Source organism: Taudactylus pleione, unplaced genomic scaffold, assembly GCF_031769625.1.
Source record: "Taudactylus pleione unplaced genomic scaffold, aTauple2 ptg000085l, whole genome shotgun sequence".
NCBI classification, from domain to species: Eukaryota; Metazoa; Chordata; class Amphibia; order Anura; family Myobatrachidae; genus Taudactylus; species Taudactylus pleione.
Window position 1 is genome coordinate 6,078,476 of NW_028284487.1, and position 68,332 is coordinate 6,146,807.

Here is a 68,332-nt window from a genome sequence, read left to right on the forward strand (position 1 = left end):
CACAGTCCAAGGGACCCATAAGAGAGAGCCCCCTGCAAGAAAGAGTGTGCCACAAAGTTGGAGCCCCTTGGGGAAGTGAGCAGAGACAGTGGCTGCCAGCTGTCCAGTGCTGGGGGTGTAGGGAGAGGCAGGATCTGCACTGGGGCAGCATCCAGGGAGACAGACAGGCTTCATGTATAGGTGATACATATACAGTATAATCTGTGCCTTTATATGTAATTTGTTTTTGTTTTTTATCTAGTATTTTTTATTGAAAATATATTCCAATTGAACAATACAATATAACAATAAGACAAACAAACAAAAAAACACAATAATTATCACACATCAAAATCGTAAAGCATATCCATCCACCGAATATAGAACATCTAATATAAATAACATATTCGCAAACTGCAGAGCATAGCAGAGAAAAGAAAAACATTTACAGCTTAAATAAACATATTATATAAGTATGTGAAAAAAGAGAATAATATACTCAGTATAGAATATATGAAAATCATTTTGTTTTTATTAATATACTCATATCTGAAGTGGATGATGCCCAGAACTACCCAAAATGATAGACCCCCCACACACACACTTGCATGAATTATGCCCACTTTGGTAGCATGATGTATAATCCCCCCTCCAGAAATCCTGGGTTTATTAGGGATCATAAATATAGAGCAAAACCTGGAACATATTTTAGGGCCTATTTCTAGGGGCAGACAACTTGCTTGAAAATAATGACAAGTATGAAAATGAAACTTTGTATTTCATTTATTTATTTTACTGTTTTCACCCAAATAAAAAGTTAATGATTAATCAGCACATAATAAAAGTGATAAATTGTCTCTGGTCAGTATAGACGTAAGAGTGGCTAATGATCTACATGTATAGGAGCCAATGCAGAGTCGGTAGCAAAGTGGGTGAAAATGACTCAAAAGAAAAGTGCTGGGAAAAATAGTGTATTTCCGTATATATACAGAGCTGTATTTAGCTACAAATGTGTGCACCCCTGCAGGCCTGCATTGGCAGCACATGCACCTGGCTTACTAGAAGTCATCATCAGAAATGTGTATTTGCAATAATAGGCACTTATCACCCTTTCCACCTTCGCTTCTCTGGTTGGAAAGTTTGATGTGTGCAGGTCTGCTTGGCCGCATATGCGTGTTTGCTTTCTGAGCATGTACAGTGCAAATTTACACATGATACACGTATAACACAAACTGACAAACTACTCAGTGGTGTCACCGCGGGAGGGACGCCACTGCCTATAGATGATCCAGTAATGAAAGAAAAAACCAGCTTGCACCTACGTTCACTCTGTCTTCAAGCCATTAGCTCAAATGTTAGGCCTCATTCGGTGTCTAAGGCCGGCCATACATGGTAAGATTTTTTAGACGATGTGCACGATTTCGATCGATCGCAACGATCAATCGTGCACATCGTGTGTGGTTTGGCATGCTGTACGATGGCGATGCGCGTCCCCGCCATCGTACATCGGCATCGTAGATCTTATGGAAAAACAATTAGATCTGCGATACGTCATGCTGTTAAATAGGTGTACGAAGCATCTTCTAAGATGCATCGTTTACCATTCACAGCAGCATGCGATGCATCGGGCTGAATTTGAAAACGTACCAAGGTGTTGTACGTTTTCAAATCACTCCGCGTATGGCCCGAATTAACCCCATTTGGCTGTTATATTAAAGTGCGCAGTACAAAACACACAAAAAAAATTCTGGAAAATAAATACTGCACGTTTTATAAAAGTGAAAAATATAAAAAGTGAAGAGAACATAACTGAGAAATATGAAACAGATGGTTAGTGGTTCTAGGTTTTATGATGTCTGGATTGTTAACAGGTCAGAACAGATGTCAAACTGGTCATAATAGACAAATCAAATACTGTATGCTGCTGCATAATCAAAGGAATAGTCATGTTCTGGTAGGTAGAGACAGCGTAGGACGGAATGCCTCATCATTAACTTGTCACAGTGTGCCGGACACCGGGCATTACTTACCAGGTCCAGCAGCACTGGGGTCTGGATCAGTGGTGGAGTCCCCGGTGCCCGCTGCTAGTGTTTTGCCTCCGGTGCCTCCCCGCCGGATTGATGTGCACTGAGTGCAGATGGCCATGGCTCCCCCTAGGGGTGCGCGTGCTGACCTGCAGGACAATTTAAAGGGACAAGCACACCTCCTAGTGAGGTCATAGGAGGTGCCCAATTCAACCTTCCCCTATATAAGGGAGACTCAGGGTTCACTCCTGTGCCAGAGTTAGACTCAATTACTTACTCCAGCATTCATACCCCAGTGATTCCGTCTGCTCGTTCTGACCCTTGGCTTGTTTGTGACCTGACTCCGTCATCTTCCTGGGACTGCACTTGGTGTTCAGGTTTTGACCTTTGCTCCGTTCCCGACACGATATTGCCTGATCTCTGGTACCATCTTGTCCGTTTGGTTCTGATACAGCTTGTTGACCACATAGAGTAGACCAGCATCTGTACTAGGGAACCTAGTCTGAGGGCCGCAACCTGCGTGTTGGACGCAACTAAGTCAAAACCTCCTTGTGGGGATCCCTGGTGAATACCGCTGGCACATTAGACTCCGCGCCTCAGTTTTGGGTCTCGTCAATCCCGAAGTACGGGCCAGCATCTATTGTCTATCCGTGAGTTGCAACAAAAATACAGTCATATACTGAAGAACATTGTATCCAGGACCTATAATCATCAGCTAGTCACATTTCCAGGTTTTTAAAGGTATGTACAGAAAGAATATGGCTTCCAGATGAATTTGTGTCCAACATCTTAGTTTATGGCAGATGCCCTTTTTGTACTACCCTGGCTAGAATGTAAGAGCTCAGCATATGCTTTCTGTCACTAAAATCAGTTGTTGTACAATAGATTATGTCAGTGTGGGCAGAGAACCTGGTGTGTCGACACCAAAGGATGATGCCAAGACCTTGAAAAAAACATATTGTATACCACTATCACTCTTTAAGGAGTTGCCTCTGCCTTGGATATAGGCCCTCATTCAGAGCCGCACGCTCTGAGCAGAGCGCACGCTCTGAATGAGGGCCGGGCTCCATTTTCATGGAGCGTCCTCCTGGACGCTCGTATAGCTGTGGGTCACCACCCACAGGCTATACGAGCGTGCTTTTTGATGGGCGCGATGGTCGAGACCATCGCGACCATCGAAATTGCGAGCCGGAGCCTGCGGTTGAGGTTTTCAACCGCAAGCTCCGGAGTGATTTTGGCTCTATCAGAGCCAAAATCACTCCCACTGACATCACTAGTGATGTCAGTGGGCCGGCTTCTGACGGGAGGCGTTCCCGTGGGAACGCCCCCGTCAGGGAGGCACGCCCCCGGCACGCCCACCAAAGGGGGCGTGCTGTCAATCAACATTGACAGCACGCCCCCTTTGATCGGACACAATGAGCGAAGGACTTTCCTTCGCTCGTCGCGTCTGGCGCATGCGCACGACGGAGCTCCCTCCGTCGTGCGCATGCTCAGTGCATAACATCGACCCACTTGCGAGCGGACAGCCGCTCGCGAGTGGGTCTGAATCAGGCCCATAGTCAGCAGGTCAACATTCTAAGACCCAGATTTATCAACGAGTGATATTCTTGTTATCACTCATTACTAATCTTGAATGGTGCTCCAACCAATCATCTCCCAACTGTTATGTGTTTGAAGAATGACAGTAGCAGATTGGATGGAGCACCATTTAAGATTAGTAAGGAATGATAACAAGAATATCACTCGTTGATAAATCTGGGCCTTAATGTCTTCACCATAATGTCAACATGGTCAAAATGTCAATTAGTGTTAGGCTGCAATTAGGGTTAGGCTAATTTATGAGCGTCGACATCCTCACTGTCAACATTCATAATGTTGACTTATTTGACAGGTCGACATTTTGTCAGTCGACATTCTGAATTTCAACATGTTAAATGTCAACATTCTGAACTTATCAACATCCTGAATATCGACTTTCAGACCATGTCAACGTGATGGTGTTGACATAATGAATGTTAACATTCTGATTGTTGACATTAGATACCACACCCCTTTGCCTCATAGCATAGGATTTGAAGGGGGTCATTTAAGGAAAGCCCTCTATAACCTGGGGGTTAAGAAGGTGCTTCACCTTTGACCTGAAGTCTCTCTTCAGACCAATATACATTAAATTCTTAGGAGTCTGGATGTAACAGTGGTGAATTATCATCTGTAGGTCTGAAAAGAATCATTACAATTTAGAGATATTTAAAGGTGGAAGGTAATCAGAAGGTCACCATAGTTGGACTTAAAACTCTGGTCACTATTTCACGTCCAATGAAGCATGGAGGTAATTTGTGAGATTGTAGCTTCAGAGACAGACTCATAGTTTACAAGCTAATATGATCACCAACGTGGTAAGTGGGTGCTGGTCATCATTTGACAGATAACATGCATTTTGATGTGAATTTGTGATCAGTGTAGGGAAGAAATGATTTGTCATCAGATCCCAAGAGGTGGTGTTGAGTGCTAGGAGACCAGTAGAGGTAATTACAGTATGTCTGTAAATGACTTAAGAAGTTAAGATGCACTCTGAAGACAATGAAGACGATAGAGGTGCCTGTGGAGTGCAGTAAATGGATAATCAAAGAAAATTCCACCCAGTGGATAAATAATGGCCAATCTGTCTGGTGGTCAAAAAGAAAAATAAATCTATAATCTTCAGGTCCTGGTTGATTCTGCCCATCAAACAATTGGGGGTATATTTCCTAAGAATCGAGTTTGGTCGAGTTAGCATTATCTGGAGAAATGGGCCCATTTTTTTCAACTCTGAAATTTCCGGGTGTGGTTTAACAGATAGACAGTAAAAAGGTTGACAGTGTCTAGATAGACAGTCGACTGGGACATAAGGTCAACAGGGACAAAAGGTCGACACACTAAATGTTGACATGTAATAAGGTCAACAGGTACAAATGGTCGACGTGATCAACACAGAAATAGTTCACACAAAAATGGTTGATACATGTTTTGTTTTTTTTTGTCTAGCCCTAATCTTCACCCTAACGCTAACCCTCCCTCCTGGTGCCTAAACCTAACCATCGGGGTAGGTGCCTGACCCTAACTGTCCCTTCTAGTGCCTAACTCTAACCCTCTGGTAAGTGCCTAACCCTCCCTCCTGGTGCATAGCCCTAACCGTCGAGGTAAGTGTCTAACCCTAACCCTCTGGTAAGTGCATAACTCTAACCCTAAATTCTTTTTAAAAAATCACGTGTTGACCATTTTTGTGTCAACCTTTTGACCCTGCCAACCATTTGTACCTGATGACCTTCTTACATGTCGATATTTAGTGTGTCGACCTTTTCTCCCAGTTGACCTATTGACTGTCTAACATCTGTTGTCTATCTAGACATTGTCAACCTTTTTACTGTCTATCTATAGTCTGGAACCCAAAATTTACTATTGCCAAACTCGGGAGAGAATTCTCCTTTGCTACAGGAAAAGTCGGGAGAGTTAGCAAACTCTCTTCAATTCGCCATCGGTCAAACTCGTGTAACTTTTCACTTGTAAAGATGGGATTTGTGAATTTACCAATAATCGAGTTTCTAAACAGTCACGAGAATGGACAAAACTCGTGTCCAAATTCGGGAAATCAATTTATCTGCCCGTGAGCTGCGAGTAGGGTTGGACATCGAACATCAATGGTAGTGGTTTTACCATTCGATGGTGGCCTTCCGATGTTTGTCACCATCAAATGATAATAATTTGATGGTGTTCCGATGGTGTCTTGTTTTCTAACTATGCTTCCCCTGGCCCCTTCCTGGCTGCTGTGTGCTGTGTCAGCATCAAGGAATCTTCATGTTGAGTTCGTTGGAGGCTGCCTCTCACTGCCTCAGAGACGTGACCCTCAGTCCCTCCCTCCCCTCTCCTCTCTAGGCTGCTGCTAGGCAACTGGGCATATTGCTGGCTCTGATTGGCTCTCAATGTCTCAGAGAGCCAATCAGTGTGCACCAATTAACCTGCAGTAGCAGCAGCAGAAGTCACTCACACAGCAGCACAGACACACACACAATCTCTCACACACAAGTCCTGGGTTCTGCACTGTCAGTGTCTCTCTGTCCTCACCTAGCTCAGCTGGATGTAATGTAACACACTGACTGGACTGACTCACTTCAGCAGTGAGTAGCTTCCCCCGTCACCTGTGCTGGGCATGCTGGACTGGAGCCGGACTGTCACTGTGTAAATCTGTATACCCGCCATCCAGTCCCCGCAGCACAGTGTGGCAGCAGCACTGCTACATAGAGAATCCAGTCAGTGACAATATGTATGTTTTTGCTCCGCATTGGCCCTCGCCCCTGATCCCACCTCTTGCCAACCGCGCTGCCAGGGAATTTTGCACATACACTTATCAAATAAATAGTTTTTACCATCGAATTCTTTTGATGCGATGGTTAGTTACCATTTGATGCGATGGTTAGCAATCATTTGATGGTGGGCTTCTGATGTCCATCCCTACCTGCGAGTTCAGCAGAAACATACAAAGATCAGTGAAAAAATAAATGCCCAAAGCATAACCAGCACCGGATTCCTGAGCCAGTTCTGGTTCTAAAAGTAATGGGGAAAAAATTAGTAGGGTTCCCCCGTATTTTATGAACCAGCACTGGGCTCCCAGAGCCAGTCCTGGTTTTGAAAATGTTGAAAAAATGGAGCGTGGTTCCCCCTATTTTGAAAATCAGCACTGTACTCAAATCTAGCCAGGGTGTAATGCCACAGCCAGGGGACCCTTTCACTGGGTCTCCTTGGCCAAAGCATTAACACCCCCAAGCCAGATAGCCAAGCCGGGGATCTCGGGGGAGGTGGTGCCCCCACAATAAATGGGTCCCCCCTCTCCTGAACACTTCAAGCTTACGCTGAAGCCCGGTGCTCTTCCCTGCACCTTTGGCCGGTGGGTGTAGTGGTAATATTGTGAAAATTAGAATGATACTTTTGTTTTTACAGTAGAACTACAGGTGCCAGCATGGCTGCCCTTTGGTACTTGTGAAACTACAAGTGCCAGCATGCGGCCGGCACAGGTACCCCCACTGTAAAAAAAATAGTAAAAAGCCAAAAACAGTATACACACTCAATATAATTTAAAAGTTTATTACATACCTAACACACTTACACATACTTACCTTCTGCCCAGGGGTGTAGGGAGGGCGGTTCCACCCTGCAGTCAGACTCTGGAGCAGCTGTCAAGTAGCTGACAGCCTGTGCCGCGTCCGCAGCAGCAACATCAGCGTCTGTCCTGTCTTCCTGCTCTAGTGAGAAACTCCTGGTCACTAGAGGAGCTTGTGCTGAGCCCTGATTGGTGGAGCTCAGCACATGTTCATCTGACCCCAGCAGGGGGCGGGGCTACAGCAACATGTTAAGGAAGAAGCAGCAGGGTCCACAACATTAAGGTAAGAGAAGTTATACCCCAGTAGTTATGTCTATCACCCTCCCTGCCTGTATGTACTGTATGCATGTATGTGTAACCTTTCCTGCCTGTATGTGTGACCCTCCCTGTCTGTATGTGTGTATGTGTGACCCTTCCTGCCTTTATGTATGTATGTATGTATGTATGTATGTATGTATGTATGTGTGACTCTTCCTGCCTGTATGTACTTGTATGTTTGTATGTGTGACCCTTCCTGCCTTTATGTACTGTATGTGTGTATGTGTGACCCTACCTGCCTGTATGTACTGTATGTGTGTATGTGTGACCCTCCCTGCCTGTATGTGCTGTATGCGTGTATGTGTGACCCTTCCTGCCTGTATTTACTATATGTGTGTATGTGTGACCAGGGGGATTGGGAAATTAAACTGGCCCTGGAAAAATGTGTCAAAGTGGCCCTATGTGCGCCAAAAAAGTGGATGTGGCCTTGTGGAAAGAGGTGTGGCCTAATGTAAAAAGCCATGCCAGCAAGCCACTCCCCCTGTTTCAGTCATGCTGGGGCCATGCCCACCGCTCCAGGAGCTTAGCCACAGCTTAGCGAGCGGCCAGGAGGCCGGGTTTTAAAAAAAACAACGGACGCTCTGAATCAGGGCCATTGAACCATCAAAAATCAAAGGTTTCATTTTCTCAGTCAAGCCAAAAAAATTCCGTATTTCTGAATATTTGGATATGGGAGATTCAACCTGTATTATTATTATTATTATTATTATTATTTAATGGGTAAACACCAGTTTAACACATGATCACACTGCATGGCTTCGTCTGGATTTTGAAAATACTTAGAGGCATATTTATTAATTATAGGGCATTAGACCAAGTAATTATACTATCTTATTGACACCTACGGTATTACAACAATAAGAAATGAAGAATCGCTAATGCAATCACTTTACTTCCAGGTTTGGGATCTGGTGGGGCTACAGCACATCATGTGCCAATGTAGAGTGCCCTCTTCTGGACATTTTTGCGAAGGGTAGTTTATACAATGGCTAATGCCATCTGAAAGCCAAGCTCCGGAAAGCTTTGCATTGTGGAGCTTGGGAAATTTGGCATTTTGCAGTCAATGGGCGGAATTCAATTGTTTTAGCACGCCTGATCTCCTGTCTAAAGTGACGGGAGATCGCAGGTCGTTATTCAATTGATGCCGATTATCGCGCTGATTGCGCCCATAGAGGTCGGATTTAGCCACGTAAAACGGTACCCTCAACCAAAGTGCTGGCCGATCGCGAAAGTGCCGTTTGGGTGCCCAAACGGGTCACTTTTCACCCATTTCAGCTGGCACCCCCCTGGTTTTGCAAGCTGAAATGGTACGCTGGCAGCTTTATCGTACCCGACAAGGGCAACAATTGAATAGCTCCGTCGGGCGCAAAGGGGACTAGAAACAATTGAATTCTGCCCAATAATGTAAGATCAGAGATATCTGCTGTGGCCCCCTGTACAGGTTGTAGTATCCTTTGTGGATGTTCATAATGTTGACACCATTGTCAACATGGTCTGAATTCATGATATCGACATTGTCACAGTGTTTACCTTTTGACATAATGTCGTCATGTACACAATGTGGACATCACAGTGAGAATGTCAACAGTACTATTTTACCCTAACCGCAGCCTATCCCTAACCACAGCATAACCCAAACACTTATACAGTATTTATGTTCGTATTGTAGATATGTATAATGTCTACATTTTGAACATGTCAACATTTTGTCATTGTCGATATGTTGAATGTTGACAAAGTAGCTATATACCCCTGTAAATACATCCAGGTTTCTTATACCCCTTACTCAGATAACATTCATAAAAGTACTCAAAAGTAGTCATAAACTAGGGCGATCTGTAGGAGACAAATACGGAACAACATGACGTGCCACAATTATATGATATACCCGGAAAGCAGTTTCTCTGCTAATCACTAGGAATTTAGCAATGTAAAGCTGTGTTTAAAAGATGTAAGTAGCTGACTGGCTTTATACATTAAACAACGTTCATCAAGTAAAAATGTTAAACTAAAAGTCCCCACTGATACTTCACAAGCTATAATTCTTGTCTCTAATGAGAAACAGCACGGTGCACAAATACTCTTGTTTGGAAAGTAACTTTCAGAAAAAAACAGACACCGTTCATTAACCCCTTTTTTTGCATAGTCTTTTCTCACTCCTGTGCTGAGCCTATTTGGGAATTTTTTTGAGGCTGGTTACATTCCAACATCAATATAAGTAATTTTTTTATGCAGTACTCTCACACATTATAGCTTGCTTTTTTGTTTGTTTGTTTTTTAAAGAAGAATTTTCAGAAAATAGCATTAGTTTGCTTATTCATCTCCATACAGCAAAGGAAATCTACAGTGTAAACTATGGGTCTATTCAATTCATCTGTAACTTAAAGTGGCAACCGGTAATTACAACTATATATTTGCCCCATATCAATGCAATATATTGTAGTGTTATGTAGCCATTCAGTTATACTTACCTGACTGGCGACGACCTCCGATTAGCGGCCCCTCTGCAATCCCAGCATACAGCGCTGAGTGTGGAGTAACGTATGTCTAGTAAGTGTTCTTCAACTGCGCATTCATACATCGGCAGTACCTTGCACTCCAGCGTCCACCCACATCACAGAGAGGATGCTGGACACAATGAGGTCGAGCCACAGAGCAGGGAACTTCACTGCTCCTCTCCCATTAGCGAGGTAAGCTCCAGATGGCAACATAAAATTGAGACGCAAAATGGAAACAATAAGTTTCCGTTCTTCTGCGAATCGCTCTCCCCAAACTATTGTATGGGGAAGCGATTCTAAAGGGGGGCATCCACTACACAATTTTAGCAAGCGATTGAACGATAACGACGTTGTTATCGTTCAATCGTTTAAAAATTGTTTATAAATCGTGCAGCGTTTGGTCGTTAATGATCAACGATGCGCGCTCCCGCTGTTCGTTTGATCGTCTCTTCAGTCGACTGAACATGCATGTCAATTTCACTTGATCTATTAAAGATAGTTTGCAAATCGTTTAGACTGAAAGATAAAATTTCAAGGGAAAAAATCAAAGGAAAATCGTTTAGATTGGACAGGGAGTAGATCGTCTAGTGGATGTGCCCCTTAACACTAATCAAGAGCACCACTGGAGAAATCTCAGACTTCTCCACAGTATATCCGTTCTTGAATATGACTTCATGAGACAAGGCTTTTCACTGCTGCATGAATAGACCCCATTATTTTATCGCTTCATCTTTCCCACGTCTTCCCCATAGTATCTCTTGCTCTCATCTCTGTTTTTGCGGAGACTGTCAGATTTCTTTAAACTTCTCGTCAGCGCCGTATCAGGATGGCAGTGCGCCCTGTGCTGCACTGCCGCCCCTCTTGCTCCCCCCCTCCTCCCTCTGAGCGCTTACCTTTTCCTCTGGGAGGTGGGTAGAGGGTGGAGATCTTCGCCGGCGTTGCTGGTGCGCCACGCTGCACTGCAGGAGGTCTCTTCCTGCAGACCTCCGGAGCCGGGCACTTCATGGTCGGTGCCGCTAGAGGATTCTGCCCTGTGCGGAGGCACCGGCCACCACCCTCCCTACGGCCCTGCTTCTTGTTGTGTCTGAACTCTGCCACGATCTCTTCTTGCTGTTGTTAGATGCATTTGGCTGTACAAATGACCCACTATTAATTTTCATCTAGCAATAAAATGGAGTTCTCTCATGTGAGACAGAGGGCCTGATTCAGAACCGGACGCTCTGAACGAGCACCCGCTGTGAATCAGAGCGTGTTTTTTTTTTTGCGAGGCGGCCTCTTGGACGCTCGCATAGCTGTGGGTTACCACCCACAGCTTATGCGAGTGTCCATGATGATGGTCGCGATGGTCAAGACCATCGCGACCATCTGGCTTGCGACGAGACCCTTGCGGTAGGGTCTCGTTGCCGCAAGCCCTGGAGTGATTTTGGCTCTGTCATGGGAACGCCTCCGTCTGGGCAGCCATGCCCCCAGCACACCCACCAAAGGGGGCGTGCTGTCAATCACCATCGACAGCACGCCCCCTTTGGTGTGAGACCCATGACGGCTACCCCTTTGTTATTCGGGTCTCACGCATGTGCATGACGGAAGTGCCTCCGTCGTGCGCATGCGCATGTGGAAAACATCGACCCGCTTGCGAGCGCTCAGCGCTCGCGAGCGGGTCTGAATGAGACCCAGAGTACAAAGCATTACCGCAATAGTGCATCAGAACTTTCCCGGCATCACTGGACATGCCCTTAAAGAGTGCAAATTTTCTTTGGCCAAGTCTTTGTTACTTTTCAGCAGGGCACACACTGGAGCGATATCAGCCCAATATGTAATTTCAGGCCGATCGTACAGTGTATAGGGCCAATCTCAGTCATTGACGATATCTTCCAGTCGGCTGTGCTGCACGGCTAACCAGACGATATTGAATGCGGCACCGTGCAAGCTAATGAAGGGTGGCATGAGGGATCATTCCATTCTTCATTAAATCTCTCTGATGTGTACTGCGGATACAATATGTCGGCCGCCATATCTTCCGGGTACATATCGCTCCAGTGTGTACCCAGCATTACTTTCTGTATTCTCTTTTGGGTTAGTGCAGGGGCCTTTCCCCGTGGCCCACCGATGGTTACTGTAGTGCAGACCGCAGTGGGTGCAGTCTGCACTACACACAGAAACAAGCAGACCGCCGCCGGCAGTGTGTTTGCTTTGGCAGCCAGCCAATGAGAGTCAGACAGACTCTCAGTGGCTGCTGCGCCCACTGCAGGAGCCAGACTGGAGCTCAATCATGAGCTCCATCTTCCGACTCCCAGAGTGGATGATGGGAGAGACGTCATGACGTCTCTCCCATAAGGCAGAGGGGGCTGGCCTGTTAGGACAGAGGAGTGGACGGCAACGGGAGCAGGAGCCGGAGCGGGGATTCAGGCATTTTCTTTTTCTTTTTAGGTTTGTATCTTTGGCTTCAGTGCTGGGGGCACTGCATTGGGGGGGGACTACTACTGGGGGCACTGTATCAGGGGGGACCACTACTGGGGGGGTCTACTACTGGCACCACTACTGGGGGCACTGTGTAGGGGGACACTACTGTGGTCACTATATAAAGGGCACTACTGGGGGCATTGCATAGGGGGGACTACTACTGGGGGCACTGCATGGGGGGAGACTAGTACTGGGGGTGCTATATAAAAGGCATTACTAGGGGCACTGCATAAGGGCGACCACTACTGGAGGCACTGCATAGGGGGGGACTACTACTGGAGGCACTATATAAAGGGCACTACTTGGGGCACTGCATAGGGGGGACCACTACTGGCGGCACTGCATTGGGGGGGACTACTACTGGGGGCACTGCATAGGGGGGACCACTACTGGGGCACTGTATAAGAGGCACTGCATAGGGGGATCACTACTGGGAGCCCGCATAAGGGGGCCACTGCTGGGGGCACAGTATAGGGGCACTACTGAGGGCACTACAGAGGGGGCAGTTATGGGATATAATTAAAACTGTAGAAGGGGGCAGTTATGGGTCATAATTGTGTGAGGAGGGGGCAGAGTCTAAATACCGCAGTATAGCTTAGTGGCCCTCGGCTTCATCAAATTTTTTCATGTGGCCGACGCTGCCTTAAAAGTTGAAGACCCCTGGGTTTGTGAGACTGACCTTTGTTAAATCTGTAATTGCACGTATGAACATCCTTATTGGGAATTGGAATAACTGATTATATAATATCCCGATGATCCATCTATGCTCATGTAGGATTACAATCACATTCGTTCTGTGTGCTTATACTTGTGTTGAGACTTGTTTACTAGACAAATAAGGGTACAGCTTGATCTCTCTCAGTTTCAGAGATATTGTTACTTTTACTACTATTACTACTACTGGTACTTTCCATGGCCAGTCCTACATTCAGAGACAAAGTTGCTGTTCCGCTGAATTTTTGATCGAGTAGTAATTTAAACAGGTGTCCTACTTGTACAGTCTGAGCTATTGTGCTGATGGTTCTTTGTCCAGAGAGACGAGACATTGTCCTAAATCTTCATCATTGGTGAAACAGTAGGTAAGAGTCCAGGAGACTACTGCAGAACCTTTCTGCTAAACCCACGAAGACTCACCATATTAGGGGGCCTATTCATCATCTGGTGCAGTATCGCCCTTGATTAAAGCTGGGCACACACTAAACGATGCCGAGCAATGCGACACACGACCCCCCAGCCGATGGACCGACATATATCGGGCGGTCTGTACACACTGGACGATCCGGTGTCCGACCGCCCGATATGCCGGCACATTGCCGCTTTTCATTGCATGAGGTCGTCAGCGGCATTGCCTGATTGTACTGCATGTACAAGCAATGTGACTGACGACCGCACAGGAGCGGGCACTGCACCATGTAGTGCATACACACTGCACAATTTGAACGATTTTTCGTTCCGATGCGTCGGAATCAGCCAAATTGTTAACAACATTGTGTAGTGTATAGGGGTCTTAAGTATTCACCTTGCAGCGGGGAATACTTATTAAAGGGGCAATTCATCATTACTCCGGTGCGGGGAAAAGCAGCTGCTCCTGCGATTAATGGCGCTGCTACAGGAGTAGCAGCGTTATTTACCTGTCCCCATTGCCGGCTTCTACGTATGCGTGAGCCAGGTTACGCATGCACAAAGCTGCCCAGGAGTCAGTGAGGAGGCCGTGGAGGGATCCACTCGGATCCTTTTTTTGCATCCCCAGAACTCCTTCCCATAGGAATCAGTGGGGCTACGAGAACAAGCACTATCTGAAGTTGGCGTTTGTTCTTGCAGGCAAACTGAAAGTTTTCGGAGTTTGCTGAATATCAGGTGGTCTTGTTGGACCCATGATGATGAATGGACCATTACTTTAAATAAGCAGAAACTAACTTTTCTACATGGTTAAGGGGCCATTTAATGTATGATGAATAATAGGCCCCTAGGAGAGACACTCTTATTCTTTACAATTAGATGTTGCCCTCTGACCAACCTACAGTAGAGTTAATTTGCTTTCCTGATTCATTTATGGACATTAGTTACAAAAGCGTCATTACGTAAGCAATATTTCTGGCTGGGTCTTACACCTTTAATCAAATGTCGGGGTTATTTATCAAACCATGGAGAGAGATAAAATTGTGAGAGATAAAGTACTAACCAATCAGCTTCTAACTTACATTTTACAGGCTGTGTTTGAAAAATGACAGGAGCTAGTTGTACTTTATTTCTCACAACATTGTGCATATTCTCTTAAAACCATATATCAAGCATACAAACTTGTACTAAAATAAGGTAATATATCACACCAAGGGTACAAATAGGAACATTAGCCCCAATATCTTTTATCCAATGCACAGATACTTTGTGGTAAAAACAAACTAATTTATTGACAAAGATAATACAAATTGCAGGTAGCAAACGTACAACATAGTACAATAATATCCCTTATCTGTCCAATCAAGAAGTCCAGGTAATAGTTCCGTCCCAATGCGTTTCATCTATAGGTCAGACTTCATCAAGGTGGATTTCTTATTTGCTATTGGGGATGAAGTGTGACTGATGCTTTAGAATTCATTTTGTGTATTATTACTATTATTATTATTAAATAGCCTATCCGCAGAGTACTAAATCATTTTGTTTTTAATGACAGAGGAATTTAAACTGTATGAAATTTTTCACCACCTCTGACACTTCAGCACTATATACATATCTATTTTCTTTCCCATTTACAAGGACTATCCTTTACAGGTCCAGAATTGGCTATTTGCTAATTACCATGGGCATAGCTACAGTGGGTGCAGAGAGTGGCATTGCTATGGGGCCCAGAGACTTAGGTGTATCAATTTCCCAGAATTTCCTGCTAAGTACTTGGTTCTGACCCATTGCTAGGTCTGAAATGGGGTGACTTTCCATTTTCAGTGATTGATGTGTGTAGATGATGTTATAATAGTAAAGTGGGGTAGTATAATGGGAACTGGGTACTGTAAGCACAATATGAACTGGAAACACATAAGGCATATTAGCAGGGACACTGTAATGTGGCATACTATAAACTGGGGGCACTGTGATGTTGTATAAAAATAAATTAGGGGCACTGAAATATTTCACTGTATGAACTGTGGGCACTACAGTGTTGCATAATGTGAAATGGAGGCTTTACAATGTGTCATAACATTAACTGGGCTTATAATGTTGCATACCAACTGGAGGCATTACACTGTAGCTTTATGAACTGAGGACACTTCACAGGCATAATATGTACTGGGGACACTGCATGGCATAATGTGAATTGGGGGCACTGCGTGGGATAATAATATGTATTAGCAGCACTACAATGTGGCATATTGTGAAATATGGTGGATACAATGAAATAGGGCACTACTGTGGACATAAAATTAACTAGCACAATACTTTGGGGCACAGCATTATCTAGGATACTACTGTGGGAAATCTGTAACTAGGGCATTACTATGGGGCATAAAATGAACAACTGTTGCACATAAAGGTTTCTCTCTACAAGCATTAGGGTGGGGACCCTTTCAAAATGTTGCTATGGGGCCCACAAAGTTCTGGCTATACCATTGCTCATAACTGAACTTATACAGTCCTTCTGCCTAAAACTCCTGTGTACTTTCATCCATTTGTTTCCAAAGCCAGTTACACAATGGAAGGGACTTCTCAGCGTGACATGTATCTTCCTCTGTCTGTGACTATGACAGCGGGGGAAACACTCACCTTCATCTCAATCCCTGCATTCAGCCATGGGTCATATGGAACCCTTAGCCGTGTACACTGAGGGCTTGGGAATGTATACAAAAAGGATTTTGTGTGACAAATCTGTTATTTACACCGATTTTGTGGCTATTATTAAGGGATGAAATAGGAATCCTCCTTATTATCCCATTCTATGACTAGACAAGCTATATTCAGGGCCGGCTCTAGGGCCGTTCGACCAGTGCGGCTGAACAGGGGTGCCACACCATAGAGGCACAATCTTCTTAACTGTCTCCATTTCAGCGGGACAGTCCCGTTTTTCGGGCACTATCCCACTGTTCCACCTGCAGACTGAAATGTCCCAGTGGCGGTCGGGAGGTTGGGGACATGCACCGCAGCAGCTCTGCTTTGCTAATAAGAGAGCAGCGGTGCTGGTGAAGCTGAATGGATGCTGCGCGCATGCTCATGTTGTCCATTCTGTGCAGGGAAATGGCTGGGGGCTGTCCAGCTGCTGACGGAGTGCTGGGTTCGCCCCCAGCATGACATAAAATGGAAAGCATGCCATACGGGCACGCCCCCAAAATGGCATAATCTAGGGGTGTGGTCTATGGAAATTAGGCCACGACCCCTATTCGGATTCGCATGGTTTTCCACGCACTGGGTGGTGGAGGCGCCAAGCAATAATCGCACAGGGCTCTACTGCACCTTGAGCTGACCCTGGATATATTAAGCAGTATTTACACAGCATCTTTTTGGGACACATTATCCACCGTATCCCCAGCATATTAACCCTCTGATAGACAATATTTTCAATCTACTAATGGACCTGATTTTTCAGTTTATGCCTGTTACCATTACACCCACTGTAGTCTCTTAAACGACTTTCTACATATTTCATCACGTTGGGCACCTTATACCAAATATAATATTATCATGATATAGAAATGTGTATTCTCTATTAACACACTACCAGAGATTAGTAGTACATGCTTTCTCTCCATTATAAGACTACTGATAGCAAACTACAGACCCCATCTGCCTGATTTAGCTTACCATGTGGCCACACAAACCTATTTGTTACACGCTATACCGTTACCACAATAATAGGGCCAGCATCCGCATTATCTAACGGGATACGTTCAATATTCCGGCACATGGTCAGAATGTCGGCACCAGAATCCTGACTGTCAGAATCCTGGCACTGGCATCCTGTCGGAATCCCGAAGATAAGTTACTGGGGTTAGGGGGAGGTTACAGTTATGCTCTAGGGGGGAGGTTATGTTTAGGCATCAGGAACGGAGGGTTAGGGTAGGGAGAGGGTTAGGATACTAACCGAAAGGGGTCCGTATTCTAAACCTGTTGGGATTTTGAACGCTGGCATCCCATACCCAACCCTATGTAACACTCTGATAAATTGTAAAAATGATCATTTGGGAGTTTCATGTATACTAACTGGTGGAGGTGTATGACACATCAATATCAGATTTCATCCTGATTTGGGAGCTCTATGAATACCTTCCTCATAGTACACATTGTGGGGAATTGGAACCACCTAGTACACAGCTCAATCTGTGACACCTCGTGGTTCTCATTATTTCTCTATTATTAATTATAAACCATTTTGGGGAACTTGAACTAATTACAACACAGCTTATTCAGTGCTTATTCACACGTTTCAACATCCTGACAATTTGCTATCAATATAGAACAAGTCAGTGTTTTTTAAAATTTAAATTTTATTATATATTGCAAATGATAGTTTTATATATACATATATATATATACAGTTAGGTCCATAAATATTGGGACATTGACAGAATTTTCACCTCTATTCACCACCACAATGGCTTTGAAATGAATGATTTAACTGCAGACTTTCAGATTTAATTTGAGGGTAATTACATCCAAATCAGGTGAACGGTGTAGGAATTACAACGGTTTCTATATGTGCCTCCCACTTTTTAAGGGGCCAAAATTAATGGGACAAACTAAACAATCCTAAATCTAACTTTCACTTTTTAATACTTTGTTGCAAATCCTTTGCAGGCAATTACAGCCTGAAGTCTGGAACGCATAGACATCACCAGACGCTGGGTTTCATTCCTGGTGATGCTCTGCCAGGCCTCTACTGCAAATGTCTTCAGTTCCTGCTTGTTCTTGGGGCATTTTCCCTTCAGTTTTGTCTTCATCAAGTGAAATGCATGCTCAATCGGATTCAGGTCCCTGACTTGGCCTTTGCATAACATTCCACTTTTTAGCCTTAAAAAACTCTTTGGTTGCTTTTGCAGTATGCTTCGGGTCATTGTCCATCTGCACTGTGAAGCGCCGTCCAATGACTTCTGAAGCATTTGACTGAATATGAGCATATAATATTGCCCGAAACACTTCAGAATTCATTCTGCTGCTTTTGTCAGAAGTCACATCATCAATAAATACAAGGTAACCAGTTCCATTGGCAGCCATACATGCCCACGCCATGACACTACCACCACCATGCTTCACTGATGAGGTGGTATGTTTTGGATCATGAGCAGTTCCTTTCCTTCTCCGTACTCTTCTCTTCCCATCACTCTGGTACAAGTTGATCTTTGTCTAGGATGTTGTTCCAGAACTGTAATGGCTTTTTTAGATTTTGTTTGGCAAACTCTAATCTGGTTTGCATCTTATGGTGAACCCTCTATATTCACTCTTGTGAAGTCTTCTCTTGATTGTTGACTTTGACACATATACATCTACCTCCTGGAGAGTGTTCTTGATTTGGCCAACTGTTGTGAAGGGGTTTTTCTTCACCAGGGAAATAATTCTTCTGTCATCCACCACAGTTGTTTTCCGTGGTCTTCCGGGTCTTTTGGTGCTGCTGAGCTCTCCAGTGCGTTCTTTCATTTTAAGAATGATCCAAACAGTTGATTTGGCCACACCTAATGTTTTTGCTATCTCTCTGATGGGTTTGTTTTGATTTTTCAGCCTAATGATGGCTTGCTTCACTGACAGTGACAGCTCTTTGGATCTCATATTGAGAGTCGACATCAACTGATTCCAAATGCAAATGTCACACCTAGAATCAACTCCAGACCTTTTACCTGCTTAATTGATAATGAAATAACGAGGGAATAGCCCACACCTGTCCATGAAATAGCTTTTGAGTTGATAGTCCCATTACTTTTGGCCCCTTAAAAAGTGGGAGGCACATATTGAAACTGTTGTAATTCCTACACCATTCACCCGATTTGGATGTAATTACCCTCAAATTAAATCTGAAAGTCTGCAGTTAAAGCACATCTTGTTTGTTTCATTTCAAAACCATTGTGGTGGTGAATAGAGGCCAAAATCTGAAAATTCTGTCAATGTCCCAATATTTATGGACCTGACTGTATGTATGTGTGTGTATATATGTGTATATATATATATATATATATTTTTTTTTTTTTATTATTTATTTTTTTTAAAATTTATTAGGCAACAATGCTGTCTTCGGTTGTGGTGGGGCTATCTCCAGTTGTGGTGGAACTGTCTCCAGCCAAGGTTGACGGCTCACACCAGGTGGTTGCGGCTGACGGCCCACAGCAGGTGGTTGTGGCTGACGGCCCCCAGGATACCCTGTCATTGTGATCAGCTGGTAAAGCATGTTGGGACTTGTAGTTTCGCAACGGCTGGGGAGCCACAGGTTGGGCAGGCCTAGTTTAAGGAGTATATTTACAAACCAATGATAACCCCTTTTTTTCCTGAAAAATGGGTTATGACATTTTAGACAATTTAGTTAATTGGTTTCCGTTGAGAAATTATAAATTTCTCATGCAGTCCTGTCCAGTGCCGGATTAAGGGGGGGCACAGGGTGTGAGTACCCTCTGGCCCCCTCTCTAAACATCCCCCGCCTGTCGCCAATTGCCTTTTATTAATAAAACAACAATAAGGGAAGAGGAGGGTGTTGTAGATGCTGCGCTGCCATTACACTGGCACAGACAGTACAGCAGGGGAGGTCCGTCCCTGCAGCTCCATCACTCACTCTAGAGAGCTGAGGACATCCCATCAGTCTAAGCTGCATCAAGTGTCAGGGGAGCTGAGCCCCAATTGGAGAAACTCATCACATGCTCCTCTGACCCCTGTGGTGCTCAGCATCATGGGACTGAGCAGTGTCTGACTGTGCAGCGGAGATCGGGACTGGGTACAATAATCAGCCAATCACTGAGTAAGTATAAGTAAATGTGACACTTTTTTGTGTTATAATAATAATTTTATATAGCGCTTTTCTCCCGTAGGACTCAAAGTCGTTTTACAGACATCAGAAAACATGGTACATTGTACAAGGATTTGGTGTTGCAAAAAAATAGAAAATCACACAGAGATAATTAAAATCAACCGAAACCTACTGTAGAGGGCACAACAGTATGTATATATGTTTATGTGTGTGTGTATAAATATCTGTAAGTGTGTGTGTATATGTGTGTGTGTGTGTGTGTGTGTGTAGGACAGTGATTTTCAACCTTTTTCAACTCGAGGCTCACCACGCAAGATATGGCGTGCGCGACCTATGAAAAAACATACATCTTGGCTCCCACACCCATTGGTCCCCACAGGAATAAAACACACTACAGTGGCCTCCACAGAATAAACAAAAACCATCATATTGATCCCCACAGAAAAAAAAAAAACTTGCCACATTGCTCCTTGCTCCCCACAAAACCTTGGCTGGCCCCCACAAAAAAAACAAAACAACACATTGGTCTCTCTAAAAAAAACCCTTGGCTGTCCCCCACAGAGAAATATCATGCACATTGATCAACTAAAAAACCTTGTCCCTCACATACTGCAGAGCTGTCAGCAGCGGGCAGGCGGGCGTCTAGGCAGGCATGCAGGCGGGTGGTAGAGAGAGTAGGCTGGCTGGCTGGCGGAGTGGGTGGCTAACGCGGCGTGCATGACCTGTGATGTCACACCGCTGCGTCTAGACAGGTGACAGCCCGGGCGCACCTGAGCCTCCCAGAGGAGGAGCTCAGCGGCTGCCTGGGCCGCAGTACTTTATAATGTGCCCGGCGCAGCGGCGAACTTCACAACCGCCAACGCCACACTAGTGTGCCGCGGCACAGCAGTTGAAAACCGCTGGTGTAGGAGTTCTTCCCTCACTGTAGGAATGCAGGTAGGACCTGCATTTCTGCCTCATAAAGTTGCGGGGGGGAAGAGGCGCAGGCACAGCCAGGGAGGCCGTGCTGACAAGAGGGGGAGGGCCTTCCTGTCTTAAGTGCCCCAGGCCCCCCAAAGGCTTAATCTGGCCCTGTCAGTACCGAAGCTTACCACATATCCATAGGTAGAAAATGGAGATTGCAGTCTTAAGTCACGATGTGGTTCATTAATTGTACCAAATTCAAACTTGATATCATTGGGGGCATGGATGTATCTATAATGGTGCTGGATGTGTGATGCACACGGGCTCATGAGTCCAAGGGGGCCTACACCAACACCTTGCACCAAAACATTATTCTTACAGTGTCCAGCATCAGCACTGCAGAAATTGCCAGGAAAATCTGACCACCAAATACGTCATTTTCTCCAAATAGCAGAAATATGGGTAAATGGGACCAGTATGTTGTGTGTTGTATTGATGGGAAAGAGGTTTCTGGACTTGCAGGTGAGTTACAAGGTTTTTTCTTACCAACTTTTACAAACTTGTATATGCACACTTCTAATCACTATAGAGACCATGTAATGTACCCCAAATACTATTTTTCCATCATTTATAAAATTAGCAAAAATCATTTGGCACCGGTTACCTGCAATGCTCAGTGTATGGCCATGTATAGCTTTCTATACTGTCCTACTTATTTGCCACTTTTATCGGGAGGGGGTTCAAGATTTCCCCACCCTTACATGTATTTCACACTGCAGAATTAATGCACGAAATCTGCAACTTGCTGTTTCAAATAGAGAATCGGGAGTACTCTTCAGGAACTATCATACGGAATGTGCGTAATGTTATCCCACTAGCATAGGGCCCGGAACCTGAGGTTTATCGGCTATTTAAGGTTGCAAATGAAACTTCACCTAGAACCAATGCTATGTCTTGGTGCAAAGTCCAGTTAGCTCATACAGCCAAACCAGAATTATATTTAAAAACTGGAACATATCATCCATCTAATTTAGATGAATTTAAAGGGCAGACTAGATGGGCCAAGAGGTGGGGAATACATATTTGGTGTGGAACCATTTTTCAATGCTGTTTTCATCTCTCCATGACAGTCACAACTGCAATAAAAGCAACAACCACAGAGTGGCACTGTTGCAGCACAGCACATGCATCTCATTGTTTTCACAGATGAGAGTTCAACTGAAACATTGCTTCAGCTTTCAAAAGGTCATATGAGACGGTTTTCCATGACACAACCATCCCCCTTCTATGTCAGCTATACCTGTCCTTTTAATATGTTACTCATTAAGTTAGGATCCCCCCTTCTGACAAAACCATTGCACCAGTCGCTTTTTCATTAACGGAAACTGCAAACAATCCTAACTTTATTTATATGGTTCTTATATTCTAAATTAATTTTTTTTGTCATATCTATTTATTACCAGTTATTTATATAGCGCACACATATTCCGCAGCGCTTTACAGAGAATTTTTGGCCATTCACATCTGTCCCTGCCCTAGTGGAGCTTACACTCTATATTCCCTTTCACATGCGCACACACATACACACTAGGGTTAATTTTTGTGTTGGGCGCCAATTAACCTACCAGTATATTTTTGGATTGTGGGAGGAAACCGGAGTGACCGAAGGAAACCCACGCAAGCACATATCATAGTATAACACATGTAACAAGTAATTTTTGTCATATAATACTCACTAAAACATCTGAGACATTAGAGAATGAAAGAGCAAGAGATTGATATGATTTTTTTTTTATCGCATCTTTGTTTTTCTCAGGAAAACTATTTATTCTGTTAAAAATTAAGTACAACACTTTCTGACTTATCTGCAGATTTCATGTTGTTAAACTGATTTTTTTTAGATCTTCCATTAAAGAATATTTTAGAGTACATCCAGACCGACATGATTTTTTTTTCCATTACAAATTTTCCATATACAACATTCAAGAACCTGGAAAGTGACGCAGCTCTCATTTTCCACGCCTGCGACCATGACAAATTGCCGCAGGCATATGAGCACCTATTCTGCAGCCTATTGAAGCCTCAGGCACATCTAATTATAGATAAAAGAGTCTCCGCACGCAGCCCTGTACTCCCTATAACTGTCATTAGCGGCAGACCACAGGGTTAATACATTTAAAACAATTCGATAAACTGAGGTTAGTATTTGAGGCTCAGGAGAAAGAAGTGAGTGGTTATGAGATGATGTCCTGGGGCTTCTCGGCATAGAATAGGCCCCAGCGCTGGTCTCCTAGATTACAGCGATGAAGCTTTTCTTTCCAACCATCAATAATGTAGTTGTAATCCTCTTCAGAAAAACTCTAGAGTAAGTAAAGAGATAAAGTGAGTAATCAACCACAAGGTTGTTCTAGATTAGAAAGAATTCCATTTGCATTTCTCTAGGCTTTTACCTCCAGGAATTCCTGTTTTATCTCTTGTGTCCGTTTAAGTTCCTTGTTCAAAACTTCTACAAATTGTGCTGTTCGATCCTGAGCTTGAACTTTCACAAATCCAACTTTCTCTAAGAACTGTGGGGAGATTAAATAGACTGTCATTCTTAATACAGCTTTGACATACCCATATAGACACTTGATAGCTATAGCAGTATAAAGCCGGGTACAGTGCTTGACAAATCCCACGGGCCAGGTCGCCATGGCTACCAAATTTTGCTGCCTGGCTACCAGATTTTGCAGTGAGGGAGGAAGCAGATTCTCATCAGCTACCGCGGAGATTCGTGCCTATAGTATTGTTGCGTTCATTTCATGCACATGAGTGCATGTGCTGAGAGTCGTCTGCGGTGACTGCTGTGCCTGTGTCCGTCCCGGCCTGCTCTGACTCCTCCTCTCCTTCCTGGCCTGCTCTGACTCCTCCTCTCCATCCTAGCCTGCTCTGACCCATGCTGTCTGTCTCAGTCTACGCAGATCCTCCTGTACGTCCGTGTTGTCTACTATCTCTGGCATGTGCAGGGATTGTGGAGCAGTTTCAGAGGGATAGTGGTGTGACCACGAGGGGAGGGGGGTTCTGTTGTACTTTCTGGCACAATTGTTTATATGAAATGTGGTCCGTTATTACTGGAGGGTGGGTGGTGGAGCAGAGGAACTGTGCAGAGCAGTGTTACTGTATCCATTCAACTGTGACCATTTTGTGGACTAGTATAGTGTGTATAACAGTTACATAACACACTGATCTGTGCTCCTCACTCACTCCTGTAATTTTTTGGGGGGACAGTGATCTGGCTTCTACACTTTCATCCTGGCTCCTAGATTTTAGCAAAATTTGTCAAGCCCTGCATAAGACAATGTGCAAACGACCTGATGGTCGTCCCGATTTTCCTTGAACTCCCAGACAATCGATATAGTGCATACACACTGTGTAATCTTCCAAACAATATATTGTACTTAGGTCTTTAAATCGTTAAGAAATAACAATAACATGTCGCCTGGTTGTCTGGTAGTGCGTACACACTGCACGATTTGCGTAAAAATCATTAACGGTATCTGCAGATTGAGCAGCAAATCGTATGGCAGATCTGAAGACGTGACGGACGACCCCGCGGGAGCGTGCATAGGGCTGATTTATTACTGAACGCAACTGCGATTGCAATATCGATTACGCACGCAGTTCAACTGTGATAGTATGCTAATGATTGCAATCACAATGCCATACACAGCACAACATAAGGACGCCTACTTTACCTTACACACATCCGTAATGTTTAGCAAGACTCACGCACACTTGCAGAAGGTCTGACCTTACTCAGAAATTGCTAACTACATCGCACGCTATGTGTCCTCAGGCTGCGTAGGGCATTGCAGTGGCCAAATTATGCATGCCCCTGCAATGGCGTTCAAACACACTGGCATGCCTGCGTTTCACCTACCACCCCCCGTCACCTCCCACAAACTGCACTTCCTGTCAATCACTCTGCGAAGGGTCTGCGTGGTCACTGCGATCGCAGTCCCAATCGCAGTGGCTGGTTTGCGCACTGCAATAAATATGCATTACGCAACAATTAGCTGATTCCATGCGTAATCGCAGTTGCATTGTTTTGAACGATATGTTATTCCGATCCGTCAGAAATCGACATAATCGTTTAAAAAATTGTCTAGTGTGAACCCAGCTTTAGACTTCTACTTGCACAAACCCTGCAAAACTATGATAAATGCAGCAGAAATGTAGCCGATGAAGCATTTCTCCTTTACCTTCCTAAAACATCATTGGCAGAGAGTAATGATGTCCCCACTTCTACATTCATCTGTATAAAAACCTAAGCAAGCAAGTAGAGAGTGGCAACTCCGATGTCTGCTGACGTGAAATGATGGACACTGTTATCTGCTATGAATGAAGTGTCAGTTATGCCAGGCTTTACAGTCAGAGAGTTCAATTATCCGCGATTTGTGGCACATCATGGATTATTATGGGAAAGCAACAGCTGGATTGAGTGTCCCGTGCAGCTCTGCTAGCGTCTGCCTTTTTTTTTTAGCCGAAAAAATGCGTCTATGTTGCAATGTGATGCGACTAGGAAATACCAGGAGACTGCTGATTAATTTGATATGTGACACTTATATATCTGTCTGCGACTGAGACTGTAATCTGAGCTTGGCATGGAAAAAAGCTGCGGCCGCTGCATCATAGCACTTTGTATGCTGATTGAGAGACTCAGTCTCACACAGATATACAAGTGTCACTTATCAAATGAATCAGCCTCCTGGTGCGCCCTAATAGCATAGTATTGCGACTTAGTCACATTTTCAGCAAAAAAGATGCTCAGCGCTAGCAGAGTCTCAAGGTTATGCATTTGGACACCCCTGCACCGATTGGGATGAGACCAACGAAAGGTGGTCCAGTTGGATCCTGACTAGGTTTTAGGGGGTAAGGGTCTCGGTCAAGCCTCCAGTTGGTTAAGATTGGACAGAACTTTGAGCCGGCGAGCCTGTTCTGGGCCTTTGCTCTGGATGGATTTGGATGAAAACATCACAGAGGGGTGGTAATTGGTCTGGGATGCCTAATTGGGGTCCCAGAAGGCCCTCACGGCGTAGTGCGCCGGACAGAGGTTTGACCCAGGGAATCCTGTTCTGGGCCTTCCACTGGATGGGTTTGGACGACATCACATAATAAAACTTAACAACTTGAAGATACATCCCTGCACCGAATGGGATGAAACCAACGCAGGGTGGTCCAGTTAGATCCTGGCCAGGTTTTAGGGGGATTAGGGTCCCGGTTGGACCTCCTGTTGCTGTATATGCTGGGAAGAACTGTGACCCGGGGAGCCTGTACTGGGCCTTTCACTGGTTGTATTTGGATTAAAACTACAGAGGGATGGCAATTGGTCTGGGATACCTAATGGAGTGGTTGGAGTCCCGGTCGGATCTCATGGCAGAGTGCGCCGGGCAGAACTTTCCTCATGGATGTGTTGGAAGAGCTGCTAATTATATTTAAAATGTTGACAGTTACATCCAACTCATTGATAACTTAATAACTTGAAGATTTAAGCCCGGGCAACGCAGGGTACTACAACTAGTTGCCTATATACACATAGTACATATACATGACAAGAAATTAAAGTGCCATAAATGTCACATTCTCTATCATACCATGGGAACTCCTGCACGCAGCTATTACAGGGGTCACTCAGACGCCATTACAGCCTGACACACAATCTATGAACAGTCACGTACAGTACCTGGCCATACTCCTCAGGTGTATACAGAATATATCCTCTCTGTTGCACATACTCCTGAAACACTGGAGACCAAGGGCGTTCTCCACAGCAATAATCTGTGATTAGGAGTTTCCCTCCTGGTTTCAGCCAGGACTGTCAAAGAAACAGAAAAATGTTTTGTTTTTTTTTAACAAGCAAAAATAAGAGCAAATTTAATGGAAACAAAATGCAACCACTGTGATACACTGTTTAAAATTATTGAGGAAAAAAAATTATTTATTCCATGTCTTACATAGAACCTCCTGAAGAGGGCACCTTTGTCATTGATGTGCAGGATGGTGTCTCTGCTGTACACCACATCAAATGATGCTTCGGGGAAGATCCGCCGTGTGGCATCTCCAATTTCAAACTGTACCTGTGGAGGGAAGCAGATGTTGTGTTTATTGTAATAGAAGACTGGACTGATGCATGTAGTAGCACATGTGTTTCTAAGGAGTGGAAACGGGGAGGTTTGAGTAGTTAATACATACTAGATTTCTCCAGATGAAAGCTCCTGACCAGGCGGTCTTGTATCACTCACCGTAGGAGTTTTCTCCTGGATAGCTCTCTCCATGGCAATCTCAACCATGTTCGATGACAGATCCATCCCCAGGACTTCTACTCCATACGTCTATGATAGGAAAAGGCACAGGTGTATATGAGTCAACAGAAATGTAATATATCAGGCCAGCTGCCAGTAGCAAAGGAGAGCAGTCTGCATTTAGCTGCGTGCCAAGTACTCCACTGAGGCTCCGAGACTAAACTTTAGGCTCATATTTATCTATTTTCATTCATACGATTATACTATTTTTTCTTTTTAGAAGACATCTAAAAGTGGGCAGCCTTTCTCACAGTACGGCCAAAATAAACTGCATAACCCCACTTCTATGTAAGCTACTGGAATTTGTTTTAACAACTATGAAAGATGCAAAGCAGTCAATTTCACACTGTGCAACTGGAACCTAGGCTTTCTAGTAATCATTACACATAGCAGTTATGGCAAGTGGTAGCAGCGTGATATGGTCACCTAGGCTTACTATTAATCATTACACATAGCAGTTATAGCAAGTGGTAGCAGCGTGACATGGTCACCTAGGGTTACTACCAATCATTACACATAGCAGTTATGGCAAGTGGTAGCAGCGTGACATGGTCACCTAGGGTTACTATTAATCATTACACATAGCATTTATGGCAAGTGGTACCGTGTTTCTTTTTTTTTTTTTGGCTCCAAAAAACACCATAGGGCTTATTTTCGGGGTAGGTCTTATTTTAACTAACATTGACAGCCCCTTATGCAGGCCCCCCTGTAGCAGTGCCCCTTATGCAGGCCCCCCCTGTAGCAGTGCCCCTTATGCAGGCCCCCCCTGTAGCAGTGCCCCTTATGCAGCCTCCCTTGTGTAGCAGTGCCCCTTATGCAGGCCCCCCCCTGTAGCAGTCCCCCTTATGCAGCCTCCCTTGTGTAGCAGTGCCCCTTATGCAGGCCCCCCCCCTGTAGCAGTGTCCTTTATGCAGGCCCCCTTATTGCAGTGCAAGTACGGTACTTACCTGAGTCACCGCCGTCCGGGATGTCCCTTTCACTTGCGCGCTGACTGGATCTAATATGATCCAGCAGGCGCAGCCGCACAGGATCCTCAGCGCGCGGGTGACGTCATGACGTCACCCGCGCACTGCATGACTGGGAACGCTGGTCTCTGCAGCGTTCCCAGCTCAAAAAGAAAAAAAGGTAGGTCTTATTTTCGGGGTAGGGCTTATTTTAGACCGGGCTTCACAAGTAAGGGTAGGGCTTATTTTCAGGGTAGGTCTTATTATCGGGGAAACACGGTAGTAGCGTGACATGGTCACCTAGGGTTACTATTAATCATTACACATAGGAGTTATGGCAAGTGGTAGCAGCATGATATGGTCACCTAGGCTTACTATTAGTCATTACACATAGCAGTTATGGCAAGTGGTAGCAGCGTGACACGGTCACCTAGGCTTACTATTAATCATTACACATAGCAGTTATGGCAAGTGGTAGCAGCGTGATATGGTCACCTAGGGTTACTACCAATCATTACACATAGCAGTTATGGCAAGTGGTAGCAGCGTGACATGGTCACCTAGGCTTACTATTAATCATTACACATAGCACTTATGGCAAGTGGTAGTAACCCTAGGTGACCATGTCACGCTGCTACCACTTGCCATAAGTGCTATGTGTAATGATTAATAGTAACCCTAAGTGACCATGTCACGCTGCTACCAATCATTACACATAGGAGTTATGGCAAGTGGTAGCAGCGTGACATGGTCACCTAGGGTTACTATTAATCATTACACATAGCAGTTATAGCAAGTGGTAGCAGCGTGACATGGTCACCTAGGCTTACTATCAATCATTACACATAGCAGTTATGGCAAGTGGTAGCAGCGTGACATGGTCACCTAGGCTTACTATCAATCATTACACATAGCAGTTATGGCAAGTGGTAGCAGCGTGCTGAAACCAGTAGCTTCATATATTACATAGATATACTACTTGTGATAATGTTTTTAGTATCTCAGACCCAGAGAGATGTTGGTGCTACAAGCTTTGACTCCCATAAACCATAAAATATATATAACCTGCTGGCTGTTATAAATCCAGAGCCAGCCTAGGCATAGATAAAGTAGGCAAATGCCTAGATGCATGCATTCCAAGCCTTGGGCCAGCTCAGCGTGACAACGGGCAGCGACGGGACCAGGACCGCGCTGGCGCACTACTCTGGCTGCCCTACCACGATTGGAGCTCTCTGCTTATCTTTGATTGGGCGGTAGCTCATACAGCCGGCAGCAGCGGGAAGCAGAGACAGTGGGGGCAAGGTTGGAAAACTGCTAGCCCCATGACCTTGCCCTCCACCTGAAGGTCCTTTAGCCCACTTGGTTCTATTATCAAACATATCTAAAGAGTCCAGGCAGGCTGAGGTGATGAGGTTACAGTTATATTGTACGGGTGAATGCTGTGCAGGGGGTGGTGGAGGTTGGGGTGTAATAATGTAAGGCATAATATGTAAGGGGCTTTACTGTGTGGCATTATGCGTATAAGGGCATTACTAATGTGTGGCATTATGTGTATAAGAGCATTACTAATGTGTGGCATTATGTGTATAAGAGCATTACTAGTGTGTGGCATTATGTGTATAAGAGCATTACTAATGTGTGGCATTATGTGTATGAGGGCATTAGTAATGTGTGGCATAATGTGTAAGGGGCATTAATGTGTGGCATTATGTGTCTAAGGGGTGCTACTACTGTGTGGCATTATGTGTACAAGGTGCACTACTGTGTGGCGTAACATGTGGGTGTGGTGTAATGTGAATAAGGAGTAATACCGGGTGGTGTAATGTGAATAAGAAGTAATACTGGGTGGTGTAATGTGAACAAGGAGTAATACGGTGTGGTGTAATGTGAATAAGGAGTAATACTGTGTGGTGTAATGTGAATAAGGAGTAAAACTGTGTGGTGTAATGTGAATAAGGAGTAATACTGTGTGGTGTAATGTGAATAAGGAGTAATACTGTGTGGTGTAATGTGAATAAGGAGCAATACTGTGTGGTGTAATGTGAATAAGGAGTAATACTGTGTGGTGTAATGTGAATAAGGAGCAATACTGTGTGGTGTAATGTGAATAAGGAGTAATACTGTGTGGTGTAATGTGAATAAGGAGTAATACTGTGTGGTGTAATGTGAATAAGGAGTAATACTGTGTGGTGTAATGTGAATAAGGAGCAATATGGTGTGGTGTAATATGAATAAAGAGTAGTACAGTGTGGTGTAATGTGAATAAGGAGTAATACTGTGTGGTGTAATGTGAATAAGGAGTAATACAGTGTGGTGTAATATGAATAAGGAGTAGAACTGTGTGGTGTAATGTGAATAAGGAGTAATACGGTGTGGTGTAATGTGAATATGGAGTAATACTGTGTGGTGTAATGTGAATAAGGAGCAATATGGTGTGGTGTAATATGAATAAAGAGTAGTACAGTGTGGTGTAATGTAAATAACGGACACTACTGTGTGACGTAACATGAACAAGGAACACTACTGTGAGGCTAATGTGTATTAAGGTATAGGGTTACTACTGTGTGGTATAACGTGAAAAAGGGACACTACGTGTCGTGTAATGTGAATCAGGGACACTACAGTGTGACATAACGTATAAGGGACATTATCCTGTGATGTAATGTGAATAAGGTAGCACTACTTTGTGGCATAATTTGAATTGGGGGTACTATTGTATGGCCACGCCCCTTTTTGGAGTGCGCATCTTCGGCACGCGCTGTTCCTATTTAAATATGGATGGATGGGGGCACCAAAATGTCTAGTTACAGCTCTGTGGATGAAGATTGCTATGGGTGAGGGGTGATGGATGTTGCTGTGATCTGTGCTGTTAGGTGATGGGTGCGGAGAGGGGTGTTAGGTCAGAGGGGCGGAACTAGCAGCGGTGCTAGGGGGTACCAGAAAAAATCTTGCCTAGGGCATCAAATTGGTAAGGGCCGGCTCTGTATAAACCAATCTTACTTTCTCTCTTTTATAACTTTTCATGTAACATGTAGGCATGTTCAAAATGGATGACACTTTCTCTCGCATATACTTTTCAGTTTTGATACTGGAGAATTTCATTCTTCTGGTAAGAGTCAATCCTGGGTTGTTATGCTGACCATTAAATATAACAATGTGGTTGTACCTTGGCCATGTAGAAGTCTCCTCCACCAATGCCACAGCCCACATCTATGACACGCTGGCCAGGAACCAGGTTCAGCATAGAGATAAACTCCTGAGAGAGAGATTGAATAGAATAAATGATGTCCACTGTACCCTTACTGTACAACCCAACAAATCTGCCCTCACATTCCTCTTCCACATAGACCTTACCTTAGTGGTTTCCAGTCCCCCTGTGCTCACAAAGCCCTCCCCAAATATCTTCTCATATCTAAGGATTCCTCTGCGGGAATACTGCTGGTTATCCAGGAACTGCTGAAATGTCACATAACCATTGTGGCCAGTAGGAGCCCGAGGGACCATCTGCAGCATCCAGCAGACCTGGTTTTGATTCCTCTTTATCTGTACACAAGATATGAAGGCAGGCATTATACAATGAAAGAATGCATTGTGAGGTGGAAGAGAAATGAATGAGGAATAAAATAGTATAAAGCTAAAACAGAAACATAAGCAGTAACATACAGGGGGGAAGATTTCCTGACACACCTATTTGTTACCAATAATGTTTAAAATACAATTATAGAATCACACAGGCGATATAGTTCAACCCGCACACAGTTTGAGCCATGATACCTGCAGACCTACAGTAGTAACAATAAATAAATGGAATAAAAATCCTATAACCTAGACGTACCCCTTGTTAAACATCTCTAAATAGGAGTGATCCCAATTTTAATAATAGTAAATATTTGTGTCCCATTTAAAACATAGCAATTACATATGTCCCGTTTTAAAGATAGCAAGTAGTTGTACACTGTTAGTAATAGCAAGTACTTATGTCCCATTATAATAATAGCCGGTAGAAGTGCCCACTCGTGTGATAGTAGCAGTGGAAGAGCCTTCTTAAAAGAAAATAGCTTTCTGAATAAAAGTGTCCTCATAATTAATAAACCTAAAATATTTTCCCATCCTGTCTCTCTATAGTCCTATTGGTATGTTAAAATCATACACATATGAGCAGGTATCCCGCACTAGGCTATGTCTACGTTTGCCATTTGTTTGCTTGTTTAGTTTAGCTGACCCCACATTTCAGTGAATCTAAAACATTCAAATTTAAACAGCAATTGTACAAAATATGTTTTGATGGTGATTCCCTATTGTTCAGTAAGTGGGGACATTGCTTAATATAGAAAAGCAGATGTCATGAAAAGCATTGTGATTCTGAATAACAAGACTGGTACAATTTTTACTATATATATATATATATATATATATATATATATATATATATATATATATATGACCAAGGTGCCCATTTATCATTCTATATTTGCGGCTTAAACTGGTGTTTTCGGGGGTTATCCACAAAAATTAAGTTTCCCCCAGATGTATCAGAGGGACCACAGGAGATACCTCTGGCAATGCCTCCATTCCCGCCAGCAGCCGCAGCCCACATAGGTTTCTATGGGGGAGGCAATGTTGCCATATTTACCAAATTACCAAGTTTGGCCCCCATAGCTACTACCATCTAAAGATGGCGGGAGCCCATTGTAGGCTATGGGCTACACATCGTGGATTCAGCCTACAGAGTCCAGAAATGGGCGCTATGCAGGTGCGGTCAGCAGGACCATGTATGCGCGGTAGCCCTGGCAGCACTTGGAGCACATCACAGGGACGGGCTCTTTTCGGAGCCCCTGTCCCTGCAGGTGCTCTATAATACATCCCGACGATGTAATCTGCAATCATACTTGCCGACATTCAGCTCCCTCCTTACGGGAGGGAGCTGAATGTTTGTATACAGCGGGGAGCGTAGCCGGGCAATGATGAAGTATTGGGGGCAGGGCGGGGGAGTGACCACGCAATTGCGCCATCGTGGCCCTGCTACCTCTTTACAATGCCGAAATTAATGTTGCGGGAGTATCTATCGTTACTGCGGGGGGGGGACCGGACGGGTCGGGCTTGCCTGCCTTTCCGGGGGACCGGGAGCGGCACAAGATATTTGGGAGGCTCCCGGCCTAATTGGGAGGGTAGGCAAGCCTGTCTGCAATGCGATCATGGGTGCTGATATCGCGTCCAGATCGCATTGTCAATGCAATTAAAGATAAATGGGCCCCCAAGTGATCATTACTGATCTGATTGTTTAGTGTCTGTGTTGCAAAGTCAGACTGCTGTGTGGTGCCACCTTACAGCAGCAGGGTGGAGTGGAGTCACAGGCCTGCCATACACGGTAAGATTTTTTATACGATGTGCACGATTTCGATCGATCGCAACGATCAATCGCGCATATCGTGTGTGGTTTGGCATGCTGTACGACGGCGATGCGTGTCCCTGCCGTCGTACATCGGCATTGTAGATCTTATGGAAAAACCATACGATCTGCGATCCGTCATGCTTTTAAACAGGTGTACGAAGCATCTTGTAAGATGCATCGTTTATTATTCACCACAGCATGCGATGCATCGGGCTGAATTTGAAAACGTACCGATGTGTCGTACGTTTTCAAATCGCCCCGTGTATGGCCCACATTAGATACAAGTATAAGATAATCTCACCTTTATATATGTCTGCACCAATTTTGACATCACAATCTCAAAACCACTGTCTCCAGAGAGTGAGGTGACGGATGTCAGCAGGTGGTTATACTGAGCAGGGCTACGATAAACTGAGGGGTTAAATCTCCTTCTACAGTCACCTGAAATAAAATGACCAGTTTTCACACACATACAACACAGTTTCCATTCACTCATATTTATAAACAATCAGAATCATTGTAAAATAGATCTGTAGTCCCTATATAACTCTACATAAGTATCTAGGAACAGTAGGGAGCAACCGGTGGATCACAAGATGTTCTCTTGTGATCCACAGATCCTCAGACCAGATATAATTTTCTTTTTGACCTGTCCATGTATGATGTCAAGGTGCCAGAAAAGTGAATTACCACAGCCCAAGCAGCAGAGTAACCCATTACCTGAGAATGAGGCCACACCAGTATTACCAGCCATGTGTGTGATATCCTGCTGTCTGACCTGTCTCCAGCTGCTCTCTCATAGTGCGCAGTACTACTCTACACTATACAGGGGTATTCTCTAATCACATTTAGGGACCAGTATTACCAGCCATGTGTGTGATATCCTGCTGTCTGACCTATCTCTAGCTGCTCTCTCATAGTGCACAGTACTACTCTACACTATACAGGGGTATTCTCTAATCACATTTAGGGACCAGTATTACCAGCCATGTGTGTGATATCCTGCTGTCTGACCTGTCTCCAGCTGCTCTCTCATAGTGCACAGTACTACTCTACACTATACAGGGGTATTCTCTAATCACATTTAGGGAGCAGTATTACCAGCCATGTGTGTGATATCCTGCTGTCTGACCTATCTCTAGCTGCTCTCTCATAGTACGCAGTACTACTCTACACTATACAGGGGTATTCTCTAATCACATTTAGGGACCAGTATTACCAGCCATGTGTGTGATATCCTGCTGTCTGACCTATCTCTAGCTGCTCTCTCATAGTACGCAGTACTACTCTACACTATACAGGGGTATTCTCTAATCACATTTAGGGAGCAGTGTTACCAGCCATATGTGTGATGTCCTGCTGTCTGACCTGTCTCTAGCTGCTCTCTCATAGTACGCAGTACTACTCTACACTATACAGGGGTATTCTCTAATCACATTTAGGGAGCAGTGTTACCAGCCATGTGTGTGATATCCTGCTGTCTGACCTATCTCTAGCTGCTCTCTCATAGTGCACAGTACTACTCTACACTATGAGGGGTATTCTCTAATCACATTTAGGGACCAGTATTACCAGCCATGTGTGTGATATCCTGCTGTCTGACCTGTCTCTAGCTGCTCTCTCATAGTACGCAGTACTACTCTACACTATACAGGGGTATTCTCTAATCACATTTAGGGAGCAGTGTTACCAGCCATGTGTGTGATATCCTGCTGTCTGACCTATCTCTAGCTGCTCTCTCATAGTGCGCAGTACTACTCTACACTATACAGGGGTATTCTCTAATCACATTTAGGGAGCAGTGTTACCAGCCATGTGTGTGATATCCTGCTGTCTGACCTATCTCTAGCTGCTCTCTCATAGTGCACAGTACTACTCTACACTATGAGGGGTATTCTCTAATCACATTTAGGGACCAGTATTACCAGCCATATGTGTGATATCCTGCTGTCTGACCTATCTCTAGCTGCTCTCTCATAGTACGCAGTACTACTCTACACTATACAGGGGTATTCTCTAATCACATTTAGGGAGCAGTGTTACCAGCCATGTGTGTGATATCCTGCTGTCTGACCTATCTCTAGCTGCTCTCTCATAGTACGCAGTACTACTCTACACTATACAGGGGTATTCTCTAATCACATTTAGGGGTATATTTACTAAAGTGAGGGTTTTTAGAAGTGGAGATGTTGCCCATAGCAACCAATCAGATTTTACTTAACATGTAACTAGCACCTTCTAGAAGATAATGGCTAGAATCTGAGTGGTTGCTATAGGCAACATTTTATACTAAAAACTCTCACTTTAGTAAATTTACCCCTAACAGTGCTATAATCAGGTGTATTTTTTAATGCATTAATGATCCAGTGCTTAATTCTCCTATGTTGCACATAATTGCTGTAGATCACCAAAAACCCTAAATAAATAGATTTGCATAAAATGATATATCATGCACTTGTCAATGAGGAAATGTCGAGTCACAATGATCTTCACTTCCAATTGACAATGCATCACTAAGCAGTCTGTGCTACAGTTTTCTTTTTTACCAAGGCAACAGCAGTCGTGGATCACTTATTATTAAAAATATGTTTAACAAATTGTTTGCATGGATGAGTAATGTAGAAGTGAAGCTGGCCACACATTATCACATTATCATTATCACATTATCTTTCCAACCAGCCAACTGACAACGTATATCTGGTAATACATGTGAGCAAAATATCAACCAACCATTTGCTCCCAAACGCCAGAAAACAGACGAAAACAATTCTCCAGACAAGTTGATTAAATTTGTTTGTTTTAACCAACTTGTCTCAATTACCCTTTTCTGGCATTTGGGAGCAAACAGCAGATTGTCGTTTGCTTACATACATTAGGTCATATACAGAAATGTCCTTTTTGTTCCAAAAAAAAAACCCCAGTTCTACATCAGATGAGTGTGAGGTCCTTAATATGCATCATTTATATTTTGGTCTTGGTATTTGGACTAGCTGGAGTAGGTCAGAAAGAGACATTAAACGGTCAGCGTGTACACTGGGGGTATCCTTCTAGGCGGGAAGCCAGACAAACAGAGCTCTGTAGAGGCAGGGTCTACAAAAACAAATAGGAGCCTGGAATGTCCAAAGTACACTGGAGTCTGGAGTTACACAAGGCAGACAGGAATGTTGCAGCTGTGCTGGTTACACAAGGCAGACATGAACACTGCCGCTGTGATAGAGACAGGAATTACACAAGTCAGACAAAAGCTTCGCCAGTCAGACAAGGTAGGTTATTATTCTAGCTTGAAGCAACAGGGTGTGTTTCCATAGAAAGCAGGTCAGGGGGAAATAGCATGCAGAATAACTAATTCCGACTCAAATGTTTATTGTCAACAATAGAAAAATGTGAAAATTCATTAACAAAAAAAACCAAAAAAACCTTCCAACTAGATTAAATAAAATCGTTCCATCTGCTTTCCGCTTTGTTGGCAAGGCTGAAGCCAAGAGGGTGGCTTTTGTCACATTTAGTGGACTTGCATCATTTTACTGATTACTCAACCTTGAAATATTGCAAACGAATATAGTATTCAGCTTTTGGACTGCTCTCTGTGGCCTGCCCATGTCACACCTCATTAATAGTGCAATAAATTAGCCCTTCATCATTTCCAGGGGGCCTGGAGTCCAGTGGTGACATCTTGGAAAGACCCGTCGTCACCTCCTTCTACATGCTGGGTATACACTTTTAAATGGCAGATCGGTCAGTAGACACACTTACCAATCGGCCATTCAATATGTCTGGCTTGACATCACAACTGGACGGGCGGGCATTAAAATTTGCCCGCCCAGTTGTAATGTCAGTCACCAGAAGTCCCTGCTGCCAGTGTAGAAAACGGTTGGTGGTCCATACACACAGCCAGACGTACCAATATATCTGCATGATATATCAGCATAGGCTGTGCCTCAGGGCTGACCTGATATGTCTGTGAACTATGTCGTTCAGACATATCGGATGTACACACTAGCCCATGCACTCGCCATATAGCGTTTGTCGGTCGAAAGAACGATATATTGTCGAAGCCGGATGGTTGGCTGAGACCAAAGTTGTAAAATTGATATCTGCACAACGCCATTTTGCATCGTCTACACGATACCTTCGTGTATGGCGCTATGTTATGATTATTAGCATTGTGCGTCTGCCACTGCACAATGTTAAAAGTCCTCACAATACCAATACGTACATTTACTAATACATATAATATGAACAATCCCACAAAGTACATTTCATGTTGTACACCACAAACACGAAGACGCACAACGCATACTAGCGTCTTTACTCAATATTCCCACACACACATGTATACTCTTAATAAAAGGTTCCCTAGCATTAAGGTTAATATTAGAGGTTTTATTCGCTATCAATTATGTTGTGAATATGAATGTATTTGATATCTAAGGTTTAGTACATAGTAGACAGGCCATGTTTGGTACCATTCCAAATCACTGTGTATTTGCAGATCTCCGGTTCCATCGGCAAGGAGATCGCAACATGCGTCTGCAAGTTATGGATTATAGAGCGTTACGAATTAGGATGTATACTTCTGTAATGTATTGTCTAAGCCAGTTTAAACTTCTTCTTCGGCGGGAAAGATACACAAAGAGCCATTGGAGGGCCCATACCCCTGGTGACACTGGACAAAATGACCTATGACCTGCATCGTACCAGAAGAACCAAGAGCAAGAACCAATGGAATTATGCCAGCTCGTTTCTATAGTATTGTCCACTCTCTGTAAGATATATAAATTAGCGCTCTCGGTCCTATAGTCAGTCATCTTCTTTCTTTGACGGAGGCTTCACGTTTGATGCCGGGAACCTGGATCCAGAGTGCTAGCGTATGTATCGGCTGTACCTTTGTATTTAATTGTCTTTTAAGCTAATTGTGTTAGATCAAAGCGTGTAACTCTCTTTTTGTTGCAATAAGAACTTTTTGTGCTTTGGAACAATCCAAGTCTGGAAAGCAATTATTTCTGTTTAGCGATTTAGAGGTATTCATAATATTGACACAGGTGTGCCCATCTTAAGTAAGATGTGGTTTATAGATAAAATGGAAAACGTTGCTAACGGCATACATGACAAGGGACCCAACTTACGTTGGAACCACGGTTTGCTTACTACCCTCACTAATTCCAATTTGCCTTATTTGTACCCCCAATGAACTTTATCTTATCAATACTTTTACTGTTTCAGAAAACGTTTCATTTTTACAAATTAAATAATTTTATTTCATGTAAATTTGACATATTACTATATGCCGCCACCAGTCTGTATAATGCTGCTGGTCCCATGGGCCACTCTCGCAACAGGGCCCCTATGCAAAGAATACAACTAGAACACCTCAAGTAAAAAAAATTTTTGGCAGAAGCGTTTTCATCGTGGATTTCAGCTAGTAATATATAAATAATAACCTACAATTTACTGTAACAGAAGGAAAAGGAAGTCATTTCAGTGATTACTCGCAGGCCTGGAAGTTAGACCAGGCAGCAGATTATTTATAAACAAATTTAATCAAAAACAGAACTGAAGGAACTTGAATTGTGAGAATACACAAAATGATTCAAAAAGGGTAAATTATTAATTTATTAAGTGAAAATATGTGCACACCTTGGGCCTGATTCAGAATTGGGAATAGAGTAAGAAATAGCAAATAACTGTGTACCTGGACAAACCATGTGGCAATGCAAGGGGTGCAAATCAAATACGGGAAGAAGTCGGGAAGCCGATGGACGCAATCCCAACCGCCGGCTTCCCGACTGTCTAAACCTGGCAAGGTATAAATGACAGAGGAGACTTAGGTGTAGGCAGCTGGGAAGGGGGGGTTAGGTTTAGGCACTGGGGGGGGGGGGGGGGTTAGGGTTAGGCACACCTAAGGGAGGGTTGGGGGGGGGGGAAGATTAGGGTTACTTACCTTTAGCAGCAGTGGGGATTTTCACCCCTGCCGAGAATGCGCTGTTGGCATTTGACAAATCCTTATGATCTTCATATAAAATGTTAAAGGGTAAAAAGACCAGAGAACTACCTATAACTCAATGGGTTCTATTTATTAACATTATTTTTACTAAAATAAAGTGAAAAAGGGTGTTTTCACACCCTTTTCACATTATTTTAGTTTCACCTAATGTTGCTACAGGCCAATTGGAGTAGAATTCTTAAAATTCGACTCCAACCCCTAAGTTACACTTATTTTTAGTAAGCAGATCACATTTCCCATAATTGTAATGGGAAATGTGATCTGACCAAAGTTACTAAAAATAAATTGTAAAAAAATCCCGGGCAAAGCACTGTGATAATAACCCCACCTAGAGGTGGCGTTATCCAGGGTGTCCCCCCGGTTACCGGACTCCTGCCCTGCTCTAACGGGGAGAGCAGCGCCCCGAAGCCGGCCCCAGTAATCAGCTGTGTGGTCTAAACAGACCACACTCTGATACAGTGTAAAAAAAAAGTAGTAAAAAAAAAAATTTACTTACCTGACTCCAGGGACTGGTGGTCGGGGCTCCGATGATGCCTCCCCTCCGGTCAGCTGGTCTCCCATGCTGCACTGCGGCCCGGTCATCAGGGGATCGGGTCCAAGTGCAGTATGGGATATCACCTGACCGGAGGGCATGGAAGACATCACCGGAGCCAGGATCATGCAATGCGAATTCAGTCGGTAATATCACACTACAATCTGCATTACAAATGCGGATTGTAGTAAATAGAGCCCTATATAACACCCTTAGTTGTTCATCATGGCTAAAACAATGCACTGTTTATAGTTAGGTGCAAATGTTTCTCAGTGGGATCACTTCCAGTCATGGCAACTATGCTCAACTACAGGGAGAGTAAACAAACTTTGTTTTGTTTTATGAAGCGCACATCAGGGCACACATTCTGTCCAAATCGATTTTTACACTATATTTTAGAGATAGGTTATGCGACACCTCCCAGACAACAAAATGTGGCTGTGCATTTAATATTCAATATTTCTTTCTAGGTCAAAAAGGTTTTCCCATGAGTAAATTTTGCAGGCAATGGGCCTGATGCAGAGTGAGTATAAAGCCAGTGGGGAGTATTGCATAGTGGGAGCACGCATATGCATCCATACAAATGTCCATGATTCAGCCACTTACACCAGAACATGCCCATAGTGGGAGCACGCATATGCATCCATACAGATGTCCGTGATTCAGCCACTTACACCAGCACATGCCCATAGTGGGAGCACACATATGCATCCATCCAGATGTCTGTGATTCAGCCACTTACACCTGCACATGCCCATAGTGGGAGCACACATATGCATCCATACAATTGTCCATGATTCAGCCACTTACACCAGCACATGCCCATAGTGGGAGCACGCATATGCATCCATACAAATGTCCGTGATTCAGCCACTTACACCAGCACATGCCCATAGTGGGAGCACACATATGCATCCATACAAATGTCCGTGATTCAGCCACTTACACCAGCACATGCCCATAGTGGGAGCACGCATATGCATCCATAAAATTGTCCATGATTCAGCCACTTACACCTGCACATGCCCATAGTGGGAGCACACATATGCATCCATACAATTGTCCATGATTCAGCCACTTACACCAGCACATGCACATAGTGGGAGCACACATATGCATCCATACAAATGTCTGTGATTCAGCCACTTACACCAGCACATGCCCATAGTGGGAGCACACATATGCATCCATACAGATGTCCGTATTCAGCCACTTACACCTGCACATGCCTATAGTGGGAGCACACATATGCATCCGTACAGATGTCCATGATTCAGCCACTTGCACCTGCACATGCCCATAGTGGGAGCACACATATGCATCCATACAAATGTCCGTGATTCAGCCACTTACATCAGCACATGCCCATAGTGGGAGCACACATATGCATCCATACAGATGTCCATGATTCAGCCTGTCGATGCTGAATAATTGGCTGAGACAAGTTCAGTTTAAAATGTAATCGCGGCGACGCCATCTTGCGACTGGCCGAAAGACGCCATCTTGAAAATGAGATCGCAAGACGCCATTTTGCGAATGGGCGCCTAAGCGCCATTTTAGATAAACTCACATTTTAGTACATGTGGCGATGATACTATTAGCACCATGCGATTGCATTTTTTACCATTTTTCATACACACATTAATACGCACAATTGCGCTGTTAACTAGTCGCATATTAGCGAATGCATATGACTTTGTATGAAACAGCTGTTTTATTAGCTTTTATGCGCACGCATCTTCCCCAAGTTAACTAGCGTCCTTATATCAAACCCTCAATACCCACACATTACATATTCACGCATAAGGTTCAATAAGCTTTAAAGTGAATGATTTAAGTTGGTTCAGTTAGTTTAAATGCTGAGAAATAAAGGTATTCGATAACTAAGGTATTATACATGCTAAACAAGTCATGTTTGGTATTGTACTGATGCGTACTCTTTTTACAGTATTCCGGTGTTATCGGTGGGGAGGTCGCATCATGCAAACTCAAGTTATGGATCGCAGAGCCTACAAGCAACAAAATGTATATTTCATGAACAACTGTTAGAATGTTGAAGAGGAAGATCCCCAGCTGTTAGAGGCAGGGAGAGTCTATTTGAACCAGCCTGTTAAATGTGTTGTAACAGATGCTTCTCCCCTGGGAACCAATGACATCAGCAACAAACTTCCCTATTGTCCTGTTTATTCTGGGGGGGTATAAATATGTGTGCACGAACGCTGGTTCTCAGTCTTCATGCTGAACGCTGTATGACTAGGGGTCTCTTGCGGATGCCTATCTCCGGGTCCGGAAGCGCCTGCGTATGTATACTGTACTAGGGTCTGTATAATTTTCCTTTTGCGCCTAAATTGTGTCTAGATCAATTGCGTGTAACTGTCTGAACTTTTACCTGAATAACACTTGTGCTTTGGAACCACAGATTCCACTTCTAAGTCTTTATTTATGGTATGACTGCGTACGCAAATTAGCGTCATCCTTAGAAGGTATAGACAGGATATTAGAAGGTATAGGAAGGTGTGTATAGAGGTTCTGATCCAGTATCGTTAAGCCACTTACACCTGCACATGCCCATAGTGGGAGCACGCATATGCATCCATACAGATGTCCATGATTCAGCCACTTACACCTGAAACTCCGGTGCTAACCTATCCTGACCCAAAGCAGCAGTAAGGAATCCCGCGATATGGGAATCGGTAGAGACTGACATATGAGTGCTCCTTTATCTACAAATATCACCTGGTAAACTTCTCCTCCGGTGAAGCAGGTGATTCCAGCTACAAGACACCTACCGTGATCCGGTGTTTGCCCGCAGTATGGAGTGTGTGCACGCGGCTGCCTCGGTGAGGCGGACGCTCCGGACGTGGTGCTGCTGGTACTCGCAGAGATTGGGCTCCGTGGTGGATCGGGACCTCGAGGCGGTTGCGGATGGTGCGAGTGGTTTCTGGCAGGTGGAGACCCCTAGTCGTGGGAGCGCCACCGAGGGCTGAGACCCCTGAAGGGGATATTGAGACCTCTGGCGGGCAGGTTTGGATGATCCCAGGCACCTTAAAGCTGGAGTGCAGAATCTCTACAAACTCTGTGCCTGATTCATACCCGCTAGCGAGCACTGAGCGCTCGCAAGCGGGTCGATGTTGGCCCAGTGCGCACGAGGGAGCCGGCTCCGTCGTGTGCATGCGTGAGACCCGGATAGCGATGGCCAAGCCGTCGCTCCGGGTCTCGCTACAAAGGGGGCGTGCTGTCGATGGTGAGTGACAGCGTGCCCCCTTTGGTGGGCGTGCCGGGGGCGTGGCTGCCCAGACGGAGGCGTTCCCATGGGAACGCCTACTGTCTGGGGCCGGCCCCACTGACATCACTTGCTCTGATAGAGCTGAAAGCACTCCAGGGCTTGCGGCAGACGAGACCCTACCACAAGGGTCTCGTCGCAAGCCCGATGGTCACGATGGTCTTGACCATCACGACCATCTTTTTGGCTGCTTGCTATAGCTGTGGGTGGTCACCCACAGCTATACGAGCGGCCAGGAGGCCGCTCAAAAAAAAAACAGAGGGCGACGGCCCTGATTCAGAGCAAGCGCTATGTCAGAGCGTCCGGCTCTGAATCAGGGCCTCTATGTGAGAAAGGTAAACACTGACATGTGCTATGCAGACATTCTGAATATAGGGGATATATAAGAGCTATATAACAAGTCATATTCTAGGCCTTATATTAGGCCATTTGTGGGCTGCAAGCTATATTCAGAAATATTGTCAATATATTAAGAGGTTATGTGTAAACAAGATAAAGGGGATTGAAGGAACTGCATATGAAATCACATAATTCTCAGAATATATAACTGCACTGTTGGAAGAAGGAGAGAAGGGAAGACATTACATATGAAGTAGGTGTATGGAAAAATATTGAATAGCTCCAATACCAAGTAAACAACAGAAATTGAAGGCTGTGGGAGCCCGGATGATGGGGACATCAAGAGCAGGGGGGGTTAGCCCCTCTCAATCCAGAGCCACAGTTCATAAAATAAGCCAGATGGATGAAACAATGCTGCCAGGTTCGGCATCAACATCACCTGAACACATAGATAGGAGCCCACATTTATCCTATGAAGACATTGTGCAAGCAATAAGGGACACAGTAACCCCTATACTTAAAGAACAGGCAAATGAACATTCAGCCTTATTGCACCAAACATTGAATGAAATAAAAGAACAGTTGCAGCAATATTTCTCATAGAGTTGCTTTGGTAGAAGTGAAAAAAGTAGTTGCAACAATACAAAAATCGGAAAAACAAATGTGGTTTAAATTAGAAGATATGGAAAATAGATCCAGGAAGAACAATCTGAGATTAACAGGACTCTCAGAGAATATTAAAGGCCTAGAATTAGAACAATTTACAAGGAAGAAACTGCCAGAAAATCTTAAGATACAAGAAGAATGTAAGCAGATGGTAGTAGAACACAGATTGGGCCCTTGGAGAGGATTAAAGAGTGAAGAAAGACCACGAACAGTGTTATTTAGATGTTTGAACTATCAGCATAAAGAAGCTATTTGGACTGCCTCGCGCAAGGATCGGGACATAATTTGGGAAGAAGGGAAATTGCGTTTGTTTCAAGATTTTTCGGGCTGAGCTAGGAAAAGCAAGGAAAGCCTTTACTACCCAATGTACTTGAATTTGTATTTGAACGGGGGAAAAAATTTGCTTTGATATACCCTGCCCGCCTTTGAATATATGAGGGGAATACATGGAAAGAATCTACCTTAGTTATTGAGGCAGAGTTATACATTAATAAGATGGGACATTAGGGAAGGAAGCAAATGAAGTATTTATAAAGTGTTGATATTGATTTTGGGCTTCTCTCTTGCTTTATCCCCCTCTTTTTTTTTTTTTTATATCTCCCCTCTTCCGGATTCAGGGGTATACTCGTCTTCATCCCCTCTATATACAGTAGAGGGAAGAGAGAAGTAAGTTAAAAGGAATATAAGATTTAAAATACAGTATTGTTGCTAAAAGGAAAATAAATAGAATAAAATAAATAAATGGATTATTAAAGGTTAGGTAGGCTAGGCGCAATAGAGGTTTTTAGGATTAAAGATAAGTAGATGAAAAAAGGAGTGTTTTTGTTGTGAAGTCAGATTTAAATTAAAACCAGAGATCTGTAATGGACTCTGGATTTGGAGTATGATGGAAGAAAGATGTATAGATGAAGCTGGTTGTAAAAGAGCTGTAGATGTTAATGCTCAAAAACTTAATTTCTTAAAAGGAAAAATGATGGTAGAAATAAACATCAAAAAATTAATTAAGAATTAATTCAATTAGAATTGGGTCATGGAATTTGGAGGGATACATTCGCCAATAAAAAGGAAAAAAATATTGATGTACCTAAATAAACAGAAGTTGAATGTGGTCATGTTACAAGAGATGCATTTGATACCCTCAGAAATAGATAAATTGAATATGTTGGGGTGGTCTGTGGTAGCCTGGGCACCTTTTAATTCTAAGGCAAGAGGTGTAGGAATTTTAATACAGAAGAATATACAAGTGGAGATATTAACATCTATTGTTGACCCAGATGGGAGATATTTGTTAGTAGAAATCAATATGTTGGGAAATAGATGTGTACTATACAATGTATATGCGCCAAATTTGACATCAAAGTTATTTTCTCAGAGGTTAATAGAGAAATTATCCCCCATATATGTCACATCCGTTAGTAGTAGGAGGAGATTTTAACTCAATTATAAATGGATATTTAGATAATTATTCAAGAGCGAGAAAGAAGAGAGGGATATCTAAATGGGGAGTCCCAATGGTTGCACAACACCTGTTTCTAACAGATGTCTGGAGGACACAACATCCAACGGAGAAAGATTATACGTGCATCTCAAAGGCACATGGGACTATGTCACGCATAGATTACATCTTTACCACAGATATATTAGTCCCTAATTTAATAGAGTCTGGGATAGAACCAATTTGGTTATCAGACCATGCATTAATTTGGGTACAATTTATGATGAAAAGGAATACGGGCCCATTTAGGCAATGGAGGTTTCCGACAAATTTATCAACATCAGTGCATTTTAAGAGACAAATAGAATTATTGTGGGATGAGTTCGACGAAAACAATGAACAAAGTAAAAATGAAGATATTTTAAGTTTTTGGCAAGCCTCGAAAGTAGTACTGAGGGGACAGATAATCAGTTATGTAGCTAAAAGACGTAATGAATTGACAAAGTTATATAAACAGACCCAAATAAATCTAACAGAGTCTTTTCAGAAATATAAAATAAATCCTTCTTTTCATACTCTGAAAATATATAGGGAAGTGAAATAATACATTTTGAAGAACTAATAGCAAAAATGGGAGAACAATATACATTTAAGAACAGATATAAATTCCACTCATTTGGAAATAAATCAGGTAGATTACTGTCCAAATTATTGAAAGAATCAAAATCTGCAACTAATATTTCAAAATTATGTAAATCAGACGGATCTTACACAAAAGATAGCAAAGAGATAGTGGAAGTTCTTAGATCATTTTATGAGGAACTATACACAGAGAGATTAGTAGAAGAGAAAATAAAAAAATCTTTTTGGGAAAAAATAAAATTGCCTAAAATAGAGGTAGAAGAGGCAAGGCAACTTTATGCCCAATAACAAGTGTAGACGTTAAAGAAGTGATAGCAAGATTAAAATTATTGAAGTCACCAGGACCTGATGGAATGTCAGGTGAGTATTATAAAATATTAGGTCCAAAGATAGAAGGAGTATTGGTAGAAGTGTTCAATAAAATTATCGAAGCAAAAAAGATACCCAAATATTTCAATGATGCAGTGATTAAAGTTATTCCTAAAATGGGGAAGAATTTGGAAGCTCCAGAATCATATAGACCGATCTTATTATTAAATATAGATTATAAATTAATGACAAAAATTTGGACAGAATGACTAAAACTAATACTTCCAAATATTATTGAAGAAGATCAAACTGGGTTTATAAAAGGAAGACATTCTGTAAGTAATGTGAGGAAGATAGTAGCAGCAGGACAGTGGATAGAGGATATAGAAGAGAGAGAGCCTCATATGGTGCTTACAGTAGATGCAGATAAAGCATTTGATTTAATAGTATGGGAACATCTATTTGAAACATTGGGAACATTTGGGTTTCCAGGGGAGTTTATTACAATTTTGAAGACATTGTATGAAGTACCGGTATCCAGGATAATATGTAATGGATATGTGTCAGAAACAGTACAAATACAAAGGGGGACAAGTCAAGGATGCCCACTATCACCATTATTGTTTGCTATAGCTATTGAACCTCTACCTGTAGCATTACGTAGGGCAAAAGAAGTTCAAGGAATAAAAATCAAACAAATAGAGGTAAAGATAGCCTTTTTGCAGATGAGTTATTATTATTTGTCTCCAACCCAAAGAGTACAATACCTGCTATTCTGGATATTATAGGACAGTTTGGGAGATTCTCAGCGTTTAAGATTAATTCCCTAAAATCTGAACTTCTCCCATTGAATTCAGGAAAATTAGATCGGGAAACTAGGGAAATTATGACTACATTTAAAGGGATTTCCAATAAAATTAAATACCTTGGGATTAATTTAACATACCCATTAAGAGATATGTATAAAGCTAATTATATCCCGATAATAAAGAAGATAGAAACTCAGATGAACAACTGGAAATCACTTCCATTATCAATTAAGGGACGAATAGCGGTAGTGAAGAGTTATTTCCAAAACTATCATATTTAATTCAAATGCTCCCAGTATGCTTGACAATGAGAGATATCAAGATGTGTACTAAAGCTTTTTCAATATTTATATGGAAGTTGAAAAAACCACGTATATCTACGGCAAAGATGAGGTTAAAGAGACAGGAAAGAGGACTAGCAGTCCCAGACATATTAGCTTTTAGCCGAGCAGTACACTGCCAGTATATAACAGATTGGGTTCTAGATAAATCAAGCTATACAAATGTAGAAATTGAACAAGCATTAGTAAGTCTATATACACTTAATGCATTATTACATGCCCCAAAGAAATGATTACCTGTTCAATATAACACAAATGTATTATTTCGAGATACATATTCAGTATGGTGAGCAATAAATAAAGCAGTGCAGGAAAATCCCGAATTCTCAAAATTTGTAGAGATAAAAGAAAACCCAAATTTTACATCAGTGCTACAAAATAATAAAGTTGTACAATGGAGAGAGAGAAGGGAATTACAAAGCTGAGAGATGTTTTTGATCCAGGAGGGACTTTGTATTCCTTCTGCTAATATAGGAGTATTTAAGATAAAATGGATATATGAAATATTAATAAAAACTAATATTGATAAAGTATGGGAGCCAACAATAATTAAGTGGGCGAAAGATGGATTGAGATTGGAACAAATAGACATTACTGGAAATATGGGAAGTATAATGAAAAATTTACAGTCAGCAAAACTCCAAGAGATACATTTGCGTATAATACATAGAAATTTTATGACACAAGGCCAACGCAGGTATATAGTCCTGGGAGAAACGGGAGAATGTCCTAAATGTAAGCATATCAATGCATCATTTCTGCATAATTTCTGGCAATGCCCCAAAATTAAAAATGTTTGGAATAAGTTGACATGGCCTTCAATATTCTATTTAAAAACAAAGAATAAACTAGATCTCAAGCTATCGATTTGTGCAAATTTTGAAAATGGAGGGTTAGAGCAAACAGAAAGATACTTAATACCTATATTGACAGTAATAGTGACAATAGCAAAAAAAAGTGATCCTTAGCAAATGGTTTGAAAAGTCGTCCCCTATGATTGAACAAGTTATTCTAGATATAATGCAGACAATTTACTTAGAGAGACAATCTACATGTATAGATCTAGGAAAATGTTATAAAAAATGGGGCCCATACATTAGTACCCTGAAAATACCCAGACAGAAACAAATAATGAACTTTTTTGAGTCTACCAATTGATACTTAATTCACAGAATTTAAAAAGAGGTTAAGTTAAAACATTGAAAGAAGAGGATGGTAGCGTAGAATGAGAGGAATGTAGAGAGAGAGGAGAAGGTGAGTAAGGGAAGGTTGGATGTGGAGATATAAGAAAGTAAGGAGGATAATGGTAAAGAATTAGAAGGAGAATAGGTATGGATTAAAAGATCATAATACTATTTTTCCTCAGGAATAGTAATATTTAAGAAGGGAAGGATGAATTGGAACGGATAGGATGTAAATGAAATTGTATGTAAAATATAAATTGAAAATGTTTTCTATGATAAATAAGTGGAATATTCTAATGTAAACAATAAAAAGATTTAATCAGACATAGACTATGGGCCATATTCAATTGCCGGCGAAAAGTCCATTGCCGGACTTTTCGCCGACATTGTAGGTTTTCTGAGCGTAAAAGTATCGCGCTCGCCCCCATGTATCCCCGTATTCAAATGCAATTCCGCAAAACGGGATCCGGTGAAATCAGAATGAGCAAAAAGTGCTGTCATTTTTGGGGAAATCAGCCTGACACACCCCAAAAGATGCTGTGACATGGTTCACTATGGGTACCCCCGAATAGCCCTGCTGAAGGTATTTGGGGTGTTGAAATGGTGTCAATAGCTGTTATTTTGCACCTTTGAAAAAGTGGTGAAGAATAGCATTTAGCAAGTTTTTTGGGGGAAAAATTAGTAGTCTGATCAATTTGGGGTACATGAAAATGGGTGCTAGCTTATTTTAAAGTGGCTAATATGAACTTTTAAAAAATGTGAAAATCCACCTGCCGTAACCACCTGGAATAAAAAAAAACACCTGGTGTATATTTGGGGACCCCCAGAGTCTATTTCGCTAGTTTTAAACTTTGTCCCCCAACTTTGTTATTTTTCGCTCCCAAAACAAAAGTACGCCCTGCTCCAGGCCCGCGAATAATGTTATATATATCAAAATTGACAGTTTACCTTTGGGGAACTGTCCAAGGGGTGCTGGGTGGTTTCTGGAAGTTTGTACCCCAAAACCCCAATTCTGCACTTTTATTCAACACATATTCATAGGTGATACTTTTTCGCGGGGTTCTAACCATTGACTTTCCGCACCGGCAAAAAGTCAGAAGAATTGAATACGGCGATAAGTTCAGATTGGCGAAATGACGTGATCATCGAAAAAGTATCGCCGGCAATTGAATATGGCCCTATGTGTATTTATGCAATTTTATTATTGCATATATGAGTCAGGAAAGTATTGGAGAGCTTTTTGTAGTTCAATTGATGCCTAATAGCAATGCGTTTTTGCACATAAAATAAAGTTTACAACATGAGTGTAAAAGGGGTGCGTCTGTGACGTGTGCTGGCATAAATCACTGCAATGTTGCTAACTAGAACCCATCTCAAGCTCTGCATATTGGTGTAAATACACTATTTTTGCAACATAACTTATTCTCATTTTGTGTCCAACTCTGCATCAGTTCCAATAGCTGATTTATGAGCATGTTTGTGTGTATGACCATCACAGTGTGGCAGTTATTATTCAGTTATTTATCTTTGTTTTTTTCATAACTTTCTGAATTACACGCTTCTGTATAATACATCCATACTTCTATTATTACACTGACCTGACTGGTAGAAGCACGACTCCCTAAAAAAGAGATAAGCACCAGGTTTAAGCCATCCAATCATCTTTTTCGTAAGAGCCACTAACTCAGCGTCCGTCAGGTACATGAAGAGCCAGTTAGAGAATATAAAATCAAAACTGGGGATAAGAAAGAGCAGACATCATTGTGTTTGTGTCTTTTATCACGTACCTTACACTACTTTATTTGGCACTTTTTCATTTGTGTGTCTTCTCGCAACATTGGAACATGTTACTAGAAGTGATATAACACAGAATGCTTTAATAGAGCAACGCACCTATGACTGGGTAGGTCCAAATTAGTGACATCAGCTTGCAGGAAAGTGATGTTATCATGATGACTATTGTCTTGACGGTTCTTGTCAATAAAATTCTGCATGAAGTCCACCGCAGTCACTTGCTTGGCTAACTTAGCAAGACTTCCAGTATATCGGCTGAAAGGAAGAGTGGAGCAAGTTAAATCCTTTGTAGAAAGTATACAATGTCATGAGCATAAACAAACAAGAATGTATCCTCAACTCAGAAGATACTTCACATTATGCTGAGGTAAGTGGTGATGCTGCTGTAAGTTACAAGTCTTGTTACTGGAATGAATAGCCAACACTTGTTCATTCTGTTATTGGCCCGCCATTGCAGTCCAGGTTTTAAGAATATCCATGCTTGACTCCAGATGGTAAAATCAAATTAACTGAGGTATTAATTACTCAAGTATGGATATCCTTAATACCTGCACTGTAATGGCGGCGTTTGGGAACCTCTGCTTTAATCTATAATGGTCTCTTTGGTTTTAGGGGCCAAGCAAAATTCTCACTGGGAAAAGTGACTCAATTTTCTTTCATTCAGTGTTGCTTCCACTTTTGTAAACTAAGGGCCTGATTCAGATTTGGGAATAGAGTGATATAGCAAGTAACTGTGCCCATTGGTAAGACCATGCTGCACTGCAGGTGGGGCAGATGTACCATGTGCAGTTAGATTTGGGAGGGATGTGTCCAACCTGAAATCTAAACAGCAGTGTAAAAATAAAGCTGTCTAGCATTTATAGGCTACATGCAAAAGCAGCCAGCATTTACCCTATATGCAAAAAAAGTATGTATTGCACACCTTGCATTGCAGCATGGCTTGTCCAGGTGCACAGTTACTGGCTCTATCTCACTCTGGGCCGGATTCAGACCCGGTCGCAAGAGCTGAGTGCTCGCAACTGGGTCAATGGTGGCCCACAGAGCATACGCACGACGGAGCCGGCTGCATCGTGCGCATGCGCGAGACCCGGCTAGCGACGGGCAATCCGTCGCTCCGGGTCTCGCACCAAAGGGGGCGAGCTGGCGATGTTGAGTGAGGTGTTCCCATGAGAACGCCTGCCATTTGGGGGCGGCCCCACTGACATCACTTGTGATGTCAGTGGAGAGCTTCCGGCTCTGTTAGAGCCGAAAGCTCTCTGGGGCTTGCGATGAACGAGACCCTACCACAAGGGTCTCGTCGCAAGCCTGGTGGTCGCGATGGTCTTGACCATCGCGACCATCATCATGGCCGCTCGCTATATCTGTGGGTGGTCACCCACAGCTATGCGAGTGGCCAAGAGGCCGCTCCGAAAAAAAAAAAAACGTCCCTGATTCAGAGCGACCGGGTCTGAATCAGGCCCTCTATTCCCAAATCTGAATCAGGCCCTAAGATTCACCAGTCATATGAGTCTAGAAAGATTCTAAACTGCACTCTCTATTGGGTCTATTTTATCCAGACTGTCCTGGGTATCTCTCTATGGCAGGGATGGGGAACCTCAGGCCCGGGGGCCATATAAGGCCCCCGGAATCATTTGGTCTGGCCCTCTGAGCTTTTCTCCGCTAGCCTCATCTGGCTAGAAGGGTGCCTAAAATGGCACCCTGCAGCCAGAATTTATGCAGCAGTGCTGCCTGTAGCGTCCTTAGAATGCTTTAGACAGTCACACAGCTGCCCTTTCAGCTCCCCGGAGCATCCTCAGGATGCTCTGGGCATTGCTGTAATCACCAGTGATTGTGGCGCCGCCCCTTGTAACATCATGCAGAGAGTGGGCATGCCCTGCTCCAGGCCCGCGAATAATGTTATATATATCAAAATGGCCCTCGGCAGAAAAAAGGTTCCCCACTCCTGCTCTATGGACTCTCCTTTATCCAGATCTCCCTGACAATCTATGGGCTCTCATTTATCCAGACTGCGTAAGCTGTGGGGGCCAAACTCTGGAATGCACTTATTAAATAAGAAAACCCCCATAGAAACGGGGTTGTCGCTACTGTCGGAAATGGAGGGACCACAGCAGATACTGCTCAGCCCCTCCATAATACATCTGGGGGATACTACATATTTGTAGTCATCCCCAAAACTGGGTGTTTTCAGGGAATCTGCTGCAAATATTTAAGGATAAATGGGCCCTTAAGAGAGTTGTCTTCCCATGAACATATGAACCAGGCTATCAATTCTCTAGGCACAATTGCTAGGATTCAGCTGACAGGACAGTTGTTGCAATGGCTGTAGAACACTTAGCAGTGTACAGTAAAGTATGCAAACATAACATTTGTCTGTTCATAATTACATATACTCATATACATAACTGAACGTGCAGAATTTCTTACCCTATCCCAGCCCCAAGCTCCAGCACATTTAATCCATCTAAGCAAGGCAACAGTGAAATGATTTCTGGGGTCTCTTCTGTGGATAAGAGCTCAGCATTTGTGTCCAGCATCATCTCCTGCACTGTAGCATCACGTGAGTGCTCTTCCCAAAACCGGGTCATAGTCTGTCTCACCTCTAATAGGAAAGAGAATGTACATTGTTACCGAGTCATACGCTCTGTCCACACGTTACATAGGGTCTGATTCAGAGACTGTCGCAATTCCGATGTTTTCGCAAATGGGTGATGTTTTTCAACAGCGCATGCATCAGACGCACTGCGCATGTGCCACGAAGATCTTGTGACGGCGGTCACAGAGAGGATTATTCACAAAGTGATTGACTGTCAGACAAGTGATTGACCACTTGTGGGTAGTAACAGGTGGGTGGCAACTCAAACGCAGGCGTGAGAAGAGACTTGCAGCTGTACATGCTGCGTGAGTGGTCGATGAGCATCAATGGTATCGATGTTTGCGCAGAAGAGCGACAGTGGATGGATATGAGAAAGCAGCAGTGGGCGTCTTTATGCCGGCTGAGCTTGCGCAAGCATTAGCATATTTTAGTAGCTGCGTTCCGTGCAAATTCACAGCTGTGATCGCAATTTTGATTGATACTGAATCAGGCCCAATGTACAGTAGGAGACTTGCGCAATGTGCTCCTGCGTGCATCTCCAATTATTACAGTACTGTACACATAGCTTTATTTTTTTAAATACACAATATTTTAGTACCATAACCTTGCACTTAATTGAAACTCCACCAAAATATTACTCATGCATTATATGATCTAAATTGTTACTACCAGCACTAGGTGTAATCTGTCAGGACTGGTGGCACTATAGCAGAGACAGACGCAGCGATTAGCACTGGGCTGCATTCCCTGGGAGTAACGGCACTGGAAAAACAAGCACAGTGCTGATAGCACTAATGCTCTTCCCACACCCATGTACAGGTGGGTGTGAGCTAATAAAAGTGTTAAAAATAGAATAAAAGTTATTTACTGCTGGTGGACTACAGGCCCCAGCATGCCTGGCACAAGTCCTAGTTGGACATTGAGGTGGGCATGACATATTATTTTTACTACGTTATTTCTTAACAGGTAATACAAGATCCGTGCTGGTGAACATCCTGCACTTCCTAAGAGGGTTATTAGCTGCTTCCTCTACTCTGAATTGGCCGTAAAGTTACTGAACACGCTATTACTGTTCTCAGGCTACAACAGCCCGTCCCATCACTCCCTCGTTCCGCCACACTCAGCGCACAGAGGTGTGATGCAGTCTGAGACGTACTCCCTTCTACTGCAAATACACAGGAGCAAAGGATGCATATTGTGGGAAAAAAACACAAGAGATATGCATTTATGTTCAACTCTGCCTGAGATCCAGTATGTTCTCCCTATGCTTGTATGGGTGTCCTCCAGGTGCTCTGCTTTCCTCCAAAAAGACATACCTATAGGTTGACTGACTTCTGACAAAATGGACTACTGTGTGTTTATGTAATAGAGACATTAAGTTGTAACCTTCAATGGGGCAGGGCCTGAGGTAAATGATGAAATATTCTGCATAACATGATAGTACTGTGTAAGTAAAGGCGCACATCCACTAGGCGATATTAATGAGCGATTGCACGTTTACGACATTGTAATCGTGCAATCGCTCATTAATCGTGCACTATAATTTCGGAAGCGACCAGCGATGTGCGCTCCCGCTAGTCGTTTCCGACATTAATCATCGCCCGAACATTGCGGTCAATCTGCCAATAACGACAGATTGGCCATGTTTGGGGATGAGGGTGTCTGCACTGAACGACATATCGTTCAGTGTAGGCACTGCAAGGCTTGGGGAACAACGGTACGATTACGATGTTGTAATAGTACTGTCTTTCCCTAGTCGCCTAGTGGATAACAGGCGAACGGTTTATTCCCTAGTGCTTAAGGATAACAATGAACGGTTTAAAGCAGCATCCCAGTTGTCGTTACATTTTGGCTTATCTAGTTCTTACTTTTCCTGGGAAACCTCTGTTTCTGTAGTAATCCACCAGAGAAAACGATCATTGTTCACCATTTTAAAAAGGATGTTGAGTTGGACAGCTCCATACCAGTCTGCACTACCACACTCCTATTGCTGCTGTGTGAGACAAACTACGGAGGAAAAAAGGCCTTATGGTTCAGCCTGGATTCCCAAAGAGGGAATCAGTGGGTAGGATGATATTTTTTTCTTTAGCCCATCCAGAAATGCAGCTTTAAATGCAAATAAAACTACTGCCATATGTACTAACACAGGAAAAGTATTTGCACTTGGTAGTCTTTGCAGTTCAAGTGCACTTCTTAACTTTTTCGATGCAGATAACCGGAACTCCTCATCCACTTGTACCCCAAGTCATTCTCCTCGCCCGTAGCAACGAAGCAGTTTTTTCTTGTTTGTTTTTTAAAGTACTGTACCTGCTCCTCACGGTTACTGAGTACAAGTAGGTAGACACGCAAGGGACGGTGGAGGGGGACACGGTATGAGAAGGGGGGTGCTAGGAACTCATGTTATTGCTGACAGATGGGGGAGCCTTCATTTAAAATTAAGACAGTGAAAGACAGTGATAATAGCTAGCCACACATGGAATCCTGATTTTTGCGATTTGAGAAGGTGGATTAATGTCACCACAAAGTATTGATTATGGTGTATATTTAAAACAAAAACACATTCGCTTTTAGTTCACTTTCTTTAAAATGCATTAAGAAAAGACAACACTTTTTGGACATTTAGGTTAAATTTTATTTGACGTGTTATAAGAAGAAAAAAAAAAGAGTAATTTTTCTGAAAACGCAATTTTGAAAAGAAGAAAGCTAGGTATAACTTGTGGGGGTAACTGCATAAAAAAGTGAAGCAGCAAAGGGGTTACAGACAGAGGGGCCCATTCATCATTGTATATTTGCAGCTTAATCCCAGGAAACACGCGGTTTCGGGGATTAACTGCAAATATTACGTTTCCCCCAGATGTATGAAGGAGAGACCACAGCAGATATCTTTCATTGCTGCAGGCAACTGCATCCCTCATAGGTTCCTATGGGGGATGCGATGCTGCCATATTTACCAACATCCGTAAAGCGATGCATTCCGGCAGGGTAGTGTGACCTACTAGGGTAGTGCGACCAGTGCCATGGCACAGGGCACCGCAGGGCAGGGGGTGCTGTTTCGGCCTGTCAGTTTTCCTGTTTATTATCATTCTTACTTGTAGCTTCCTCTTCTTTTATCCCCAGTATCTCCTGGCCTCCCCTCTCTCTTCCCCATGAGGCCATGGCCCTTTTTCAGGTGCAGAATCTTATGTCCCTATTTAAAAAAAATTAAGGGGGGGGGGGGGCACACCAATGCTCTCTCTGGCACAGGGCACCAAAAAATCTAGTTACGGCTCTGCACTCCGGATATTGGATGTGAAGATGGTGTTAGCCTCTGTAGCCTATGAGATACACATCAAGTAATTACCCGGGAGAGGGTTCCTCTGGATGAAAGTAGACGTAATACTATAGCAGTCCTGCACTATCACAATTATGCATAATGGAAATACAACTGCACAGCACTGTAACTCTCACATACTGGACAGCAGACAGGACAGTGGTGATGCTGAGAACTGTTTAAAGTAAGAACTATGGCAATAACTAGGACAACTATGATACCCTCCAGCTGCTATGGTACTACATATCCCAGCATTCCCTTACACAGTTTTGTGATTAAGTCAAATAGGACCACATGCATCAGTAAAAGGGTAGGGCAAAGAATACAGAGTCAAGTAACAACGCAATTATACCGTGACAATGACGTCCCACACCCCACACACATCCCAGCAATGATCACTCACCATCTGCCATGGCTGCGGCTGCTACTGCAGGGCAATGTGTGACGTCAGAAGATGAAGACTCTTTTTCCATAAATTTACAGGTAAAATATATATCTACTTTATTATCTTGAACACAGGCTAAAAATATATTATATACACTATATATTATCTAATATAACAGTTTATATTAAAATATACTAGAAAAATAAAATTATAGAACTCCCTGGTCTCCCCTGGCTTTAATTCTCTATGACAGTGTGTATGGCCATTCTAGTGCGGCTGAAGCTTCTGCTGTATCTATTATATTTCCTGCCCCGAGGCGTCATTCAGACGACTGTCCGACGTGCAATGCGAAGAGCACTATATAATATTAGGTATATATAATGTACAAACACCGGAGCCACCCGACAAACAGCAAGCGTGACGTCACGGCCAACAGCGAGCAGCCTGACACTACTACCGGCAGATTACCTGACCACGCCCTACTTTGCGCTGATTGACTACAAGGTTCTCAGAAGGCGGCGAGAAGCCAATGAGAAACAATCGGGTGGAGCTGTCAGTACGGAGAGGGCGTGGTTTAGGCCAGTAAGTGTAATGCTGTTGGTGGTAGAGGAGGAGCTGCTGCTGGGGGAGTGGGTCGGATGGGAGATACGAGCTTGGCTATGAGCCAGGGATGGGGCCCCTGTTTGTTAGTAAAAGAACCTGTGTTCATGAGTCAGCACAATGCTTGGATTTCATCATACACATTATACAGACAGCTTCATGGATCCATTTTATATGTCCGAGATTATAATGACATGTACATGGTGGTGAGATTCATTTAACAGTGACTGTTCCACCTCATGCTCATTTCATTTTTCTGAAGGTTACTTGCAGGGTTTGGGGACCTGTGAGCCAGTGGGAGAGAGTTTTAAATGTGTCCTGCTGTTGTTGAACTACAAGTACCAGCATGCTAAAGAAAAACATTGTTTGCTGAGACCATGGGGGCCCATTTATCAAAGTGCATTTGAGGTAAATTCCCCGAAAACACCTGTTTTCGGGGGTTTACCTCAAATACTTAGTATCCCCCGAATGTATGAAGGAGGGACCGCAGCAGGTATCTCCGATACCTGCTGCGATCCCTCCATTGCTGCCGGCAGCCGCCTCCCCCATAGGTTCCTATGGGGGATGCGATGCTGCCAAATGTATCAATATCAGGAATGCGAAGCATTCCCGATATTGGCCCCAGCAGCTAACGCTATCTAAAGATAGCGTTAGCCGCTGTTTCCTATGGACACTTACCGCATATCAGCCGGCGGAGGGATCTGCCAGATCCCTCCGCCGGCAATGGGCGCCGCTCATGTGCAGTCCGCGGGACTGCGCATGCGCAGAAGCCCCGACTGCCCTCCGGAGACATCGCAGGGACGGGCTCTTTTAGGAGCCCGTCTCCCTGCATGTCCCGGATAATACATCCGGCAGATAGGATCACATTTTGCAATGCGATCAGGGGCGGTACTGCATGCCCTGATCGCATTGCAAAATGCGATCATTAATAAATGGGCCCCCATAAGAGCTGCTGGAGAATCAAGGTTGTCAGAGCCTGCTGTATGTACATGTGTTATCAGAGACACAGCCCAGCAGAACAATCACAGCAGCTAGCTTCCCACATTCTGTGACTCTTCTGTCAACTTGCATTACTGCAACTAAGCAGTGTGATTGCATCAGAAAATGCCAGATCACAGTGACATGTAGCCTCAAGCACAATAATATTCGTAGAGAAAGGAAGTTTTTTTTCTCCCTCGGCAGGCTGATATACAGTAAAGTGTGCAATCCTACAGGCTCTTTTTGGATTACACGACTTGTCATTAGTAACTTGACCACAGTTGCCGGATACACACTTGTGTGACCGGCAATCGTGCCAATGTCCAAATCTGAATAAAATCGCTCCAGTGTGTACCCCTGACATGTAGGGCTAAATGTAATAGCTTGTGAACTTCCGAAGCTGCGGGGAGTATACAAGTCTCCCCGTATTTTTTAAGTGACTTTCAAAATATGGGGAGACTTCCATGCTCCCTGCAGCTTCAGAAGCTCGCAAGCTATTACCTTTAGCACGTAGTTTGAACTTTGCCCAATTTACACAGCTGAGGTTTTCTAGTTCAATTCCTAATCATCTAATAACATTTCTGACTTATACCCCAGGAGGTGACTTCTATATCCACATCATCATGTTATTGAGCAAAGTTCATGACTTTCCAGTAGTCATATCTATAAGAAACAGTATGTAACAAGTTATATATACAGAGAAAAGCTAATTAGCAGAACAGGTTTTCCCATTCAAATGTCTGTTTAAGCAGGTTTTGTAATCTTCCATATTCCATTATCTCTATCCCTAGATTTATTTAATATGCTTCTGTACTGGCAGGGGCGTATCTACCCATTGGCCAGGATGGCACTCGCCAGGGGCGCCGGCCAAAGGGGGGGCGCCATCTGGCAGTGCCACCAGCAGCCAATGGTTGGACTACCCCAGGGGCTTGAACTAGTCCCCCAGGCTCCAAACGTAGGGCAGACCACAGTGAGAGTGGCCTGCCCTACACAGTTACAAACACACAGCCGCCAGCGGACTACTACTGGGGGCACTGTATAGGGGGGACTACTACTGGAGGGAATGCATAAGGATGACTACTACTGGGGGCTCTGCATAGGGTAGATTACTACTAGGGGCACTGCATAGAGGGGACTACTACTGGGGGCACTGCATAGAGGGGACTACTACTAGAGGCAATGCATAAGGGGCACTGCATAGAGGGGACTACTACTGGGGGCACTGCATAGAGAGGACTACTACTGGGGGCACTGCATACAGGGGACTACTACTTAGGGCACTGCATAGGGTGGACTACTACTGGGGGCACTGCATAGAGGGTACTACTACTGGGGGCTCTGCATAGAGGGGACAACTACTAGGGGTACTGCATAGGGGGGACTTCCTGAAATTATGGGCAGGGGGGCGCCAGTCCATTACCTTACCAGGGGCGCTCGGATCCCTAGTTACACCCCTGTGTACTGGTTCCCACCACCTCTGCATGCAGAGAGGTGTCCGTACTGCAATATCTAGGAATGAGCTACAGAAACAAGTTATGGCCTATGGTTTGCGTACAATAGATTAGAGATTGCACAGGAGCGTAAAATGTCACATACTACACCTTACAAACCTTTCAACTCAGACAGGCCCACCTATGAGAAATATAACTCCCCCCTCCTCATGACAAATTTAAATCTTGGGCCCATCTCCTTGGAAGATATTCGAAAAATTTAATATCTTATTAGTAATACCATGAAGCGGTCAATTCAGTTTGCCTTGAGGGGTGCTAGTTGCTGTAACAGAGTGGAAACACCGCCAACAGAACCTCATCTCGCCCCCCCCCACCGCTGCCCAATATCACCCTGGACTTGCAGATTTTTGTACGCAGACCTATGGGACTGCGAACTAAAATCTGCGAGTCCAAACGTACTGGAAGTGTGGCATATATCCGCAGTTACTTGTGCCACTAGGGAACTTGCGTCTAATTGCATTGACCCCTAAGTTTACTGCATTTATTTTATGTTTTGGGTTGCTGTGATTATGCACGCAGGTTGGCTGCGAAAATTTGTTAATGACTGCAATCACAAAGCTATTATAGAGGCGACCAAAGCCAGCATAGTGATGCCCACTACAGCTTTCGCACATGCCGTAATACTTTGCAAACCTGCGTATACATTGGGAACATCAGCCACTCACGCACAATTACAACAGGTCTGACCTTACTGAGAAATTGCTAATCTCATCGCACGCAGTGAGTAAACCAGCTGCGTATGCCGTCGCAGTGGCTAATTTATGCACGCCCCTGTAACGGAGTTCAAACGGACTGGCACGCCTGCGTTTCACCGACCACCTCTTCCTGTCAACACCCCCAAACATTGACTTCCTGTCAATCACTCTGCGATGGGTCTGTGTGGTCTCTGCGATCTCAGTGTGATCGCAGTGGTGCCTTCACGCACTGCGATGCATGCAACAATCGGTCGTCTACGTGCGTAATCGCAATTTTGATCTATAATGAATCAGGCCCTAAGTTGTGTTTTTCTAGCAGGTGGGTGGAAAGCTTTGAACTGAATTTAGTTACTACAGGTCAGCTGTACACATTTTATTATAACTTACTGTATGTAAAAAAAACACATTTACAGGTACTATAGTAAGTAGCAGAACTGTATATTAGAGGTGGGGTGGTGCAGAGATCTCACCTGAGAAATTACCATACTGCACAGCGCATTAACAGCTGCCACAGCAGGACAATGTAGTCATGATGCATGGGGCTTCAAGTATTCAGGAGTAGCACAAATGATTTCTTCTGGGCCCCAACAATTACAGTTATAGTAATATATGCAGTGACACTGCCCCCCCCTGCCCACCCCCTGACATGTGCCCCCACCTATGAGCAGCAAAGAACTCCGCATTTGCAAGTGACTCCCTGACTGCCAAATACTATCGTATAGAAACGGTATGCATTTGCATACAATACATGCCTTGATTTGTAATGCATTCTACCATTAAACATTGTCAAAATTAATGTCGTTGATTGTCACTGGATAAGACAAATGCAATTGGTCGTATATAAGGGTAGGCAAAATAGGCAGCTGTTTAAGGAAAAAATTATCAGCAAGGGGGGCGCAATGATCAATCTACTAATATATATATTCCGAAAAATTTATTCAATTATACATATAAACACATTGCATCAATAAAAACAGGAAAAATATAAAAGCCTCGCTTTCATCAATAATTGGTGATAAACTTTTTCATATAATTTATAGAACAGTCCATCCAACGGGTGTCTCCGCTCCAAATAGGTATTTATTAAAGCAATTTATTGGTATCCACTTGGGTGATATTAATAATAAGTGCCAGAGTGCCAGGTATTGCAATTTAATGATTACCGGTAAAGTGTCTCTGTGTTGCAGTCATAAATATCACTTACAAACCTGATTAACAGGTATATGCATAAAGGTGAGAGCGCAGGGACATTTCCAATCAAATATGCTGCGCTATGCTTCAACCCTAATAGATGTTATCCCTTGAGCCGGGGGCGGGGGAGAACGCTAGCCGCTGGTGACGTTTGGCTTAGCGCGATGCTCAACCCTCTAATGAAACTGTCTTTGTATGCTATGCTCAAACCTCTGATGAAACCATTGTCATGTTGGGATAACTGCAAGGACTTTTTGAATGCCAGCTCCATTTTCCACTCCTTAAGGTGACTGCTTGCTGTTGCATTAACTACAAACCGGAGCTGTCAGCTGAATTAGTACAAAGTGTCTCCCCTCTCCTCCCCCCTAACCCTCCCTTGATGGTGCCTAATCTAAAACACCCAGGGTGCCTAAATCTAACCACCCGTTCCCGCACCCTAAACCTCCCAGGGGGTTGCCTAACCCGGGTTAGGTATGAAATTCCAGCTGTCGGCATGCCGCTGGTCAGAATACCGACATCGCCATCCCGACACCTATAGGAACGAACGGTAATGGTTTTCCTAACCCCTCCCTCGTGTCTGACCCCCATAGTGCCTAAGCCTAACCTCCCCCTCCCCGCACCCTAAACCAAACACCCCGTCCCAGGTGCCTAAACCTAAACTCCGCCCTAATGCCTAAACCTAATCTCCCCCTCCCTGCAACCTAATCCTAACACTCCCTCCCCGGAGCCTAAACCTTACCTCCCCCTACTAGAGCCTAAACCTAACCTCCTTTTCTTTGGGTGCTAACTCCTTGCTGTACCAAGGGTTTCCTTAATACACAACATATATATTTCTTAGTTTGGTAGACAAAATCATAGTTTAGGTGACTTTTACCCTTGTAAGAAGGTACTGGACACACACCCAAACATGAAATAGCAATGACAGTGGATGAAATTTACCTTTATACAAGGGATTAAGAAAAATATAAACAATACATTTGCAATGATGAAAATCTCACCTGAATGTGGGTATTGAAAAAAGTATGTACCAATATTATAAACACTGGGGTCCCTTGACCACTGGACCCTGGAACTTCTGGACGCTATCAAGGGGATGGAGATATGGCCCCAATGCTTATATCCTGGTATCTTTGCCAACAGTTCACACAGTCACAACCAACGCATTTTGACCTACATCAGGGTCTTCCATAAGGTATCCACACCCAACGCGTTTCAACCTACATCAGGGTCGTCCTCAAGGCATCACAGCTGATGCGTTTCGACCTACATCAGTGTCTTCCTCAAGGCATGTTCTTACAGGGGTAAGAGTACCTTAAACTATGATTTTGTCTACCAAACTAAGGAATATATATGTTGTGTATTAAGGAAACCCTTGGTACATCTAGGGGTTAGCGCCGAAAGAAAACCTCCATTAACATTTCCAGATATAAACAGTGGCTAGCACCCTCCGTCCCCCCCATCCCCAATGCATTGTGACAGCATTGGGATTTCCGGATGACTTGAGGTTGAGCATAGCGCTAAGCCAAATGTCACCAGCAGTTAGCACTCTCCAGCGGTTAACATAAAGTTAGAATAAGGAATAGTGGAAATTTTAATTTGAACATGAGTAGGCCATTATAGCAAAATGACTTCAATTTGCCCCTGCATCTAATCCTGGCCTCTTTGACCTCTAAGCAGCCCTTATAGATATACACGTGATCTTGCCGTAAGAGATATTTTATTAGTAAATCTCTGAGACAGAAACACATAGGGGTACCCATTATACTGGATAATGAAGATGGGGGTGCTATATTAGATGCATTATGGATAGAGGGTGACACTAAAGCAGGAGCCATAACTGGGGTGAAGATTTTTGACTGGAAAGTATGCAATGAGAAAAAAATCAGAATTTTACCTAACCCAGTACAAGAGCTCTTACATTGAGACCGTCTATGCCTTCACACTAGAGCAGTGGTTCTCAAACTCGGTCCTCAGGACCCCACACAGTTCACATTTTGCAGGTTACCCAGCAGGTGCACAGGTGTAATCATTACTCAATGACACATTTTAAAAGGTCCACAGGTGGAGCTAATTATTTCACTTGATTCAGTGTGGAGACATAGAAAACATGCACTGTTTGGGGTCCTGAGGACCGAATTTGAGAACCTGTGCACTAGAGGATCTATGCAGACTATGTAAAAAGAATAATAATAAAAAGATTAAGAGGGACAATCTTAATGAACACAGAGCTTTAAAATCACTAAAAAATTCTAAAACCATAACTAATAAGGCTGCCGACAAGGGGAGACGGACAGTGATTCAAGATAAGAAAGACTATATGTGTGATGCAGACAGCTTAACAATGACCCGGACCCCAACATATAGGTACTTACAAGAACTTAAGTGTCTACTTATGTTGGCCCTATTTGAGGGAGTGTTGGTGAGAGTAGAGTATAATTTTCTCTATAATCCTTTCCCTATCATCCCCACCTATTATCACCTTAAGATTCACAAGTCCCTTACTACACCCCCTGGCCGTCCCATAATTTCTTGTGTTGGGTGCCTAAACACTAAGCTGTCGGCACTTGATTATTCCTTCTTGCGACCTCACATGGTCTCGCTCTTCCTACATGAGACACTGCCCACTTTCTCCATCTTGTGGGCAATGTGAAGTGGCGGCAAGTCAACATACTTTTAACTTGCAATGTACAGTCATTGTACATGAACTTCCCCCATCTAGGGGGGGTGGGGTTGAAGCTAGCCACTACCTGTGTTTTGATGGGGGCTGGAGACGGGATGGGAGTTCATTTTGGAGTCAATAAAATGTATTTTATCACACAACTTTTTTTTAATTCACAGTTTTTTTTTTCTTACAATTGCACGATACCTCCATGAGCACCAGGTTTGCCCCCAGCTTTGCCAAAGTATAGATGGGTCTCTTTGAAGAGCAGTATATCTGGGGGAGCCCATATGGGGCAAACTTGTTGCTTTATGGGCGGTATATTGATGATCTGTTTATTATTTGGGATGGGGATTCTACCTCCATTTGTTCTTTAATTCAGTTTATTAATCCCAACACATTTGGGCTTAAGTTTGCACTCGACTCACATCAATTATCTTGATATCACTATCTTGATCAGGGACAATTACATTTGCACTAAGACATTTAAGAAGGATGTTGATGTAATAGCTATTTGAACTTTTCTAGCCGCCACTTTTACAAGTGGAAAGACATCATCCCTAAGAGACAATATTTGTGTTTAAAATGCAATTGCTCTGAAGATACAGTCTTTCTTGAACAAGCTAAGGATCTCACTATAGCATTGAGAGATCAAGGTTATCCATAGTATCTTTTGGATTATGCACTAAGGGAGTTTGTGATGAGGCATAGGAGTTTCCTCCTAGCCACAGACAAAAGATCACGCGGCAACGTAGAACAAGATGAATCACAAATTGTGCCTTCGTATCCAAGTATAATGTATGCTCTAGTCAGATTAAGAATATAGTCAAGAAGAATTTCTCTATACTCAAACTAGATACATTTCTCTCTCCCTGTCTTGATGAGGAACCAGCAGTAGTTTTTCGGAAAGCGAGAAACTTAAAGGATCATCTATCTCCAAGTTTCTTCACAGATACAATTGTCAGTACCCATTCTGAACAAGTGGCAACCGGGTGGCTATCTAAGCCTCTAGGATGTTACAAGTGTGGGAGAGCATCCTGTATTACATGTAAATTTGTTAAGCATAGGAGTACAGAGTTTGTTTCTTCAGCCTTGGGAACTAAATTCAGCATTGAAGCTTTTGTTAACTGACAGTCTTATATTATCTATCCTATAAACTGCATTTGCGGTAAACAATCTGTTGGGAAGACCACGAGGAGCCTCAATATGAGGTTCCTCGAACAAAGAAGAAATGTTGTGAAAGGGAATAATAAACTCAGCCTGTTGCGTTTTATAGCGCTGAATCATGACAGTAAAGTGGAGGTACTTACTATGCAAGGCATTGAACATGTCAATCCCAATCCCATGGGGGGTGATAGGTACACTCAGTTGTGCAAAAGGGAAGCCTATTGGATTTTTACCTTCACCTTTACCTGATACCAGATGTACTGGATGAAAACATTGAGTTGAATAGGTTTAAATACAATGTATATACTAGACTGATACCAAGCCCATTTGTTTTCATTTCCTGGTGGAGGAAAAAAAGAGAAAAAGGAATTACAATGTTTAATGTTTGCTACATTAAAGTTACGGTTGTAAACTATACTAGCTCATAACATTTCAGTCTCTTTGTTGATATAGACCTTTCTTAGATTATATATATTCTAGAAAAAAAAACAGTTGCGCACGATTAAATAAAATAGTACATTTTATATAAATAAAAGTATAAAACATACATTTAGACCAGGGGTGGGGAACCTTTTTTCTACCGAGGGCGATTTTGATATATATAACATTATTTTCGGGGCCCGGTGCTGGCCACGTCCCCTCCGTGTGATGTCACACAGGGACGGGGCCACAATTGCCGGTGATTACAGCAATGCCCGGAGCATCCAGAGGATGCTACGGGGAGCTGTAAGGGCAGCGGTGTGATCTTCTGAAGCGTCCTAAAGACGCTCCACGCGGCACTACTGCATAGATTCTGGTCGCAGGGCGCCATTCTAGGCACCCTGCTAGCCAGATGAGGCTAGCAGAAAAAAGCTCAGAGGGCCAGACCAAATGATTCCGGGGGTCTTATACGGCCCCCAGGCCTGAGGTTCCCCATCCCTGATTTAGACTATTGTATTTGTGGGATCGGTTCCCCTCATTGTACCCTTTGTGTTTATTGTTTCCCTTAATCTATTTTTTCTGTACCCCCATTGTTATTATATTCTTAAAAATCAATAAACATGAATGTTTAAAAAAACAAACAAAGAAACTTACATTTAAGTTAAAGCAAAACAGCTTATCACAAGCCTGATGAGACTGAAGGTGTCTGTGACTCCAAACACCGCCGCTGTGTCTGTTATGGTGCATACACACGATCAGATTTTTCCTTCAGATATGAACGATAACGATTTAAAAATCGTTCAGTCGTTCATATCTGAAGGAAAATCGTTCATATCTGACATGCCTGAACGACGGACGATCAACGATGCGCGTTCCCGTTTGTCAGATAACGATATCTGACATCTGATGGGTTTGCAGTCAGACTTGGACGATTCCATTCATTTTAATGCAGTCAAAAATCGTTCAATCGTTCAAATCGTTCAAAACTTTGGTAAAATCGTTCAAATCTTTCAAATCGTTTAATTGTTCAGTCGTTCATCTGACAAATCTGACAAGTCTGACAAATCTGACCGTGTGTACGCTCTTTTATGGTGCATACACACGATCAGATTTTTTCTTCAGATATGGACGATAACGATTTAAAATTCGTTCAGTCGTTCATATCTGATGGAAAATCGTTCATATCTGACATGCCTGAACGATGGACGATCAACGATGCGCGTTCCCGTTTGTCAGATAACGATATCTGACATCTGATGTGTTTGCAGTCAGACTTGGACGATTCCATTCATTTTAATGCAGTAAAAAATCGTTCAATCGTTCAAATCGTTCAAAACTTTGGTAAAATCGTTCAAATCGTTCAATTGTTCAATCGTTCATCTGACAAATCTGACAAGTCTGACAAATCTGACAGTGTGTATGCTCCATTAAGCTCTGAAACAGTAGATAAAGCTTTACAAAGAGCTGGCGGGGACTTCCGTTATAGTCGTCAGCGCATGAGTTCCACACCTCGCTGTGATGTCCGTCACAGCGTAATCCCATGAATCACCATCCCAGGC

The 68,332-nt window shown here is 43.4% G+C and overlaps 1 protein-coding gene across 1 annotated transcript; it reads right to left on the reverse strand.

Moving 5' to 3' along the window:
* Window positions 1–22,635: 22,635 nt before the first annotated feature.
* Window positions 22,636–58,012, reverse strand: LOC148530701 (uncharacterized). The gene is made up of 12 exons (XM_088468327.1): window positions 57,571–58,012; window positions 53,689–53,863; window positions 51,364–51,519; window positions 51,069–51,205; window positions 34,228–34,367; window positions 31,889–32,077; window positions 31,701–31,790; window positions 27,531–27,620; window positions 27,243–27,365; window positions 26,972–27,103; window positions 23,700–23,816; window positions 22,636–23,609 (listed from the first exon to the last, which is right to left on the reverse strand). The coding sequence occupies exons 1-12, from the start codon at window positions 57,638–57,640 to the stop codon at window positions 23,484–23,486; spliced, it is 1,545 nt and encodes a 514-aa protein (XP_088324453.1). The 5' UTR covers window positions 57,641–58,012; the 3' UTR covers window positions 22,636–23,483.
* Window positions 58,013–68,332: the final 10,320 nt, after the last annotated feature.

What these genes read in the sequence shown, in the direction of transcription:
- LOC148530701 (XM_088468327.1), bottom strand. Translation starts at nt 57,640, where the DNA reads ATGGAAAAAGAGTCTTCATCTTCTGACGTCACACATTGCCCTGCAGTA. An exon ending in GAGCTTGGGGCTGGGATAGG is followed by an intron (nt 51,520 to 53,688) that starts GTAAGAAATTCT and finishes TCTTCCTTTCAG; the next exon opens with CCGATATACTGGAAGTCTTG. An exon ending in GTCGTGCTTCTACCAGTCAG is followed by an intron (nt 34,368 to 51,068) that starts GTCAGTGTAATA and finishes ATTTTATTTCAG; the next exon opens with GTGACTGTAGAAGGAGATTT.